The sequence below is a fragment of the Callorhinchus milii genome, unplaced genomic scaffold (assembly GCF_018977255.1).
Source record: "Callorhinchus milii isolate IMCB2004 unplaced genomic scaffold, IMCB_Cmil_1.0 Scaffold4, whole genome shotgun sequence".
Lineage (NCBI taxonomy): Eukaryota > Metazoa > Chordata > Chondrichthyes > Chimaeriformes > Callorhinchidae > Callorhinchus > Callorhinchus milii.
In genome coordinates this window covers 79215800-79286745 of record NW_024704745.1, presented here as the reverse complement: position 1 = coordinate 79286745, position 70946 = coordinate 79215800, and the positions used below count along the sequence as shown (strand labels likewise).

The window sequence follows — 70946 nt, the reverse complement described above, 5'->3', positions numbered from 1 at the left end:
GAAGGTGGTATCAATTCTCTGCCACTTACTTGGGTGACTGTGGTGATGTGTTCACGCTCTGTTTTATAAGAAAATAAGGACCAGTTAACTAGGACTAAAGAAAGTGGATCAAGAGGTAGAAAAGCAGGAAGCAGGGAGAACTGAGTAGTGGGTTTTTGGTAGGATTGTTTGATTTGTAACTTGTGAGCTGAAATAAAAGATTTTTGGGGTGAGGGAAAAATATAGAGAGAGATAGTGATCTTACATCAGGCTAGGCCTGAGAAGAAACCGATGATCAGATGGGAAAAAGTTTGGGTTTTTCTTTGGTTAAGGAAAACTGGGGTAAATTTTTTGCCTAAGGGGAAAAAGAATAGGAGTGGGAAGGTGAAGGAGAGGAGCTGTTAAAATCCAGATTGCGATGTGCGATTGCTCTTAAAGACCTGAAAAACTCAACACGGAGTCAGTGCGGTAAACATCCAAAAAACGCTTTATTTCATATATGAGTTGCAGAGCGGTAGCAACAACTCTCTCAAGATACTGCCCCCCACACTGCACACCAGATAAAAACAACATCTGACTTTTATACAGGTTCCATTTTCCCATAATTGGATGTCTGTTTCTTTCAGAAAAAGAGATATGGGTCCCGGGTTCCTTAACACAATAACATATACATTGATAGTTGCAAACCAAAACAAAGCTGAGCTTACACCAAATGCCAAAAACATGTTTTGTCTCATTGCCTTTGCTTATTCTGTAACTTTTGCGATTGCCCAAAGATGAACAACATTCCCACACTTTCCACAGAGCGAGAAGATGGAGAGTAGCTTGGAAGAAGGAGCAATAGAGAATCCGGTGTATAAAAGCACAAGGATGCATAGAACAAGGAGTAGGAACGAAAATGGCCGGGAAGCTGAAAGCAGAGAGAGGGGGAAAAGCAATAGTAGAAGTGAGAGGAGAAATGGTTGTGGAGACAAGAAGAGAAGGGAAGGCAGAGGGCGGCGGGGAGGAGAAGGGGAGAGAAATGTGGTAGTGTTCCCATCACCGCAGAAGAAGAGACCACAGGTTTAGGGTTGTAAAGGGCAAATTCAGGATGGACACCAGAAATGTTCCACTTTTTAATTAAAGAGTTGATGGGGTTACAGGAACGTTGGTTGAGGCCAGGACACTGGGAATCATTTAAGAAACCGCTCAATGGTGTGGTGGGAGGACAGGAGGGTGGGTTAATCTGAAAGCACGATATAAGATGGTCCAAATGGCCATCTGCGTGTGAACCTCTCTAGTGATCTTGATGTTGCTGTGATGTGATGTCACTCTGCTTGAAAGCGAAAACTTTTTCCTCTCATCGATCTCCTTCCTTCCACAGAGGAACTTTCTGTAAGACAAAATTAGAAATAAAAGAGTCACCCACCTCCAAATTGAAACAAATGGCATACGCTGGGTTCTGGAATAGAATATGTCACTTTCCCAGAGGGGCACTACCACCGGTGACTCATAGTTTACGCCGGCATTAAATAAAGAACGCCACAAATGTTACCTTGTTAACTGATATCATTATACCTAGATTTAACAACACCTTTCACATTGGGAGGACATACCAAAGCCCTTCACAGGATTTACAATAAAATTTAGTGACTGCATGATTTTTGACAGCAATGTCCAACAGTCAGCCATGAAGTCATTGACCAAATTTTATTCTGTGGGATTGTCGGCCAGGACACTGGGAGAAATTCAATCCAAAACTTTGGAGTGTTTATCCGTTTCTTTATTTTCCAATTTATTCAGTAAAATGATACCAAATAATAATAAATAATAGTCCTTGTATTTGGGAAGTGCCTTATCACGTCACCAAGATGCCTCAAGGCGCTTCACAGGATTCTTAATCCGGAAGCTGCAAAGAAACTCCAGTTTATTTGAACAGGCAGAAGGGACCTCACTGCCTCATCTGAAGGACGGCACTTCTGACAACACAGAGCAACCCCCACCCTCCACAGAGCAACTCCCACCCCCACCCTCGACTATATATGTGCTCACATTCTACACCTGGGAACTGAAGGGCAGATTAAAATATAAATGAAGAAGAAACCAGTTTCATACCAAGATTCAATGGGTTCAAAATCTTATAAAATGGGAAAATCTCAGCTTGGTGACTTGATCCGTTGACAAGTAGAATCCGTTGACAAGTTAATAGAAGTATTAACCCCATTGTTGCCAATGTGGCAGCCGATATGCCTTCCTCGATCATCCTTAACGTATTTGGTGCAAGTCCTGGTATCGTTGATCTGTCTTGAAACATGTATTTGTGACATTAATGTGGAGATCATATACCAGGGCAGAACTAAAATATATATTGTTTGTGATCAACTGGGTCCTCTCCACAATTAGGTGCAAAGGATGTGTCCCTCCAGGGAGAGAGTCCACATTCTGTTTGGATTCTCTTAAACATGGTGATGGGTATCCACATGTTTCTGACACCCGGCTGAACCCCCCAAAAAATTGCTCACCAGAATAGAAACCTGTCGCTGTGCGAAAGAGTATGTGAACCAGGCAGAGTTTCATCCGCACAAGGAATGCGTAGACGTGTTTGGAATGGAACGTGAACCCAAAATTCTGGAGAGATTTCTGTGCAGATTGGTGAGAGTAAGAGGCTGTGTCTATTGGTCTGTCGGTCTGACAGTCTGTCAGTCTTTCGGTCTATCAGTCTGTGGGTCTGTATTTCTGTTGCAGGAGCTTACCTTTAGTTTAGAAAGTATATAATATCTTCTGGGGCCTTTGTTACAATTTGCTAGGAACGATTCTTGTATGAATTATTATACACAATGCATGAAATGCTGGCAACTGCTGTATCCGGATCTTCTGCATCGATTCCAAGAAAATATATATTTAATTCATCAAATTAGATTGTGTCAATTTGTTCATTCTCATTTGGTTGGATCCAAACCTTTTCTTAGCCAGGTGTCTGACATGTGCAGAAACCCATCACCATGCTTATGGGACCTCGCCATGCTTATGAATATCCAAACCAAACTGAGTCAAAGTTTTGACATGTCAGCCAATAATTTTGGTAACGGGAAGTGCAGTTGTGTTATTACAAGTTGTATGATTCTTAATATAGTTTCTTCCAGCTGTCAGCTTTGTAAAGTACAGGGTGACCAAAAAGTCCTGATACCATTACAGTGTCTATTAAGGCAATAAAGATACGATATTTTTTAGATAATAGGGTGGTTATCATGACGTTTTAATCACCTTGAAGAAGGCAGCCGTCTCTGCCAGTGTACCTGAGGCTGGCATCCAAATCAATTGAGACTGTATGCTTTTGACAAGAGCTTTTTCGCATTTCTTGTATTTGTCCATGAGTATGTTCAACCATCACATGTGCACTCCCCTGTGCAGCTCACAATTCCCCATGTATTCTGTTTCGGTCACTCACAGACCCGGCAACACAATTCCAAAATCTCGGTGTTAACACTGACACGTGCAGAAATGTTGTTCAAGAGTATCTCAAGAGTTTCCGTGTCTGGAATGGAATGAACCCTCTCTCTGCCCAGAGGGAAGCATCACGATGACCTAATTTCAGAGAGTATTGTGGGCAGGTTGGTGTTAAACTGGTGCCAGTTAAAACGGCATAGTTTGCCATTGAGAGCACTGTCTTGGCAAGATTCCCTGCTGCTTATCGAGCTAAGAGCATCCCGTCTGGCCCATCATCAACAGGACTGTGGATCTGCCTTATGTTTATAAATCATTACCAATAAAATAAGACAAGCCACCAAGTCTCCAATGATCAAAAGCCCTATTGATAGTTAACCAGCTTGGTTATTGTCCTCAGTGAGACTTGGATGTGAAGGCACCGCTTATACTATGTTATACTGTGAAGAACTTTTAAGATATTTTCCCAAGGTGAAAGGTGCTACACTAAATATAAGGAGGATTATTTTATGATTTAATCATAAGTAGGAGGGTGTGGGTTGTGCCTGGAAAACAAAACTTGCACCATAGTTTTAACAATGTAAAGAGAGATTTATGTTGATAAGAAAGCTCTACCTTTGTTCATCCAACTTGTCCAGACTTCCCTTAGTTTTTCTCTCATTGTATAGCACTTGTGCTCAACTATCACTTAGAGCTGGAACTGCAAACAAGCCTGATTGGGGACTGGGATCTCCACAAACTCCACAATCTCCGCTGCCTCCTTTGCTTCATGGCATTGCATTGCTCCATGTCCCCCCCTCTACCTGCTCCACCATTGTCATCAGACTTCCAGCCTATCTGCCCCGCCTCCCCTCTCTTAAACTCCATCCTGAGTCCCTTTAACTCGTGCCCCTCTCACAAATGCCCTCTCTTCCTCGGATCTCTGGCTCTCCACCCATAGCAATCCTGACGCAGCTATCAAGCTTTGAATGACCATCTCTCCACAGCCTTTAATTCCCTGGCTCCACTGAAATCCGGGGTTGTTTCCAAACCTGCCCACACCCCTGGTAAACAGTCATCTCCGCTCACTGAAAACACAAACCCGGATGATTGACCGCAAGTAACAGAAATCCAGCCTCACGATTCACTGCCTGCCAGCTCCACACCTACTGCCTTTCCCTTTTACAGGTCAAAACTGACTTTTACTCCAAAGTCATCTTGGAGGCAAACAACAATCCAAAGGCACTTTGATTGGTAAGGTAGGGAGGCGGCAGGGATTGAATGGATTTCAACACGATTGTGAGGATCTTGAAGTCGATCCGTTCGGTGATAGGGAGCCAATGCCAATGGAACCTGGCCAGAACTGGTGAGATAGTGGTACGGTGCTTCATCAGGGTAAGTATGTGGGCAGCAGAGTTCTGAATGAGCTGGATTTTTTGAATGCTTGAGCTGGGGAGACCGACAAGGAGTGTGTTCGAGTAATTCAGGTGGGAGTTGACAGACGCACGCGGGAGGGTTTCGGCTGCATTTGGAGTAAGGTAAATTTGGAGGCAGGCAACATGGCAGAGTTGGAAGAAGGCGGTCCCATTTAGGGACCGGATGTGGGAGAGGAAGTACAGCTGGGGGTCGAACCAGATGCCTAGATTGCGCGCTGGTTTGGTGAGTCTGAGGGAGAGCCCAGGGAGGTTGAGGAGTTTAGATCCCTATGAGTGAAGATGTTGATGGAAGCTAAAGAGCATGGCTTGCCCAAGGAACCTTGTCCAACATTGCGAATAGAACCCAGATTTCCCATTTGAGAGGTGAGTGCTCTAACCTCTAACCTACAGGGCTCTGAGGAAAGGAGTCAAAAGCAAATGGATGCACAGGAGGATACAAGGAAGAGTTTCAATGCAGTTGTCATAATCAAACATGAATTCATGGCTGGAGAAATGTTGCAGAAAGGACGGATTCCTATTTCTGGAACATTGGGATCAGTTGGAATAGTGGCAGGTGCAACCTGTTCAAGTTGGATGAGTTAAACCTGAACTGGGACAAATGTCCTCACAGGGACATTAACTAGTGCTATGGGGAAGGGTTTAAGCTAACTTTGAGGGAGGAAGAAACTAAGGATGTAGCATCAAAGAGGAGAAACAAGTTACATGGAGGACTGGGAGAGACAACTAGCAATGTAATAAGGAGTAGCAGATAAATGAAGGAATAGACGGAGGGAAAATGCAGATCAGACTCAGTCAGTCTTGGAGTGAATGTATGTAAATGCACAGAGAGTAACAAACAAGATTGGTGATTTGCGGCTCAAGTTATCACATGGGGTTATGATGTAGTGGCAATAACGCAGACTTGGCTCAATCAAGGGCAGCAATGGGACCTGAATATTTCTGGCTACAATGCATTCAGGAGGGATAGGGAAGAAAAAAGGGAGGGGGGTGGGGGGGATGGCAATATTGATTAAAGACACGGTTTTGGCCCTGGGAAGGGACGATGTGGGTCCAAAACCAGAATCTATTTGGTTACGGTTAAGGAGCAGAAAAGGAGCTGTTACGCTGTTAGGTGTATATTATAGACCACCAAATAGTGGGAAGAAGATAGATGAGCAAATCTGCAGCAGATTTCAGAAAGATGCAAAGCCAACAGAATAATAGGGACTTCAATTATTCTAACATAAGTTGGTAAAATAACAGTGTAAAGTCAAAGAGGCGGAAGGATTCCTGAAATGTGTGCAGGATAATTGGATCAGTATGTTTCCATCTTAACAAGGAAGGAAGCAGTGCTGGATCTAGTTCTGGGGAATGAAATGAGAACAAGTTGAGCAGGTTTCAGTAGGAGAGCATCTGGACAACAGTAATCACAAATTCATTAGTTTAGAGTACATATGGAAAGGGACAAGGAACAATCAAAGGTGAAGATACTCAACTGGAAGAGGTCAAATTTCAGTGAGTTAAAAAGGGACCTGGCCAAGGTGGACTGGAAAGGAAGATTGGCGGGTAAAACAGCTAATGAGCAATGGGAAGTTGTCAAGCAGGAGATAGTTCAGGGACAGAACAAATACATTCCCACAAAGGGAAAAGTAGGGCATCCAAACCTCCCTGGAGGATTAAGGAAATGGGATTAAAACAAAACAGAAAAAGGAGGCTTATGATAAATATAAGGTCCACAATATAGAAGACAATCAAATAGAATATAGAAAGTACAAAGGAGAACTAAAAAAGGTTGTAAGAGGCACACAGAGATTGCATGACAAAAAATTAGTGGGTAACATAAAAGCTAATCCTCAGGTATTTTATAAGCATATAAAGAGCTAGCTGTACCATTGCAGCTACGCTCGTAACCAAAGGATCCCATATGAAATGTAGATTTCAGTGATACCACTGACAAACCATTTAACATACCATAAACACTATGTCTACACCTTTAGCAAAACTCCCAAACATGTGTGACGAGCATGTTTAGGTTATAGCTCATCAATTATAGGTGATACCCCCAAAATATGCCCATGACACTTCTCCTTGCAAGACTTTTCTGATGAGGTATAAATCATGTCTCTACGTCAATTAGTTATTGCATTATTGGCGGACAGACACACAGACAGATAGTTCATTGTTATTAGTATATAGATAGATTATTATATAAAACTATATACATAAGGGGAGGGAGAGGGGGGAGAGGCTAAAGTCCAGTTGGAGAGGACCCAACTCGAGCCCCACCCTTCGCCCTCCCCCGCTAGATGCTGGAAGGCTGGCGAGTCGCTGCTGCCCAGGAGCAGCAGGAAAAGCAGCTGAATGGCTGCCATCAATGCATCTCAAGGCAACTTCCACTTCACTGCTGCCATCTTGTTCCAGCCACTTGGCTTTGTCTGACTGTGTGCATGTTGTGTGCATGTTGTGTGCACAGCGCCACTGGGGGTCGTTGCGGCCACAGCTTACATATAACTACCATATATGTGTGATGAGCTTGTTTAGGCCATAGCTCATCAATGATAGGAAAAGGACCCCTGAAGCAAGATATGCCCATGACAATCACCCTTGCAAGACCTTTCCGATGAGGTATAGATCATGTCTCTACTTCAATTGGTTATTGAGTTCTTGGCGGACAGACAGACACACAGTCTTTATTATTATAAGATAAAAGGTTATTCAAGGTAGTGTTGGATCACTTAGGTACCAAAGAGGAAATCTTCTTATGGAGGCAGAGGGCATGGCTGACGTACTGAGTGAGTACTTTACATCCCTCTTCACAAAGGAGGAGGATGCAGCCAATGCCACAGTATTGGAGGAGAGGGGAGAGAAACTGGATAAGAATAAACCGAGGGAGGGTACTAAAAAGCTTGAGAGTGCTCAAGGTAGATAAATCAGCCAGTCTGAATGGGATGGGTTATTGAAGGAAGTACGGGTGGAAATAGCGGAGGCTCTGGCCACAATATTTCAATCTTCCTTGGACACCGGGGCGGTGCCAGAGGGCTGGAGGGCTGCAAATCTTACTCCTCTATACAAAAAGGGGCAGAAGGATAAACCCGGGAACTACAGGCCAGTCAGCCTAACGTCAGTAGTGGGGAAACTTCTAGAGACTATAATTATGGACAAAATAAATTTTTGCTTAGAAAATATGGGTTAATAAACGACAGTCAACACGGGTTTGTTAAAGGCAAATCATGTCTAACAAACCTGATAGAAATTTTTGATGCAGTAACGGAGAGGGTGAAGGGAGTGCAGTTGATGTAGTTTATATAGTTTTCAAAAGCCGTTTAATAAAGTGCCACATAAGAGACTTGTAAACAAAATAGAAGCCCCCGGTATTAAAGGGACAGTGACAGCAGATACAGAACTGTCTGCGAGACAGAAAGCAGAGAGTAATGGTGAGCGGATGTTTTCCTGACTGGAGGGAAGTGGGCAGTGGTGACCTCAGGGGTCAGTATTGGGACCACTGCTGTTTTTGATCCATCTAAATGACCTGGACTTGGGTGTAGGGAGGATAATTTTAAGTTTGCAGATGATATTAAGCTAGTAAAAGTAATAAACAGTGAGGAGAATAGTAACAGACTACAAATGGACATAGACAGACTGATAAAGTGGGCAGACATGTGGCAGATGAAGTTTAATGTGGAGAAATGCAAAGTCTTAAAGGGGTGAAGGAACAGAGAGATCTGGGGGTTCATAAATGTAAATCTTTGCAGGTGGCAGGACAGTAAATAAAGTTGTTAAAAAAGCATACGGGATATTAGGCTTTATAAATAGGGGAATCAAATACAAAAGTCAGGAAGTTATGATAAACCTTTTTAAAACGCTGGATAGGCCTCAGCGAGAGACTGTGTTGAGTTCTGGGCCCACACTTTAGAAAGAATGTCAAGGCATTGGAGAGGGTGCAAAGGAGATTTACCAGGAATGAGGGACTTCAGTTATCAGGAGAGGTAGAGAAGCGAGGATTGTCCTCCTTGGAGCAGAGAAGGTTAAGAGGAGACTTAATAGTAGCTTTCAAAATTATGAGGGGATTCAATAGGGTGAACAAGGAAACACTATTCCCGCTGGCGGGTGGGTCGGTAACCAGAGGGCACCGATTTAAAATAGTTATGAAAAGAAGCAGAGGGGAGGTGAAATGTTTTCACATGGTGAGTTGTTTGGATCTGAATGCATTACCTGAAAGGCTGGTGGAAACCGATTCAATAACAACTTTTAAGAGAGAAGCAGATAAATATTTGGGGACTCCAACTTTGCAGGTTTATGCGGAGAGCGTGGGGTGTGGGATTGAATTAGATAGTTCTTTTCAAAGAGCCGGCACAGACACAATGAGCCGAATGGCCTCTATAATTCTATGATTCTATGATACAAACATAAAAGCATAAGAAATACTAGACAAAAAAAGACCAAGGTCCATTTAATTCATCTTCCACCTTACTGGAAGTAGCACGCACATATGTCCCAAACTACCTATGTACTATACCACATAATGTTATTTCCTAAAAGGAAACTATCTAATCTGTGTTTAAAAGAACCACCACTTCCTGCTTCGCCCGTCTCCCTAGGGAGACAGGTTCACTATTCAGTCACTGAAATAGTGTTTGTGTCTACAACAACAACAATAACAACAAAATTACATTTCTATAGCGCCTTTTACGTTGAGCGGATGTCCCAAGGCGCTGGACTGACAGAGTTTCGGACCCGAGCTGGGGGCCGGGGTCGGGGAGGGTGGAGGGCAGAGGGGGAAGCAGGGAGATCGAAAACACAGTCAAAGAGGAGGCTCTTGAGATGGGTCCTGAAGGTGGCAAGGGATGGGATGAGGTGGAGGGACAGTGGGATGGAGGGAGCAAGCACGTTGGCAGGAGTTCAGGAGGTCGCAGAGGTAGAGGGGAGCAAGACAATGGAGGGCTTTGAAGGTGAGGACCATGATTGTGAACTACATCCTTTTAGCTGATGGGAAGCCAGTGGAGTCGGCCAAGAATGGAGTTGATAGGGTCGCACAGCCTCGTGCAGGAGAGGACGTGGGCTGCAGAGTTCTGGATGGATGATCTGCAGCCTAAGGAGGGAAGATTTGGGGAGGCCGACAAGCAATGAGTTTGCATAGTCGAATCTCGATGTAATGAGAGCATATATGAGGGTTTTGGCGGCCTGCGGTGTGAGACAGTGGCGGAATCAGGCGATGTTGTGCAGGTGGGGGAAGGCAGAGCAGGTCATGGTACAGATGTGGGGTAGAAAGGATAGTTGGGGGTCAAACAAGATGCCATGGTTCTGGACTGGCTTAGTAAGGTGGAGTGTGCAACCATGGATGGTGATGCTGGCAGCACCCCAGGTTAGGAGGAGCTGATGGGAGCCAATCAAGGAGAGCCTCAGTCTTGTTGACATTCAACTGAAGAAAATTAGCTCTCATCCAGGACTTGATGCCTATCAGACATTTTATCAGGACAGCAGTGGTCCTGGAGTCAAGAGTGGAGCCAGAGAAATACAATTGGGTTTCATCCGCATACATGTGGAAGTTGAGCCCATGTCACCAAGAGGGAGCATGTAGATATTGAAGAGGAGGGAACCAAGGACAGAGCCCTGAGGAACCCGCACAAGATGGTGCATGGGGTAGAGGAGAAACCGTTTGTGGAGATGAAGTGGAGGTGATGTGAGAAGTATGATCTGAACTAGTCACAGATGGAGCCATAAAGGTTGAGGCGAGAGGAGAGGCGGTGGATGAGGATAGAGTGGTTGACAGTGTCGAAGGCAGCAGAGAGGTCAAGGAGGATAAGAGGCAGAGGGAGCCCTGGTCACAGATGGACAGAATGTCATTTCTTGCTTTGAACAACGCTGTTTCTGTGTTGTGGGCGGCACAGAAACCCAATTGGAGAGGTTTGTGAAGGGAGTGGTGGGAGAGGAAGGAATGAAGTTGAGAAGCATCAACTCATTCCAGGACTATGGAGAGGAAAGGGAGGTTGGAGATGGGTTGGTAGTTTGGGAGTAGAGATGGGTCCAAGGAGAGTTTTTTAAGGATAGGAGTGATGATGGCAGTTTTTAATGGGGTGGGAACATACCAGAAGACAGGAAGAGGTTTAAGATGTCAGTGAGTAGAGGGGCAAGAGGTATAGCTGGGAGGTAAGGAGTGGCATACGGATTGGGTCGAGGGAGCATGTGGTCGGTTATAGTTGTGATAAGAGAGGATGGGGAGACAGGTTCGAAGATGTGGAAGGAGGAATGAGTAGAAGCCATGGTGGGAGGGGGAGATGGGGATTGGGTAGCAGATGGAATGGCAGAGGCAGTTGAGCAGATTTCCTCGACTTTGTGTTCGAGGAAGTCCAGCATCGCCTCGCAGTTGGCATTGGAGGTGAGGATTGATGAGGTGTAAGAGGGTGGGTGCAGGAGCCAGTTTGTGATGGAGAAGTGGAGCCTAGGGTTGTTCTTAGCTTCCAAGCTTGTCTTGGAGTAGAACGATGAAATAGTGGTGGTGAGGGCAGAGCGGTAGGATTTGATATGGCCCAGCCAGATCTGCTGATGGACCATTAAGTTTGATTTAAGCCAGGTGCATCCAGTGGGACACACCTGTGCTTTAAGGGAGCGTAGGTGGCTGGTGTACCAAGGTGACTTACATGAATAGGAGACGGTTCGGGAAGAGAGTGCAGCAAGGGAATCGAGAGTGGAAGAGAGGGAGCTGTGTAGAAGCGTTACCGAGGAGGATAGGTCCTTGCTTGAGGAAGTCCAGAGGAAAGGAGTTCAGATGACTCCAAGGCAGCCGAGAGGGAGGGAGATTTTTTTCCAGGGGCGGAGGTGGGGAGAGGGATTGAGGAGTTAAGGGAAATTATGTGATGGTCTGAGATCAATTTGTCAATGATGGTGAGGTCCGAGATGGTGAGGCCCCGACTGATCACTAGGTCGAGAAGATGACTGCAGACGTGGGTGGTGGAGTGGATGTGGAGATTGAGGGAGGAGATAAAGGAGGAAAAGTCAGCAGAGGTAGAGCAGGAGGAGTGAAGAGTGAAGGTTGAAATTGCCTGGAATGAGGAGGCATTCAAAACAGAGGAAGATAGAAGGGCGGAGATATCCATCAGCGGAAGGGCTTTCAGCCTCTCTGCCTCCACACTTTGGAACTCCATCGCACAATCCTTTCTCCTTGCTTCCTCCCTTGTCTCCTTCAAGGCATAACTGAATAACCTTCTTTTCAACCATGCCTTCAGCCACCTTTCTAGCTCTCTGCCCTCCCTCATCCCAACCTGCCCCCCCTATGGTCCTGATCCCCGACTGTTCAGCACCTTGGGATGTCCTCCTGATGTGAAAGGCAATTTACAAATGTAATTTTGTTGTTTTTGTTGTATATGTTGGATCTTGCTTTGGTCAGTATTAAATTTCTTTTGCTATTTTTCAGCCATGTGCATAACTTATTGAGCTCTTGGCATAAAGGCATCCCTAATAATCCTTTACATTTCATATTGAGAGAATGTCCCGAAGATTCATAGGAACACTGTAAAGTGTAGTAAATGTCTGCTTTAGAGACAAAAGTTGGAGCAAATTTGCACATAACAGTGTCCCACAAATAGCTATAAAGTGAATTCCAAATTTTTATTTGGGGGTTGTTGGCCAGTACACTGGAAAAACTCTTGGCTCTTCTCAAATAGTGCCACGGGAGCTTCAACAACCACCTGGACAGGCAGACACACAGGTCCTTCTTTTAATGACTCATCAACAATGCTGTACACCCTCAGCACTACAATGGCGTGTCAGGTTGTATGGTTCCATCTTCCAATATAGAGAGCTGATACCACCTTGAAAAGATTCCTCACCCCTGTCAGTGTCAATGCTTGTTTGCTGCCCCTGATACAGTGGGTGGTGGGGTGAAAAGTTAGGTGTACACAGGTTATCTCCATGGTTGAACTGATGGAGACAAGGCACCAAGTCTCCAATAATCAAAGGTACTCTTTATAGTTAATCATCTCGGTCTCTGTCCTCAGTAAGGCTTGGACATATAGACACAGAGGTAAGCTGGGTCTTCTTGGAACTGAAATTGCTGCAAGCTGACACGTTTGGAAATGTAATGTCAGAATCGAGCGAACCTTCTGTGGCAATCTATGTTTTCCAGTTTCTGAGCCAAGTGAGTTGCCAATACTCCAGGGCACTGTTGGTGACATACCAGCCAGCCTAGAGGGGAAGGATCTGGAGGAGTAAGGGATTAGGCCAAGTGAGTACCTGGTAATGAGAGCTTCACCACCTGGGAATGGGGATAGGATTGACAGGAATGTGGATGGGGAGGAGAGGTTTGTCCCCGGGATGTGTGACTGGCTTGTAGTGGAAATGGGTGATGGGGCAGGTAGTGTGATTCCAAAGACTTCCCATCACTCAGAGGATACAGTTCAACATCCAGATCGTCACCTTCAAAGCCCTCCACGGCCTTGCTCCCTCGTATCTCTGTGACTTCATAACCCCATACCATCCTGCCAACTCCCTCAGCTCGGCAGGCTGCGGCCTGAGTTACGTCCCCTGCCTCGCCCGCCCCACCATTGGAAGGTGGTTCTTCTGCAATGTGCCCCCACCCTCTGGAACTCCATCTCGCAGTCCCACCACCTCGCCTCCTCCCTCGCCTCCTTCAAGACCGATCTCAAGACCCTCCTCTTTGACCGTACTTTCGATCACCCTGCTTCCCCCCCTGCGCTCCACCCTCCCCAATTCTGACCCCCAGCTCGGGTCTGAAACACCCACTCCCAGCACTTTGGAATGTCCTCCCGACGTGAAACACGTTTTACAGATGTAATTGTGTTGTTGTTGTTCTTGTTGTTGTTGTTGCTGCTGGATAGGTGGTGTCTATATGTTTTCCTCATCCCAAAAATCTTTTATTTCAGCTCACAAGTTACAAATCGAACAATCCTACCAAAAACCCACTACTCAGTTCTCCCTGCTTCGTGTTTTTCTACCTCCTGATCCACTTTCTTTGGTCCTAGTTAATTGGTCCTTATTGTTTTTGGTCCTTGGTTCTTATTAAACAGAGGGAACCCATCACCACAGTCACCCAAATAAGTGACAGAGAATTGATATCATCTTCAAAAGATTCCTCACCCGCCCTCCCCTCCCGTCAGTGTCTTTGCTTGTTTGCTGCCCCAGACACAGTGGGTGGTGGGGTGAAAGGTTAGGGTTCGTTCCATGGTTGAACACAGAGTCTCCAATCGTCAAAGTCCCTCTTCATAGTTAACCAGCTCGGTCTCTGTCCTCGGTAAGGCTTGGACATATAGGCATGGAGTCTTCTTGGAGCTGAAATTGCTGCAAGGTGACACGTAATGTAATGTCAGACTCAAACAAACCTTCAGTGACAACCTATGTTTTCCAGTTCCTGAGCCAGGTGAGTTGCCAGTACTCCAGGGCACTGTTGGTAACATCCCAATCAGCCTAGAGGGGAAGGATCTGGAGGAGTAAGGGAATAGGCCAAATGAATACCTGGAGATGAAGGTCACACCACCTGGGTAGGGAGTTAGGATTGACAGACAGGGTGGGAATGTGGATGGGGAGGAGAGGTTTGCCCTCAGGGTGTGTGACTGGTGGGTCTTGTGGCGGAAATGGGTGATGGGGCAGTTAATGTGATTCCACTGGCTTCCCATCACTCAGAGGATACAGTTCAAGATCCTGGTCCTCACCTTCAAAGCACTCCATGGTCTTGCTACCCCTTACCTCTGCAACCTCTAAAACCCCTACCATCCTGCCTGCTCCCTCCGCCCAGTGGGTTCCAGCCTGCTTCACGTCCCCTGCCTCGCTCACCCCACCATTAGTGGGCGGACCTTCTGCCACTCTGCCCCCACCTTCTGAAACTCCATCCCGCAGTTCCTCTGCCTCGCCTCCTTCCTTGCCTCCTTCAAGACCCATCTCAAGACCCTCCTCTTCGACCATGCTTTCAATCACCCTGCTTCCCCTCTGCCTCCACCCTCCCCAATCCTGAACCCCAGCGCCTTGGGACGTCCTCCAGACGTGAAAGTTGCTTTACACATGTAATTGTATTGTTGTTGCTCTTGTTATTGTTGTTGTTGCTGCTGGACAGGTGAGCGTGACAGAGGATTCCCAGGCTGGAGCAGTGGGAGAGCTGTGGGACAAGAAGTGGGAGGCAGATAGAACTGTAGGAGAACTGAGTGGAATAATGGATGGTTCCGCACATATGCTTGGTGGGGGTAGGGGAGGGGTGGGAGGGTGAAGAGAACCCCAGGGGAGTGAATTCCCAGCCAACAGTACCATGTGTTTCGGGATGGGAGGTGAATGAGACTCAGAGCTGGAGGCAGGAAAGGGAATGTGTGACTCAATGGCCCCATTTTACTGGTTTACTGGTTAAAGGAGAAGTGTCGCCCACTCCGTTATGTTAGTAACACAGCCCTGCCTCCACGGTACAGACTCACAAAGCATCAGCGGAGGGACAGAGCGGTTGACAAGAGTGTTTGTGCAGGAGGATAGCAAGTCAGTGAGTAAGGGGCGATCTCACACTGTCTGTCTGTCTGTTTGTCTGTGTAAAAGCACTCGCTCTCTCTCTGCAGTCAGTGTGGGCAGCGTTTAACGTGATGTGTCTGTGGTCTGTTCTGTGGCTGTTTTGTTTCTGGTAACTTCACGCTGTAGTTTAGCAGATGGTTTATTATAACCTGGATATGGGATTTTATACAAAAGGATAAAGAGGCTCCAAAGTGATCTGTCCTGTTGGATTTGAGAGAATTGTAAGATTGAGTGATGATTATTATTATTATTTTGTAACTCCCATTCCCAGATCCCTCTGACTGCACTTTCAGTCATCTTCCCCCCCCACTCATCTCACACCCTCATCTCTGGTGACCAGCCATAATTGTCAAGTGCTTTGGGATGTCGGCCCAACGTGAAAGGTGCGGTGTATGTGTCAATTGTATTGTACAGATGACCAAAAAGTCATAATACCATTACAGTGTCTCTTAAGTCTTAAAGAAATTATGATAATAATTGGTCATTATTACTAAAATAAATGGTATGATAAGCCACTATATCAAAAGCAAGGATTATTGTTATTCCCTTGTATTAGTATAGCATTATACTGTCCAAGACGCTATTCCTCAGATGAGACGTTAAACTGAGGGAGTCACGTCGCAACTCAGTTCACTTTAGGGAGTTTGAGTGATTCAGTGATCATTTCTGACAGAGCATCAGTTTGGCCCAATTAGTAGGAGACAGCCGTGGGCAGAGAGAAGCTATGAATTTAAAAAACATGTTTGGACTTAATCATTCGCAAACTAGTCCAGCCTGGATAATAGTCAGTATCCAGTCAGACACATCAACCCACCCAAGAGTCCTGTAGCTCTTGTGGAGTCCTGTAGCTCAGTGGTTAGAGCACTCGCTTTGCAAGTGAGAAACCTGAGTTCAATTCCAGGCAGAGGGCCAAACCTTGGGCAAGTTTCCTTACTCCACACAGAGCCTAATAATAATCCCTCCAAAACAAAACAATAATAAATTGGTCATTTTCAATCTACGACTGTTTGTGGGACATTGCTGTGCGCAATTGGCTGCCGCGTTCGCCCACAAATATACAGTCAATTCACTTTACAGTATATTCTGTGAAGCGCTTTGGTATGTCCTCCCGACGTGAAACGCGCTATATCAAATGCAAGGATTATTATTATTATTATTATTATTAAGAGAGAGCCCCAGGAAGGTTGCTCAGATGTCAGTTTGGCTCAGTCTCTCCTCTGAGTCAGAAGTGTTCAAGCCCCAAGTTTGCACTTGGAACTCACATAATCTATGATGAGGCTCCAATACAGTGCTGAGGGTTCGTTGCATTGTTATTGATGCCCTCCTTCGCCTACAAAATACACAGTCACTACACTTTACTGCTATGAAACCTTTAAAGAAATCCTCCTGGTGTGAATCTCGCTGTATCGAATGCAAGGATTATTATTCCCAGTAATACCCCGTTACGTGTTCATTCCTCGCAGATTACGGCTTGGATCGGAGTTATTTTACTCTGTCGCTCACTGAGCTGCCGACATGCAGTGTGGCACGTGCCTTCTTCTGGCCGCTTCGGTCTGGCTCGGGACGGTGAGTGCAGTCACCAAATCCATCGCATTACCACCAGAAATGGGTAAGTGTGCCCCCCTCCCCTCTCCCAGCACACTGCTCACCTCAGAGCAGCCCTGAGACAAAGTGCGGTAAAACCAGCTTGTGTGGAATGTCGAGTGACCGGCATTAGTGTCAGTGCCTATCACTGAGATCAGCCGTGGGGTTTAACAGTGTTTATTGGGCTGGAGCCACAATCACTGCTTCGGCATTGTCGCTCCTGCATCGCGGGAAAGAGTGGTTGTCTGCCGCTCGATTCAGATTTAGCCTCTGTGATTCACGTTGTGCTTGGTCAGACATTTCTGGGTTCTCTCCGACCCTCTGATCCCTTGCCCCCATCTCCCTTCCTACCAACCCCCGCACACTTTTCCCCTTTTCCTCTCCCCTTCCCCTCCCCTCTCATCCTTTCCCCTTACTTCACTTTCACCCTCCTCCTTGCACATCCTCCTTCCCCTCCTCCCTCCCACTCCTCCCTCCGTTTCCCCTGCACTGCTGTCTCAAAATCCTACTCTTCAATCTTGCCTTTGGTCTCCCTCCCACCTCTCTGCCTTCCCTCACCCCTACCCCAAACCTCCCCCATGCTCGGGCCCCGACAACTGACTATTCAGCAATTTGGGATGTCCTCCCCACGTGAAAGGCGCTCCATAAATGTAATTTTGTTGTTGTTGTTGCTGTTGTTGCTGTTCTCCATTGTTGTTTGTGACGCTTTGTCACAACTTCCCTGTGTGTTTTTTTTACTGATGCAGGTGCCCGGATTCCAAACAAGTCCTGGATTCAAAACGTTTCCTGTATATTTTATGATGAAATCTACATGAACTGCACATGGGATATTAGTGAGAGCGCACCACAGAAACAGCAGTTTGTGTTATATTACAAGTAAGGGTGAACTGCTTCAGACTGAACTGCTGTCTGTTAATGTTTCTCTCTGCCTTTTTATTCCTATTTCTATCCATCGTTCCATCTGACTGATTGCTGTGGATTGCTGAAAGATTCGCTCCTTCTTTCTCACTCACTGTCTCTCACGCACTCCCATCTCCAAGTCAGAATGTTGTGGGTTGAAGCTCCCGCGTCGGGATTTTGAAGTCACGTAGAATGACTCTCTGCGTTGTGGGAGGTGCCGTCCTTCAGATGAGATGTTTAAACCGAGGTCCCGTCCGTGCCTGATCAGGTGGACATTAAATATCCTGTGGCACTACTCGAAAAGAAATGTTAGTTTCCCACTTGGGGTCCTGACCAATATCTCCCAAATACAATCTGTCATACACTTCATGGCTGTGTGTGGGACATTGCTGTGCGTAAACTCACAGTCGCTGCTCTTTACAGAATATCCTGTGAATCCCTTTGGGATGTTACTCAAATTTCTAAGCATTGTGGAACCTGGGCCACAGACACCTAATTTTCTTCAGAAATTAGAGTGCTCTCTTTTCTAGCAAGATCCACCCTTCACTTCTTGCCCAGACAAGTTTTACATGTCCATGTCGCTTATGAAGAAATTTACATGCATATCATAATAATAAGAGATATAGAGAAGTCTTGATTAAGTCATGATGATCTTTGCAGACAGGTAAGGACTGGGGTGCCGGGATCTGGAGCTACCATTCACTTCTTCCATGTTTTTTTTCAAGAAATCACAAAAAGCGTTTTGCAAAGTGCAAGTCCCAGCGTTCGGGTGACCGGGGACATGCCTCCTGCTATCTTCAAGGAGTGACGAGTTATTATAACATATTATATCTCCGCATCAACGCATCGAAAAACATTGTGTTTGAAACAGACATTGAACCGCTGTTGGATTTCTGTGAGTCATTGTTTACAGCGACTGCTCTTTCCTTGTGCACCTCATCATCCACTTGTATTTAGTAAAGGATTTTTCACATTGGAAGTACATTTCACAGTGCTTCGAAGCATTCACCGTTAAGTGTAGTGACTGTGTGTTTTAACAGTGAATGTCCAATTTTGTACCAGTGTCTCCCTGCTGTCCTGGCAAGTTATTATTGTTGATGTTGGTGCTATAATCCTCCAGATACGTTTGCTCATTCACTTCATGCTTGTGACATTGGTCAGTTGGCAGGACTTGGAGGGCAAATCATTCGGCTACTTGGAACCCTGCAAATTAAAGCCCCTGCGGGTAGTGTGGTCCGAGCTGAACAATCAGTGGGAAGCTTGACAGGCAGTGCTCTCAATGACAAGCTGGTGCGGTTTTGGCTCTTTAAACTCCAGCACTTATCCCAACACACACTCCAGTGTCCCCAATCCTTGGCTCTCGCAACCCTGTGCCTAATACTCTCCAGAATTAGATAAACAGGATGTTTCCCTCCAGGGAGAGAGAGTGCGCATTGCAATCCCGACATGGGAAAACTTCAGTGTGTGCGTGGGATGTATATGTGGAAATCTCAGTCTGGATTGGAGACTCTTAAACAGCAATTTGCATTTATATAGCGGCCTTCACTCCAGACGGCATCTCGGAGGGCTTAACAGTGGCAGAGCCCGATGCTGTGCCAGGGAGAGGGGGAAGGTGACCGTAGGCACATTCGAAGAGGAAACCATGGCATTGGGTTTCCGTGCATGTCGCGCACCAGCTGAACAAGTAAAAAGCAGCTGGACAGTGAGTTCAGGGATTCTCTCCTTCATTAAAATGCACATCAGCACAGGGGAGCACAGCCCTGTGTCTGTGATGAACTGGTTAAGGATGTTGCACTCGAGCTGTTTCTGCTTGCCCTGATGACACTGGAAAGGAATGTGAATGTTAAACCATCTCTCAATGATTACAGATAAGTTGAGGCCTCCAATCAACGTAACAGTGTTGAAGAACAATGCGATCACTTGGGAAAACATTCCTTTTAAAATTTTCGAAGAATGTTTCACTTATCAACTAAACTTCACAACCAGCAATGGATGGTTTACAGAGGTAAATGTGTGTATGCGTGTGAGCTTGGTGACTGTTAATGGGGTAAAACAATAATAATCCTTGCATTTGTTATAGCGCCTTATCACATCTTCGAGATGTCTCAAAATGCTTCACACAATATACTGTAAGTGCATTAACTGCATATTTTATATTTATTCAAAGAATAATAATTTGGTCATTTAATCCACGACTATAAGTGGGACACTGCTGTGTGTAATTGGCTGCTGTATTTTGCCCATTACAGTATATTCTGTGAAGTGCTTTGAGATGTAGTGAAGACACGATAAGGCGCTATATCAAATGAAGGATTGTTATTATTATTTTGTGGGTGAAACATGGCAGCCAATTATGCAGAGCAGTGTTCCACAAACAGTCATGGACTGAGTGACCAAATTATTTTAATTATATGTTTTAACTGATTATTACCCTCCGCAAAAGCAAAGGATGAAGCTGATGAACACCTACTACTGGTTTGACCTGCAACTAATTTCTTGTCCTCCTTGGAAGGGGAAAGTGAGGATACACTTGTCAAACATGGTGAGCTTGGCAACATATTGAGTCACCCTTCTGTAGCGCACTGCTGATGACAGCCCAGCCCAGCCTGGCTCATCGGTGGGTAGGACTTAGAGTGGTCCCAGCTGGACAAGGAGCAGTAACGTGTTCCCAGCTTGTGTTCTCAATGGCGAGCTGTGCAATTTTAACTAGCTACGCTTCAGCAGTTCACCAAATCACACTCTGTAAACCTGAAGTCTTGGCTCTCACCAGCCTGTGACTAATACTCTCTGCAGTAAATAGAGTAGGAAAGCAGAATGCATCCCTAGAGGGAGAGAGGATACACCTTCTATTCCAAACACAAGTTTGAAAGCTCTGGAATACATGTGTGGAACTCCCAGTCTGGTTTGGACACTGTTAAGCACGTGATGGGTTTCTGCATGGGTCAGACACTCAGTTAATCAAGAAAAATAATGGCTAATTTCTCCTCTTAGACATCAGACTGGAACAATTACAACTTAGAAAAGAAACTGAACACATTTACAGTAAAAGTAAGGTCTCGTGTTGGCGAATTTTACTGTGGAGATAGCCAAATATGGAGCGACTGGAGTGAAAGTGTCAACGTAGGAAAAGGTAATACAATTTTTCTCTTGTGCACTGGGAGACCTGGAGTGTCAGCACTATATGAGCTTAAAGTCCTACCAACTGAGCCAGGCTGGTATCTCTTTGCTAAGCACTAAATATACACACACTGGGATCTAACATGCAATATTTCTTTGCCCGTTTCTTAGTAAAGAAATGCATACCCAATTGCAATGTCCAACTTGCATAAGTTGTAACAAATATGACTTATGTAATGCTAAGTATAAATCAGGTTTATATGACCAACACATAACAAATATAGGAGTATGCAACTGGCTGTTGAAATTAAGGGATGGTTTCAAAATGGAAATTTACAGACTCTTCATTTTCCAGAACAACCATTTTCATGTACTTTTTAACCTGCTTTATTATCGGTAAATGTTTCATTTGAATGTTGTTGTTGAATGTTGCTGTTGCCTTCCCTAATTTACTTATTGGTGGGTGGGCCTTCCGCCACTCTACACCCACCCTCCGGAACTCTGTCCCACAGTATCTCTGTCCCGCCCCCCCCTCCCTTGCCATCTTCAAGACCCACCTCAAGACCCTCCTTTTCGACCATGCTTTTGATCTCCCTGCGTCTACCCCCACCCCTGCTCTCCACCCTCCCCCACCCTGATCCCCCGTAACTCAAGCACCTTGGGACGTCCTCCCGACGTGAAAGACGCTATACAAATGTAATTTTGTTGTTGTTGTTGTTTATTGAGGTATTTTTGCAGTGGAAGATAATACAAATATATGAAGAGTTGAAGAGCAATGTTCAGAGTCCATTTAATTGTCTCAGTTGTAAACGGAGATACATGTAGTCTCATAGAGGGTGACCAAAAAGTTATGATAACTACCCTATTATCTAAAAAAATTCTGTGAAGCACTTTGAGATGTTGCAAAGACGTGATTAGGTGTGATATCAAATGCAAGGATTATTAATATTATCTCTCATCATTTAATTAAGATTCATGCAACATTGTTATGGTATTGGGACTTTTTGGTCACCCTGTACTTCACACAACTGTCAGTTAGAAGGAAGCGGAATAACAATTATACAACTTGTAATGCCACAACTGCACTTGCCGTTACTGAAATTATTGGCTACCAATGCCAAAACTTTGTCTCAGTTTGGTTTGGATACTCTTAAGCAAGGCAACGTCCCATAAGCATGGTGATGGATATCTGCATGGGTCAGCCACCCGGCTGACATTAAGAACAAAGCTTTGTGTGCAAGTGATGATGAATGAATTGACACTATGTTTTACTGTAATCGAAGCAGAAGATCAAGAAACAGCAGCTGCCAACAATTCATACATTGTGTATAATAATTCATGCCTTGTACCTGGTATATTGGAACAAAGGCCCCAGAGATAATCATGTACTTTCCATACTACGGGTAAGCTCCTGCAACAGACAGACAGCAAAAAAACCTCTACACTCACCAATCTACACCTAAACCTCTCCAGACAGACACATTTACAAATTCCTTGTGTAGATGAAACTCTGTCTGGTTCAAATACTGTTTAGCACAGCGACGGGTTTCTACCCTGCTGACCAATTTCTGGAGGTACATCCACGTGTCAGAAAAATGTGGAAACCCATCACCGTACTAAAGAGTAACCAAACCAGACTGATACTTCCAGTATCCCACCTCCACATGGAAATTCTCATTTATTGGAACGCAATGTGGACTGCCTCCCTGGAGGGACATGGTCAGTCGGGATGGCCACCAGGTGTAACTGCAGCTGAGAACAGGAAACGGAAATACGCTCATAAATCATGAACCATAGTAGATACTCGAAAGCAAACATGCCCACCTAACTCCAAGCTTCAAGATGTTTCCGATGAGGTACAAATGATGTATCTATGTCCATTGGCTATTGAGATCCTTTTTGAAGCGGAGACAGACATTGTTGTTTTATCAGTATAAACACAAGAAGATAGACAGATTCTGCCCCTCATTTCCCAGGTGTAGACCGTGAACGAATATATAGTCAAGGTTAACATCCCAGTGCAGTCCTTGGTGGAGGGTGGGGGTTGCTGTGTGTTGGCAGAAGTACCATCCTTCAGATGAGAAATTAAGCCAAGGTCCAATCTGCCTGTTGAGATGGACGTTAATGATTCTGCGGTGCTACTCAAAAATTAAAAGCGAGTTTCTTTGCAGTGTCCAGACTAAACAATCCTGTGAAGAGCTTTGAGGAATCTTGATGCTGTAATAAGGTGCGATACCAAATGCAATTATTATTAATATTATTATCTGGTACAATTTTACCAAATAAATTGCATTAAAAATAAACAAACGTACAAACACACCCATGCTTTGGATTGAGATTCTCCCAGTGTCCTGGCCGACAATCCCACAAATCAAAATTTGGTCAGTGATTTCATGGCTGTGCGGGGGACATTGCTTTTTTTAAAAAAAAAGCAGTCACTACACTTTACAGTAAGTCCTGTTAAGGGCTATGGTATGTCCTCTCAATGTGAAAGGTGTTGTCAAATGTAAGTATTATGATATAATTTAACAGGGTAAAATTTCCGGCGTTCCTTATTTAATACCGGCAAAAACTATGATTCACCAGGTGGCAGTGCCCCATCGGAGAAAGTGATTTCTTCTATTCCAGAAGGCAGTATCTGCTATTTGTTTTGACTCGGAGGTGGTTGGCTATTTCATTTCCTGTTTTGTCTTGTAGGAAGTTCCTCTGTGGAAAGAAGGAGACGGATGAGAAGAAAAAGAATTCCCTTTCACTCAGAGTGACGTCATATCAAAGCAACATCAAGATCAGAAGAGAAGTTCAAATGCAGACTTCCCTTTGGCCCATCTAATATCATGCTACCAGATTAACCCATCCTCCTGTCCTCCCACCACAGCATCGAGCTGTTTCTTAAATGAGACCCAGTGTCCTGGCCTCAACCATCATTCCTGTAACCCCTTCCACTCTTTAATTAAAAAGTAGAACATTCCTGAATTTTCCCTTTACAACCCTAAAACTGTGCGCTCTTGTTCTGTTGTACCTAAAAGTAGAGTTCTGGGTTTACTCTTTCAATCCTATTTAAAATCCTATACACCGTTATAAGGTCCCATTTGAGGCATTTTCTTTGCGAGACTGTAGCTTGGCTAATCATTGCTCCTACCTCATTCCTCTAACACTGGGGATCATCCTTGTTGCTTACCCAAGGGCAGAAGTGCCATCCTTCAGATGAGACATTAAGCCGAGGTCCAATCTGCCTGTTGAGGTGGACGTTAATGATCCTGCGGTGCTACTCAAAAATTAAAAGCGAGTTTCTTTGCAGTGTCCAGACTAAACAATCCTGTGAAGAGCTTTACTTGACAGTGACCAGATCTGTGTGCAGGACTCAAGGTGTGGCCTGAGGGCAGCACTACAAGCTTGTCTCTGACTCAATCACAATAATAATCCTTGCTTTTGATACAGCGCCATATCACGTCTTCAAGACGTTCTCAAATCGCTTCACAGAATATGCTGTAAAGTGGATTGACTGTATGTATTTGTGTGCAAAATGTGGCAGCCAATTGAGTACAGCACAGTCCCATAAAATGAGTGATCAATTTATTTTTTTTCTTGAGGGATTATTATAAGCCGTGTGCAGTAAGGAAACTTGCCCAAGGATTCCGCCTGCTGGTAATCAAACCAACGTCTCTCGCTTGCGAGGCAAACGTTCTAACCACTGAGCTACAGTTCCACTAACCACTAAATAACAAGCATCCACAACTTCTCAGAATCTGAACTAAATGGAACTGTTGTCACTTGTTGCTGAGTCCAAAACAACAATCATAAATATGAGATGACGCTGCAGATCTCACACGAAGTTCAGGAGGAACTTCTTCACACAGAGGGTGTTGAAGGTGGACGTCACTGCAGAAAGCATCAATATGTGTATCAACAAACTTGACAAATCTAACAGTAACTTACATTGATATAGTACCCCTCTCGCAGGGTAAATTCTTGGAGCGCTGAGGGGAAGGGAATAGGAGGGTGGGGGCTTTTGTGGAGTAAAATCACTGGCAAATCACAGTGGACAGAATGACCTGCTTCTGTGCTGCAGTGTGTGGTGTGGTTACATTATTTAGCTAAATAGCCCAGTTATGTTTATTGCTGCATCCACGGTTTTGACTATCGTCCTTGGGGGGTGGGGTGGAGGAGGGGAAGGTAAGTGGGGTTTCCTTAGAGCTGAACTGGCTCCAAGGTGACATGTTTGGCATCGAAATGTTGGAATAGAACCAGCCATCTGTGCCGGTCTCCAGTCCGGTTCCTGATCCGCAGTATTCCAGGTCACTGCTGATAACAGCTCAGCCTAGTTTGGCTCATCAGCAGGACTTGGCAAGGCAGACCAGTCAATGGAGGCAGGGAGTCATTCCACTCAGCTCCTGTTAACCCTACCAACCAAAGCCCTTACAGGTAGGGTGGTCCTAGCCGGACAGGCAGGGAAAAAGCTTCCCAGATAGTACTATCAAAGGGAAGCTATGAGGTTTCAGCTGTTTAGACGCCCAACACAAAATACACACAAAATATTACTTGTGCCAAAAGTGGTCATCTGGAAGCACGAGTTTTATTTCCTAAGGTTTACTAGAAAATGCTTAGAATCAATCACTTGATGTGCCATCCAGCAGACTTTCCAGGGCTTCAGGTAGCTCTGTGAGTTGCTCTGATTTCACTGAGAAACACATGGAAGGAAACTGCGTTGGCTCAATTCATGGCCCCACAGTGGGCACATGCATTGAACATTTTCCTATTATGATGGGTGCTATCGGATTCACAGTCTCTGCCTGGATCATAGTTGATCAAAGCCTGGATCACGTAAATGGAGTGTCTTCTGCTGCTGGGCATCATTTTGCCATGTTCTTGCTATGCTGTTCTTTGAGTAGGCAACTCATTTTGTCGCACTGTTGCAGTCCTTTCTTGATGTGCAGCCGCGCTGTTCTTTGTTCTTCAGTTTCATTTAATGGGCCTTCTCTCTTTTGTCTAGTATTTTTACTTATCCTTGAAAGGTTTGATTTTCTCTCAGGCATCTTTATGACGATGAATGTAAATGTATAATTTATAATTACTGGGACGTCCTCCCGACGTAAAAGGAGCTTTAAAAATGTCATTTTCTTGTTGTTTCCGTGGCTTAGCTTCACCTGTGCTCTTTATTTTGTTCTCGCCGCTTGGCTACGTGCGTGTTAGGTGACGCAAGATGCCACAGTGCCACGGTCAGCCGGCATGGCCATCAGGTGTAACTGCAGCAGAAACCGTAAAACTAAAATACATTTTAGCGCATAAGTCATGAACGATAGGAGATACCCAAAAATAAATATGCCCAGGTCACTCCAAGCTTCAAGATGTTTCCGATGAGGTACGAATAATGTATCTAGGTCCATTGGCTATTGGGATGCTTTTGAATCGCAGACAGATATTGTTGTTTTATCAGTATAAACAGAAGAAGATAGATAGATTCTGACCCTCAGTTCCCAGGTGTAGAGTGTGAACACATATATAGTCGAGGCTAACATTCCACTGCAGTCCCTGGTGGAGGGTGGGGGTTGCTGTGTGTTGTCAGAAGTGCCGTCCTTCAGATGAAACATTAAACCCAGGTCCCATCTGCCTGTTAAGGTGGACGTTAACGATCCTGTGTTACTACTCAAAAATAAAAGGGAGTTTCTTCGCAGTGTCCAGACTAAAGAATCCTGTGAAACATTTTGAGGCGTCTCGATGATGTAATAAGGCGCTATACCAAATGTAATGATTATTATTATTTGGTACAATTTTACCAAATAAATTTAATTGAAAAGAAAGAAACTTTGTAAACACAACCAGCATAAATTGAATTGACTGTAAAGTGAATAAAGTGCATCGATGGTATATTTGTGAGTGAAACGTGGCAGCCAATTACACACAGCAGTATACAACAACAACAAGATTTCATTTATAGAGCGCCTTTCACGTCGGGAGAACGTCCCAAGGCGCTGTACAGTTGGGTCAGGACCTGAGCATTGGGGGGAAATGGTCAGGGTGAGGGGAGGGAAGGGAGGGAGCGAGGAGGGGGGAAATGGTCAGGGTGAGGGAGGGAAGGGAGGGAGCGAGGAGGGGGGAAATGGTCAGGGTGAGGGGAGGGAAGGGAGGGAGCGAGGAGGGGTAGAGAGTCGAGAGGGGAGCTGAAGGCACGGTCAAAGAGAAAGGTCTTGAGACCGTCCTTGAAGGAGGAAAGGGAGGAAGCGGCGAAGGCACTGGGGGATGGAGTTTCAGAGCCTCGGGGCTGAGAGGCTGAAGGTCCGGCCACCGATGGTAGGGCGGTTGGGGCGGGGGATGTGGAGCAGACCGGAGCCGGAGGAACGGAGGGTACGGGCAGGTAGGTAGGGGGATAGTAGGTTGAAGAGGTAGGAGGGAGCGAGGCCGTGAATGGCCTTGTAGGTGAGGATGAGGATCTTGAATTCGATCCTCTGGGGGATGGGGAGCCAGTGGAGGCGAGCGAGGGCGAGGGTGAGGGCGAGGGCGAGGGTGAGGGCGAGGGTGGGAGTGATGTGGTCCCGAAGCCTGGTGCGGGACAGTACACGAGCTGCAGAGTTCTGAATGACCTGCAGTGTGGAGGGAGGGCCGGGAAGGCCGGCGAGGAGAGAGTTCCCATAGTCCAGCCTTGAGGTGATAAAGGTGTGGACCAGAGTTTCAGCCGCGTGAGGGGTGAGGTAGTGCCGTAGTCTGGCAATGTTCCGGAGGTGATGGAAGGCGGTGCCAGTTGTGGTGCGGATGTGAGGAAGAAAGGACAGCTCAGGGTCGAACAGAACCCCGAGGTTCCTGATGGCTTTGAGAGGTGGAGAGTGCAGCCTTGGATGCTGATGCTGTCAGCGCCTGAGGTGCGGAGGCGCCGATGGAGCCAATCAGGAGGGCCTCAGTTTTGTGCACGTTGAGCTGAAGAAAGTTGTCTCTCGACCAGGAGAGTATCCAAACCAAACCACAAGCAGTCGTGGATTGAAGTGACAAATTTATTATTGTTTTTTTTCTTGAGGGATTATTATAAGGCATGTGCAATAAGGAAACTTGCCCAAGGTCCCCCTACTGGGAATTGAACCAAGGTCTCTCGCTTGAGCGGCAAACGCTCTAACTGCTGAGCTACAGTTCCAGTGGTTACTGGAACCACTTGTCGTTTAGTGGTTACTGGAACCACTAAACGACAAGTCTCCATGACTTCTGAGAATGTGAATTAAATGGAATTCTTGTCACTTGTTGCTGAGTCCAAAACAACAATTATAAATATGAGATGAAGCAGCTGATCTAACGGGAAGTTCAGCAGGAACTTCTTCATACAAAGGTCGTTGAAGGTGGAACTCACTGCAGAAAGCATTAACAACAACAACAACAACAAGATTACATTTGTAAGGCGCCTTTCACGTCGGGAGGACGTCCCAAGGCACTGAAATCAATTTGTATATCAGTAAACCTGACGAATGCAGCAACAGTAACAACTTACAGTACCCCTCTCGCAGGGTAAATTCTTGGAGTGCTGAGGGAAAGGGAATAGGAGGGCGGGGGCTTTTGTGGAGTATAAACACCAGCATAGTCTATTGGACAGAATGATCTGTTTCTATCCTGCAATGTATGGTGTAGTTACATTATTTAGCTAAATAGCCCAGCAATGTTTATTGCTGCACCCACTGTTTCGACTACCTCTCCGACCTACTATCCCCCTACCTACCTGCCTGTACCCTCCGTTCCTCTGGCTCCGGTCTGCTCCACATCCCCCGCCCCAACCGCCCTACCATTGGTGGCCGGGCCTTCAGCCTCTCAGCCCCGAGGCTCTGGAACTCCATCCCCCAGTGCCTTCGCCGCTTCCTCCCTTTCCTCCTTCAAGGCCGATCTCAAGACCTTTCTCTTTGATCGTGCCTTCAGCTCCCCTCTCGACTCTCTACCCCCTCTTCTCTCCCTCCCTTCCCTCCCCTCACCCTGACCATTTCCCCCCTGCTCGGGTCCCAACCCAACTGTCCAGCGCCTTGGGATGTCCTCCCGACGTGAAAATGGAATCTTGTTGTTGCTGTTGTATAATCGTTGGGGGGTGTTGGGTGGCAGAGGGGAAGGTAATCAGGGTTTCCTTGGAGCTGAACTGGCTCCAAGGTCACATGTTTGGCGTCGGAATAGAGCCAGCCATCTACGACGTTCTCTCGTCCAGTTCCTGAGCCAGGAGGGGCCGTAGTATTCCAGGGCACTGCTCATGACAGCTCAACCCAGCCTGATGACAGCCAAGCCCAGCAGGACTTGGCAAGGCAGACCAGTCACTGGAGGTAGGAGGTGATTCCACTCAGCTCCTGTTAACCCTGCAAACTGAAGCCCTAACAGGTAGGTCCCACCTGGACAGGCAGGGATAAAGCTTCCCAGACAGTACTATCAAAGGGAAACTATGCGGTTTCAGCTGCTAATGCACCCAACGCACAATACACACAAAAAATTATATTTGTACAGCACATTTCACATCGGGGGGATGTCCCAAGACGCTGGATAGTCAGGGATGGGGTTGGGATAAGGGAGGGTGGAGGGCAAGGAGGGTAAGAGGGTGGCCGTTGGCATGGTCAAAAAGGAGTGTCTTGAGACATGCCTTGAAGGAGGCAAGAGAGGCAAAGCACTATCTGCGGTCCCTAAGCCTTGGTTCTATGCCAATCAGCACCTAATCTTTTCCAGAATTAGGTAAGGAGGGTGTGTCCCTCCGGGGATTAATTGTGTAGTCCATTCCAACAATCTATCTCTGGGATTTCCATGTAGGTGGGATGAATGGAAATCTCAGTTTGGTTTGGAGACTCTTAAAGATGGTGGTGGGTTTCTGCATGTGTCAGACACTCTGCCAGCTCCCCCCACCCAAAAGAAATGATACAGTGAGCGACGATGCAACACCCCTAGGTCTCTTTCAGCTACCATCAACCTACCCCACTTTGGCAAGTTCTATCCCATCCACACATTTTTTGCTTCATGTAACACAATAGAAGTTTTAATCATATACTACCCCTGTGGGAGGACTGCTTTTGGGAGGACTCAATGGGAGGATGTAATTTTGTTGTTGTTGCCGCGGGTTAGCTCCGTCTGTGTTCTTTATTTTGTTTTCTTTATTTATTTTGTTCCCGCTGCTTGGCTACGTCCCCAGCTCTGTGATGCACAATGCCACAGCACCGCGGTCAGCCGGTTCGGCCACCAGGTGTAACAGCAGTGTGCACGTAACACATAGTTTCTCTGTGACACATAATGACACAGCATCACTTTCGCTCTGCGGCAACCTGGTGAAAAATGGAAAACTAAAAGTAACTCATGTACGATAGGAGAATCCTAAAAACAAATATGCCCATGTCACTCCCAATGAAAGACCTTTCTGATGAGGTATAATTTGTGTCTCTATGTCAATCAGTTATTAAGATCCTTCTTGAAGCGCAGACAGACATTGGAGTTTTATTACTCTAAATAGACAATAAAAGATAGGCAGAAGAAGATGCCTTTATAGCTTGAAAAAATGACGGCAAATGGAGTTTTATACAGATCAGTACAAGATCCTGCATATCCAAGAATAGAAAACACAAGTTCAATAGAACTTGCCAAAGAGGAGTCCAAGGCAGATGTAGGAGTGTTCATTGACTGTCTGGTAAGCTTTCCAGCAGGGAAACCACGCTAACTGTTATTTGAACTTTTCACTTGCAGAGTTAACAGGAATTGAGTAGGGAGATTCCTTGCTTCTGACCCCCAGTGATTGGCAGCTCCTCCCAAGTCCTGCCAATAAGCCAGGCCGTCTGGCCCATCATCAACAGGACTGTGGACCTGCCTTATGGTTGTAAATCATTACAAATAAAATAATATAGTTTTATCTTTGTCACTTGACTTTTCATTTCTTTTGCCTTAGGTATTTAAGTTGTTCACTAAGAAGCGACTTATTTCCCTGGCCGCTGTTTCTCCTTGAGGATCTCTGTTATGTTGCTGTTTGTACATTTCTGTGTGCTGACCATTGCGGTGCTAATTGTGTTCAGCGCTGACAGCTTGGGGAGGCTTGCTGATATCTATAAGTATTTCCGTGTGTATCCACCCATTCTGTGAAATGCTGGTCACATTGAAGTCACTAAAAGAAACTCTCATTGTGTCAGTTTGTCACAAGTCTCTGCTCGTGGGACTCCCCCAGCTCTTCCCAACACAACTTGACAGCTATCCAGCACTCTGCAGCCCGTGTCCTCTCCCGGACCGAGCTCCCCCATCCTAACACCCCTATTCTCGCTCAACTCCACTGGCTCCCCGTTCCCCAGCGGATTGAGTTGGACACAGTCTTGCTCCACCACCTCCATTACTTCCTCTGACCACACCGACTCAACCCAGTGAGGAACCGACCTGTTTCATCTTCACACCCTGGACAGGCAAGCTTTCAGCCATTTTGCCCCGCTCTCTGGACCCTCCATCCCAAAGTCCTTTTGACTTATCGCCACCCTCCCCTTGCTTAAGCCCATTTCAAAACTTACATCTTGACTGCACTTTTGGTAACCTTTCCCTTCCCCAATCTCCGCTCAGCTCCCACCCCCGACTCAGGTGTCCACCTAACTTTGTCAGCATTTTGAGCCATACTCCTGACACGAATGGCGCTGGAAAGCATATATTATATTGTTTGTGTCTATTATTAAATCTCATCTAACAAACCCGCAGTACTGCAATGCTACTCTATCCTACATTAAGTGGCACAGATCAATGCAAGTTGCTGTTGTATTAAAGTGACAATTTTTTTAAAATTAATTTGTATTTTTTTTATCTTTTAACCAGCGGCAATTAGTCCACCATCATTCTTTCGTAGCAGGGAGACTCAGCTGGGAGAGCTGACTGTAACTTGGGAAAATAATCTCAGGACTGAACTCCAAGGGAATTCTTGATCTCTTACCAGTTAAACTGGAGATCCCTAACCCTAACCCTAATTTATGATTTCACAAAACCTTTGATTAAAAAGCCGGGCGGACAGGCCTGCTCCAGCTTGTGCACACCAACGAATGCTTCACATTCCATATGTACTGTGTGTATACATCGAGCAATGGTGAAATACATTATTGATTCAATACATATATTTATAAATAAATTATACATTTTATGTAAAAATAGAGATACTAAAATGTGTTGCAGTGGAACCTGATTGGAGTCTGAGCTCTGTGCTGCTGCACGATAGTCTTTTACAATGTCAAATGCAAAACACTCCATCCCTCAGATTTGTTTCATAAGGTTAAGAGCAGGGCACGGGATTGAGGAAGAAGGTTTTGAGGCAGACCTTGTGTGGCCTGGGAAGGGATGAGTCGAAGTAAACCTGGGACGGATTTCCAGAGAGTTGGGCAGATACACTGGGTGGAGTGGGGGACGTGAAGCGAGCCAGTGCCCGCTGATAGGCTCATTTTCATTACTATTTACTTCAAATGCTGCCCACAAATGAAGTATTGCTGGAGGCAGGGCTTCTTCCTACTCTTCTGTTAATCCTGCAAGCCAAAGCCCTTGATGAGTAGAGTGATATTATCTGGATAAGCAGCAGCTAAGTCAGTGCTCTCAATGGCAAACTACACAATTTTAACCAGTTAACATCAGTTACCCCTGAGCCTCGGCTTTTGCCAATCTGCACCCAATATTTGGTAATATTTTGACAAGCTACTGTGAAATTTGGAAATTTGAGAGGGCTCATCCCACTCCAGACGTAGGGAAATCTCCAGGTATAGGAAGCATACGTGTGTGGAACTCTCAGCCTGGTTCAGGTACTCTTGAGCACCATGACGGGTTTCTGCACCTCTCAGTGCTCACACTGAGATTTGGGAATTGTGTTGCAGTTTATTCGAGTGACCACGGCAAAATATGTGGGGGATTTTGAGTTGTACAGGGGAGTGCACACACGATTGAGGAACATACTCAAGGACAGATACAAGAAATATATGAAAGCTCTCACCCAAAGGAAATGGAGTCACAAGATTTGGATGCCTGCCTCAGGTACGCTGGCAGAGAGGGCTACGTTTTAAATGTTAAACAACAGCAACAACTTGGCTTTACATTGTACCCTTCACACGAGCAGCGTTGTTGTATATGCTTTGCTGGCGATTAGTGTGATTCTAGTTTATCAAATGTTTGGTCAAGACCCAAGTAGAGAGGGAATCAGACAACAGTAAAATAATAATAATAATCTTTGCATTTGATATAGCGCTTTTCGCATCTTCTAGACATCTCAAAGCGCTTCACAGAATACACTGTAAAGTGAATTAACTGTATACTTGTGGGCGAAACGCAGCAGCCAATTACCCACAGTAATGTCCCACAAACAGTCACGGATTGAAGTGACCAATTTATTATTGTTTTTTTTCTTGAGGGATTATTATCAGGCGTGTGGAGTTAGGAAACTTGACCAAGGTTTCGCCCTGAACTGCCGGGAATCAAACCGGGTCTCTCGCTTGCAAGGTGAGTGCTCTAACCACTGAGGTACAGGACTCCACATAAACCTCATGTAAGTCATATCAGTTGGGGCCATATATTTAATATGGCTAATGCAAAGCATGAGTTCATAGAACTATAGAATATTACAGCACAGAAGGAGACTCTTCGGCCCATCATGCCTGTTCCCATACAAACAGACATAGAGGGGGAACGGACACTGTTGAAGAGAGGATCGATGCCGCAATTATGGATGAGATGGTGGTATCATGTCTTTGAGACGCCTCAAAGCACTTCACAGAATATACCGTTAAGTGAATTGAATGTATGCTTTGTGGACGAAACTCAGCAGCCAATTGCACATAAAACACACACTGGGTTCCTACTTACTGTTGGATAAATAGAGACGTGTGGAGTAAGGAAATGTTTCACCCTGTCCAGAAATCAGATCCTCTGCGTATTAAGAGACCAAATTATTTTTGTTTATTTTGAAAGAATTATTATTCCCAGAAACGTGATCTGCCAATCAACAACAACAACAACAAGATTCCATTTATTGAGCGCCTTTCACGTCAGGAGGACGTCCCAAGGCGCTGGACAGTTGGGTCAGGACCCGAGCAGTGGGAAAATGGTCAGGGTGAGGGGAGGGAAGTGAGGGAACGAGGAAGGGGTAGAGAGTCAAGAGGGGAGCTGAAGGCACGGTCGAAGAGAAAGGTCTGAAGGCCCGGCCACCGATGGTATGGCGGTTGGGGCGGGGGTCATGGAGCAGACCGGAGCCAGAGGAACGGAGGGTACGGGCAGGTAGGTAGGGGGATAGTAGGTCGGAGAGGTAGGAGGGAGCGAGGCCGTGAATGGCCTTGTAGGTGAGGATGAGGATCTTGAAATCAATCCTCTGGGGGATGGGGAGCCAGTGGAGGCGAGCGAGGGCGAGGGTGAGGGCGACGGTGGGAGTGATGTGGTCGCAGTGTCTGGTGTGGGACAGTACACGAGCTGCAGAGTTCTGAATGACCTGCAGTGTGGAGGGAGGGCCGGGAAGGCCGGCGAGGAGAGAGTTCCCATAGTCCAGCATTGAGGTGATAAAGGCGTGGACCAGTGTTTCAGCCGCGTGAGGGGTGAGGTAGTGCCGTAGTTTGGCGATGTTCCGGAGGTGATGGAAGGCGGTGCCCGTTGTGGCGCGGATATGAGGATATCAATGATCATTATAAAGCGACATGTAAAGAATAAACAAGAGTTATGAAGAAAGATACTACAGTAAACACACATAAGTCTGATCTGTATAAATTGGATCATCGCCTAAGGTGAAGTTTATGTGGAGTCCTGTACCTCAGTGGTTATGTTTGTGTGTGGGAGCTTCTCTCCCTCCCCTAAGCGCGTCTCAGAACCCTGCTCTTTGACCTCGCCTTTGGTCACCCTCCTATCCTCTCTACCCTCTAGCGTGTTTGAGTGTGGCAGCATGTTTGTGTGAGGGAGCGTGTTTGAGTGTGGCAGCGTGTTTGTGTGAGGGAGCGTGTTGGTGTGCGGGAGAGTGTTTGTGTGAGGGAGCGATCCCAACCCCCAGCTCAGGTCCAAATCCCTGACTGTCCAGCACCTTGGGACGTCCTCCCGACATGAAAGGTGCCGTGTAAATGTAATTTTGTATTATTGTTTTGCTTTATCTGCTGCAGGTCACAACTATCAACACAGGAAGCTTTGCTTATTTACTTTGGTTTGGATACTCTTAAGCATGTCAAGGTCTAATAAGCATGGTGATGAGTTTCTGCCAGTGTTAGACACCCGGCTGACCATAAGAAAAAGGCTTTGTATCCAACCAAGTGAATGAAATGACTCAGGCTAAATTTATGAATTAAATATTTATTTTCTTGGAATCGATCCAGAAGATCCAGACACAGCGGCTGCCAACATTTCATGCATTGCGTATAATAAATCATCAATGAACTGTTCCTGGCAAATTGGAACAAAGGCCCCAGAAGACATCATGTACTTTCTACACTACAGGTAAGCTCCTGGAACAGACAGACAGACAGATAGACAGACATGAAACGCCTCTTCTCCCACCAATCTGTACCCAAAACTCTCCCAAATTTTGAATGCACTTTCCACTCCAAACACATCTGCAACATTCCTTGTGTAGATGAAACTGGTTCAAATATTCTTTAGCACAGAGATGCGTTTCTACTGTGCTGACCATTTTTGGGGGGTCAACCGGGTAACAGACACATGCAGCAACCCATCACCTTGCTTTAGAGTATCCAAACCAGCCTGAGAATTAGATTCATCCCATCCACACATTGAAATTTCCATTTATTGGAACAGAATGGGGTTAATACTGATGAAAATGTGATTCTACTTGTCAACGGATCAAGTCACCACAATGAGATTTTCCCATTTTATAAGATTTTTCACCCACAGAATCTTGGTATGAAACTAGTTCCTTCTTCGCTTATATTGTACTCTGCCCCTCAGTTCCCAGGTGCAGAATGTGAACCGATATATAGTCGAGGCTAACATTCTATTGCAGTCCCTGGTGGAGAGTGGGGGTTGCTCTGTGTTGTCAGAAGTGCCGTCCTTCAGAGGAGGCATTAAACCGAGGTCCAATCTGCCTGCTCAGGTGGACGTTAATGATTCTGATGTCCTTCTACTCAAAAATAAAAGGGAGTTTCTCCTCAGTTTCCAGACTAACAATCCTGTGAAGCATTTTGAGGTGTGTCGATGACGTGATAACAACAACAACAATCCTTGCATTTGATATAGCGCTTTTCACGTCGGGAGGACATCCCAAAGCGCTTCACAGAACACACTGTAAAGTGAATTGACTGTATATTTGTGGGCGAACGCTATACATAACCTATATATAAGATGCTATACCAAATGCAAGATTATTATTATTATTATTTGGTACCATTTTACCAAATAAATTGGATTGAAAATAAAGAAACATGAACACATCCATGCTTTGGATTCAGATTCTCCCAGTGTCCTGGCCGACAATCCAATAAAATAAAATTTGGTCACACGTGATCGTGTGTGGGACATTGCTGTTAAAGAACATGCAGTGATTACAGTTTACACTGAATCCCGTGAAGGGCTTTGGTATGTCCTCCCAACGTGAGAGGTGTTGGCAAATGTAAGTGCTATGATATCATTTAACAGGGTAACATTTGCAGTGTTCCTTATTTTATTCCAGATGTAAACTATGACTCACCGTGCGGTAGTGTTCTGTCTGGGAAGGTGAATTATTCTATTCCAAAACCCAGCCTCTGCCATTCGTTTCAATTCAGAGGTGGGTGACTCTTTCATTTCATGTTTTATCTTGTAGGAAGTTCCTCAGCAAAAAAAAGAAGATGGATTAGAGGAAAAAGCCTTCCCTTTCAGTCAGTGTGAAATCACATCACGGTAACATCAAATTCACCTTTTGGCCCATTTTATATTGCATCCCCAGATTAACCCACTCTCCTGCCCTCCTACAACAACATCGAGCTGTTTCTTAAATGAGTCCCGGTGTCCTGGCTTCAACCACCGTTTCTGTAAACTCTTCCATTCTTTAATTAAAAAGTAGAACATTTCTGGTGTCCTTCCTGAATTTGCCCTTTACAACCCTAAACGTGTGCACTGTTGTTCTGCTGTGTTAGTGCATCTGAAAGTATAGTTCTAGGTTTACTTTTTCAATCCTATTTAAAATCCTATACACCACTATAGGTGCCTTCTGAGGCATCTTCTTTGTGAGATTAAGGAGCCATAGCTTGGCTAATTGTTACTCAAAGCTCATTCCTCTAAAACTGGGAGTTTACCAACAAAATATACAGTCAATTCACTTCACAATATATTCTGTAAAGCTCTTTGAGATGACTCGAAGATGTGATTAGGTGCTATATCAATTGCAAGGATTATTATTATTATTATTATTATTATTATTATTATTATTATTATTATCTTTCACCATGTCTCTGCCTCTATGGCCTGGGAAGCCCCCCCTTTACATGACAGTGACCAGAGCTGTGTGCAGGACACACGAGGTGTTGCCTGACGAGAGCAATACAAAGCTTAGCTCTGACTTCTGAGAATCTGACCTAAATGGAACTGTTTCCACTTGTTACAAAAATAAACATGAGATGAAACAGCAGATCTAACAGGGTGGTGCGAAAGTGGAACTCACTGCAGAAAGCATCAACACGCATCAGAATAAAAGGCTCATGCAACAACAGCAACAACTTGCATTAATTTGGGCCCTTCACAAATGGTAGGTAGTGTCTTGAAGTGCTACAATAATAACAAAAACTTTGACTTATACAGCCCTCGTCACATCAGGCAGCACCTCGGGGCGCTTTGCATTTGGTGCTGAGGCGAAGGGAATAGGAAATGGGACCTCATGTGGAGTGTAATCCCCGGCATAGAGGAGTTAGACAAAATAACCTGTTTCTGTGAACACCGTGTAATGTCATTATTTAGCAATATGGCCCAGCCCAGCAATGTTTATTGCTGCCTCACATTATCTTGGCCTAGTGACTGTCCTCCTTGGGCGGGTAGGGGTTATGTGGGGTCTTCTTGGAGCTAAGCCGTAATCGAGCTAGCCCTCTGGGGTGGTCTCGGTCATAAGATTCCTGGGCCGAGTCGGTACAGCTTGTGGAGATCCGAGAAGTAAGGTGGGGTTAGGCTCCAGCAAGCTCCAGTGTACATTTCAGTTTCACTTTACTGCAAGGAATTTCGCAGTAATTTCATCTGTAGCTTTTCGCCTGTATTTCTGCCTCTTATACTTTCCGTCATTGTTTCAATTTCCTGTAAACTTTATTGCCCTCTTCCTGCGTCTAAATTATTTGTCTTCCCGAAACAACATTGTGTTCCAGTGGAAGTCAGAACAAAGTTGCCTGGAGGGTTAAGCAAATATAATGTCAAAACCCAGGAAACGTGCTGTCAACTGCAATGACCTGGTTCAGAACCACAAACACACAGAGCTTCACAGCACAGAAAGAAGGACTCGCCTGACTGTGAACTCCATTTCTCCGCCCTCCGCCTTCAACAACAAGATTCAACAACAACAAGATTCCATTTATAAAGCGCCTTTCACGTCAGGAGGACGTCCCAAGGCGCTTCAAAGCCCTCCTGACGTGAAAGGCGCTCTATAAATGGAATCTTGTTGTTGTTGTTGTAAAGAGAAACCTCTCTCTTACAGAGAAAGTGGACTTTCTCAGGATTGAAACTCGCTCTTAGCCAGTGCCATTTTAGATCTGTCACTGTCCAAATAGAAGGTGGGGAATTTCTCCCAGTTCCTGGCCAACCATCCCAAAGATAAAATGTGTTGTTCACTTCAAGGCTGTCACTAAACTTTACATTAAAATTTTGTGAAGCACATTGAGACTCAATGCTGTTAGCAGAGGATGGTAAGGGCGAGTCTGAGTTATAATGGGATAACATCATCAACAACAAAATTACATTTGTATAGTGCCTTTCACGTCGCGAGGACGTCCCAAGGCGCTGGACAGTCAGTGTTTTGGATCCGAGCTGGGGGTCGGGATCGGGGAAAGTGTAGGGCAGGGGGGGAAGGAGGGTGATCGAAGGCACGGTCGAAGAAGAGGGTCTTGAGATAATCTTGTTGTTGTTGAGATGAGTCTTGAAGGAAGCAAGGGAGACAAAGGGCTATCTTCATCCAAACCAAATGTGTGATCGTGTGAACTGCGCCCAGGGTAGATCAAGTGTCTGGTTGAGTCTTACACTACCATCCCGTCTACAACCTACCCTTCCTTGCCAAGTCCTGAAATGCATTGTTACAGACCAACTTCGGACATACCTCACCTTCCACTCCCTCCTCAGGCCCCTGCAGTTTGGGTTTTCGGCCTGACTGCCCACAGCACAGAGACAGCGCTTGTCAAAGTCACAAGCGACATTCTCTCTATCTGTGACCAAGGCTCCCTTTGCCTCCTCATCCTCCTGGATCTCTCTGCTGCGTTCGATACAGTTGAACACGCCATCCTCCTCCATCAGCTCTCCTTCATCAGCTCTCCTCCCTCATCTATTTTAGTTGGACCGCACTCGCATGGTTCAAGTCCTACTTAACCATCCGCCTCCATTTCATCTCAGCATATGGTTTCTCCTCCCATCCCCGCCCGGTCACCTGTGGGATACTCCAGAGCTCCATCCTTGGCCCTCGTCTTTTCCTTATCTATATGCTCCCTCTGGGCGATGTCATCCACAGACACGGGGTAAACTTCCACAGTATGTGGATGACACACAAATCTACTTTGCCTTCTCGAGTCCCAACTCCAGGTCCCCCGATGTTATCAGCGTGTCTGGCAGACATCAGGGCCTGGTGAGTGTAAACTTCCTGCAGCTGATAATGGACAAGACGGAAGCCATACTCCTTAGATCCCATTAATGTCTTCACTCCTTCAGATCTAAACTCCTCAACCTCCCTGGGCTCTCCCTCAGACTCACCGAGCCAGTGCACAACCTAGGCGGCCGGTTTGACCCCCAGCTGGCCTTCCTCCCCCACATCCGGTCCCTGACGAGGGCAGCCTTATTCCACCTCCGCCACATTGTCTGCATCCAACCGTACCTTACCCCAAATGTAGCCGAAACCCTCGTGTATGCGTGTGTCACCTCCTGCTTGGATTACTCCAACGCACTTCTCGCCGGTCTACCCTCACCTGAAAACTTTCCTCTTCGACCGTGCTTACAGCTACCTCCCCCATCCCCCCGGGCTCAGAGTCAGGCTCACTGTTAAACTCTCTGAGACACTAACTACCCTGTTTGGAGGGCCCCGTTGTTGTTAATTAAAATGAGATGGTACCAGAACATAATTAGCTGCAGCCTGTATTTTGGAAATGTTTTCAGTCATCTTGAATGTGACCAATTTTATCTGGGAGATTGTCGGCCAGGACACTGGGAGAGGATGAACTCTCTTCTCTTTTAACTTGTGCCAGGGGTTGTTTAACCTCCGCTTGAATAACAAATTACTGGCAGTGGAAATTTCATTGTATCTGCAAGGAAGTCCACACTCCCTCTGTGTTTGAGATATTTGCCCTGTTTACTTAATTCCGGAGAGTTTTAGTCACAGGTTGGCAAGAGCTAAGGCATGGTGTGGTCTCTGGGAGGTGTGCTTTGGGGGGCAGATGGGGGTTGTGGGGTGTAACTGCTGGAGTTTAACAAAAGTTCAGAGTTTTCAATGTGACCAGAAAAGAGGTAATGACAGCTCAGTATTAATAATTCTGGTGCAAACCTTGGGGACATTTTATAACACTTTTTTTTGCGATTATTAACACAAGGAAGCGTTGCAAAACTCGAAGCTATTATTGAAGATCTTTCTCAGTTTGTAACAGCATGACACACCCCAAAAATATACTCGTATTTAAATAAAATTTAGTGTGTCCAACTATTTTTATCCTCACTGGCAATCGCCTCTCTGGTACAACCTTCTCTTAGTGAGGTGTGGGACCAGGACCCTGCTAACCCTCTGGTTACCTCGGCGCCCACACTATGTGGCCATTTTTCATGTGTGGAGCCTTGGAAATGAATGCGGCAGCTTGAGGCCTGACCTCTTGCCACCTGGCTGCCACACATGTGCACACAACCACAAGAGGGTGCTGTAGAGGGACCGGGAGCAGGAAACGTGACTGATGTTCTCCTCCCTAACCCTTGGAGGACCACGGCCAATTTACAACAACAACAACAACAAAATGACATCTATACAGCACCTTTCCCGTCGGAAGGACGTCCCAAGGCGCTGGACAGACAGAGAAACCTCCCCATGCAGCCTGGGCTAACATCAGCAAGCTCAACACAGGCCCAGGTTTCGAACCTGCGATCTCCTGGACTGTAATCTGCAGCTCTATCCACTACACCATCAGGTAAAATACATAAAGTAAATTATGCAATTATAATAATACATCCTGCACTATCTTCTTCATAAAATTGGAACTGAGGAGAGTTGATGATGAAGGACACGTTTCAACCAATTTGATTTCATCCTTTCCTCGACCGACTTCCCTCTACAGCATTGAATTGGTTGTGAAACGAGTTCAGTGTCTTAGAAAAAAATCAAGTTAGCTTTATATAAAACCTTGGTTAGACAACATTTAAAACAGTGTGTGCAGTTCTGGTTGCCATATTAGAGGAAGGATAATCAGAATAATAATAGTCCTTGCATTTTATATCTATGAAGCGCCTCAAAGGCACCTCAAAGGCACTTCACAGAGTATACTGTAAAGTTAATTAACTGTACATTTTGCAGCAGAATATTGCAGCATTGGAGCGAGGACAGTATAGATTAACACGGATGTTACCAGGGATGAATGGATAGAACTATGGAGAAAGGCTGGACAAATTGCAGCTTTTCTATGAAGAGTTAAGATGATTGAGAGGAGACCTGATCGAGCAGTTTAAGGTTATGATAGTATTCGCTAATGTGGATGTTGATAGATTGTTTCCACTTGTTGATGTCCAAAGCAAGAGGGTATAAATAAAAGCTAGCCAGTCACACATCTAATAGGGTGATTAGGAGGAACATCTTCATGCACAGGGTATGGTGAATATGGAACTCATAGCCAGAAGCTGCGGTTGATGCAAAAAGCATCAGTGTGTTTACTAGGAAACTTAATGTGTACACAAGGGAGAAGGAGATAGAGCAGAATAGGAAGGGCGGAGGTTCGTGTGAAGGATAAACACCATCAAAGACTAGTTTGCATAGAGAAGTTAGTTACTCTCCTGGCCAAGAATCCACCAAAATTGGTCACTTACTTTGAGGGACGTTGCTGTGTGTAATTAGTTGCCGCATTTCCCTCTAAGACTACACTTTAGAGTATATTGGAGTCCCGGAATGGTTAGCGTGCTCCCCTCTCAAGCGAGAGGATTTGGGTTCAATTCCATGACGGGGCAAAACCTTAGGCAAGATTCCTTACTCCACATGCCTCTGTTTAGTAATAAATAGGAACCCAGCTGTTAGTCGATTGACAGATTGCTTTCTGAGGGTAATAAAAATGTGGTCACTCAATCCGTGACTATTTGTGGGACACTGCTGTGCACAATTGGCTGCCATGTTTCGCCCACAAATTACAATATTCTTTACAGTATATTCTGTGAATTGCTTTGAGTCGTCTCGAAGATGTGATAAGGCACTATATCAAATGCAAGGATTATTATTATTATTATTATTATTATTATTATTATTATTATTATTATTATTATTATTATTATTATTATTATTATATCCTGTGAAGCCCTTTGAGATGTGATATGAAAGGACCTGTATCAAATGCAAGGATTATTAGTATTATTCCGAGCTAACTTACTCTGTATGGTAAACCTGCCGCAAAGAGCCTCTCTAAGATATTTACTCTTTAAGGCTAAGGAGCCCAAGCTTATCTGGTCACTAGCTCATCCCACTAATCTGAGATCAGCGTGTTGCTCCCCTTTGTAGAGTTTCCCAGATTTGAGCAGCTATCACTCCCTTCCTCTCCTTCTATGTTCAATGAATTACAATGCAACTTTAATAATAATAATAATCCTTGCATTTGATATAGCGCTTTTCACGTCTTCTCGACGTCTCAAAGCGCTTCACAGAATATGCTGTAAAGTGAATTGACTGTATATTTGTGGGCGAACGCGGCAGCCAATTGCGCACAGCAGTGTCCCCACAAACAGTCATAGATTGAAAATGACCAATTTATTATTGTTTTTGGTTTTGGAGGGATTATTATTAGGCTCTGTGTGGAGTAAGGAAACTTGCCCAAAGTTTCGCCCTCTGCCTGGAATTGAACTTGCAAAGTGAGTGCTCTAACCACTGAGCTACAGGACTCCAAGTTTAACCTTGAGCTCTAACTCTCTCTCTCTCTCTCCTCCACATATATATGTGTGTATTTTTCCTTTGTCTCCGCGCAAAGCAAGATTTCTTTTCGGTCAGTCAAGTGTCTGACAGACACGTTAACAGCGTTAGGCTCCACAAGCCCATCAGCCCATCCTTAAATGTTTGCATCCCAGAGCAATAATATATAATAATTGTTGGGTGCAATTTGCTGCCACATTTTGTTAACAATTGTTGATTTTCAGCGTATCTGCCCCCACTCTCTGGAACTCCATCCAGGAGCCCCTTGGACTTGTCTTCTTCCGCCCCTCCTTCAAGCTCCACTTCAAGACCTTCCTCTTTCACCATGCTTTCAGCCATCTTTTCACCTCCTCCCAATACACATCGCTCACCTCTTCCCCCACTTCACACTCCCCGGCCTCCATCCTCAACTCGGGGACCAACTCTGGTCTGTTCTCCTGATGTGAAAGGTGCTGCATAAATGTAAGTTTGTATTGTATTGTATTGTGAGCCATCATTATGTTTAAGAGGATCCAAAGACTGAGAGTTCCACATCTGTATTGTCAATTGCACACAGAAATTTCCCCGTATCTGGAATGGAATATGATCTCATACAAAGTAGGACCAGACATTTGAATTCCAGCTTGGTCAGAAGGGTCTTGGCAAACGTGAGGAGGTTAGTGAGGGTGTTAGTGAGGAGGTTAGTAATGAGGTTAGTGTGGAGATTCGTGAGGAAGTTAGTGAATGGGGTTAGTGAGGAGGTTAGTGAAGAAGTTAGTGAGGGGTTTAGTGAGTAGGTTAGTGAGGAGGGTTAGTGGAGGAGAGTTAGTGAGGAGGTTAGTGGGGAGATTAGTGAGAAGGTTGATGAGGAAGTTAATGAGGAGGTTAGTGAGGAGGTTAGTGAAATACCTGTTGGGGTTGAGGTTGATGGTGGGGGGGTTAGTTAGTGAGGATGTGGTGGTTGGTTAGTGAAGGTGCAGAGGTTGGTGAGGACGATGGTGCTGAATGTTAATTATAAATTGGGTAAATACTCACACTTCGTGGATCGCCGATCAGCTCTGCACAAGGTTTAAAATGTTTATCTAAGATCTCGTAGAACAAATGTGACATTCACAGGGCTGAAATAACACGTCTGTGGTTTCTTTTGTGTCGCTGTACTTCGAGGTGATGCTGTTTTTTACCCAGACTGGCAATAATAATAACAATAATAATCCTTCAGTTTGATATAGCGCCTTATCATACCGTCGAGACGTTCCCAATGAGCTTCACAGGATTTACACAGTTGGTATCAATTTTGATAAGAGTCGATGGGGAGAAATGATTTCCTCTGGTCTGTGAGTCAGTGACCAGAAAGCATCAATTTCAGTTAGTTTAAAAGAGGAGATCAGAAGGATTTTAATAATAATAATCCTTGCATTTGATACAGCATCTTATTGTGTCTTTGAGACATCTCAAAGCTCTTCACAGAATATACTGAAAAGTGAATTGTATATTTCGTGGGCGAAACGTGGCAGCCAATTGCGCACAGCAGCGTCCCACAAACAGTCGTGGATTGAGTGACCAAATTATTATTATCATAGTTTTTATTTAGTTTATTTTTGTGTTATTTGTAATTGTAATATGATTCCATGTCAAACCTCCTAAAGCTCAGTGACAGCTTAAACAGGAGGGCGGGATCTGGGCAGTGATGGAGCTATCTATAGTGATTCACTAGGGAGGGTGGGCTCTGGGGGAATGATTGGCAGCTCTGAGTTGTCAATCACCCAGATGTCAGACTCTGGAGCAAATATCTGGAACTATTCTCTGGGGCACTCGGAAATTTCTGAATTTCCCATCTAACTCGTCCACACACTGCACTTTACAGTACATCCTGTGAAGCACTTTGAGAGCTCTCGGTAACGTAATAAGGCGCTGTATCAAATACAAGGGTCATTAATAAGAGGGTACTGGTTCCTGCTTGTATTACACAAAGTGGGACATTGGAATAAGTGACAATAACAACAAGAACAATTACAATCATCACAAGTTATTGTAAGAATTATTATTGTTTATGACACAGGAAATATGAAACGGTAGCCAGTCATGGTCTGACTTTAGCGAAGCTGGAGATCATCCAGTGCTGGACTGGGTGGAAGGTCCCCAGTTCTAACCAGAGCGGCTGTGAAGTAGACAGAACAGGAAGCTTTGCTATTGCTGCTGCTTGACAGGGCAACCGCCGCAGAGAGATAGTGAGCTGCTCAGTTTCACACAAACAGAAAGTGTTTGGATTGGAGACGGAATTTCCTTCTACGTCCATTGAGGAGCAAAAAAAAATCTTTATCTCGAAAACCACGAAGAGGCAAGCACAAAAGTAAACTGTTCCCTGGCCAACTCTCTCTCTCTGTTAATCGCTCACACTTCTTTTCCACAAGCACCTAAGACACAGGAAGGCATTAGAAGAGCTTTCACACCTGAATTCTGTTTCTCTCTCGTGCTCTGAATGGGGTAAGTTATTTTATTTATGTATTTAATATAACTTTGTGTGTGTGTTTATTTTACTTGTTTCTCTCTCCTGCCCTGAATGGGGTACTAAAACCTCTTTTAATAAAAATGGTTAGAGCACTCGCCTCGCAAGTGAAAGGATCCGTATTGGATTCCCGGACAGGCCGAAACGTTGGGTGAGGTTCCTTACTCCATGCGCCTCTATTTACCGAGCAGTAAAGAGGAACACGGTTGTTTGTCATTTGGCGGATCGCTTTTATGGGGTTAATAATCCCTCCAGATAAAATCAGTCACCGGCTTCATGGCTGTTTGTGTGGGACATCGCTGCGTGCAAATTAGCTGTCTCGTTCGCCTACAAAAATACACAGTCACGACACTTCATAGTTAAATCCTGTGAAGTACTTTGCGACATCACGATGACCTGATAAGGCACTGTACCAAATACAAGGTTTGTTATCGAAAAGAGGGTTTTATTGTAACGTATCTGCTCGAGAAAGAGAAACAGAGAGCAGTGCTTTATTCTCCTTCTTAACTAGAGCAAGTGTTGCTGACTGATTCTAAACCCAATTACCCCCTGAGGGGTCTATACGTTTGTCTGTTGTCTCCCAAAGTGGCTTCTATTGTCTTTTATAAGATGTCCAGGTTTACCAGGTTAAACAGGGAGACCATCGCTCTTATTTTTTGGTTAATCGGGTGTCAGTTCCTGCTTAAGGCTGAGAGTTTTGTGTATGCCAGCCACACATGGAGATTTGCCCATGTCTGAAATGGAATGTGTTCTCTCTTGCTCTCGCTCTCTGGAGGGACGCACGCTGCTAACCTAAATTCAAAGAGCTAAGGTTTGGGGACCCATCAATGGCTTTCCCCAACTCAAACTTTACTTGAGCTCTGCAGTCTCAGTTGGATTCAGCTTTGTGGCCACTCGCTGGTTAGTCATAACATTCTGGGTTCAAATTCAGGTTGTCAGAGCTTTGAACTCAGTGTAGGCTGACACTCAAACACAGTGCTGGGGGGAGAGCTGCAATGTGGGAGATGTGGGAGGTGTCGTCCTTCAGATGAGACGTTAAACAGAGGTCCTGAATCACAACACAGCAGCCAATTTGTACACACGGATGTCCTACATACAGCCACAGAGTGAATGACTGATTTTATCCTGCGGATTGTTGACCAGGACACCGGGAGAAACTCTCTTCTCTTACCAAATTGTGACGTGGGATCTTTATCATCCAACTATCAGGTAGGGAAGAACCTCTAGCCACTGGAGGTGGGGGCGGTGGGGGCAGGGGGAAGGGCGGAGGGGGCACCTCAGTGAGAGGAGGTCAGATTAAGGACAGAGAGGCAAACAGCCGGGCAAGGAATTAAATTTGTTTTTTAGAAATGGCAAAGAAAATTGTTTCAAAGTAAAAAGTTCTAAAAAAGGATTGCTAGTGCACGCTAATGACTGCATTGATCTTCCTCAAACCGCTGTTCTGTTCCCCACCTACTCGTCAGTTTCTTTATGAATGACAATGTATAATAATAACACTCATTGCATTTCAATCGTCACCCATACGTCTAAACATCTAAAACATCAGCTGTTTGCCCACAAAACACACAGGCACCGCAGTTTACAATAAATCCTGTGAAGCAATGAGGAAGACGATGTACTGAATGCAAGAATTACTATTATTAAAATAACTGTTACGGGTAATTGCTATTAAATGTGGTAACTGTAGTTTGTAGGTAAGGTCCCGTAGGCAGCTATGATGTGAATGAGAGATGGGGGTGTGGAAGGAGGGAATGTGTGTGAGGAATTGTCAGGACACCAGGAGAAATTCCCGTCTCTTTTCCAGCAGGATCTTTAATGTCTGACCAACCCCCCCCACACCCCCCCCCACCCCTCTTTATTTCAGAAGTGAGGGGTCGTGAGAGGTGGTGGGCAGGGGAGACATTTGGAGCGGAGGAGTGGAACGGGGCAGAAGTTTGATGAACTTCTGCTTTTGTCGAAGAACCAAACTTAGCCAGTGGGTTTCGTTCAGGGCTGGCAAACAGCACATCTGCCACAAACTCTTTACATGGTAAAACGATCGACAAAATTGCTCGTTCACTTCACAGCTATGTGTGGGGACATTTACTGTGTGTAAATCGGCTGCCACGTTCATCAGCAAAAATACACAGTCACCACACTTTGCAGTAAAAAATTATGTGAAGCGTTTTGAGACATGACAAGAGGTTATATCAAATGGAAGAGTTATCAACTTTTTTTTTGCTCTCAGCCTCTCCAATGACCTTCGTAAACTTGAAAGCTTAGAAATTGTTTGAGGAATGAAAATTGTCACCATTTGGTTCTTGTCTGAAGCTCTGCTCTTTACTAGATTCCAAGTGATTTATCATATTAATGTCAGTTTCCAGTGCTTTTCCCATATTTCCTTTATTATTCCCCTTTTGAATTATTCTTTTTACAGAGTTTGAATCAAATAGCACAGATGGATTTCAGAGGAAGCTCAATATATACATGAGGGAGAAGGGACTAGTTCAGCTGAATGGTCTGTTTGTGTCATAGAATCTATGTACAATTAATAATCATAGTAATCCTTGCTTTTGATATAGTGCCTTATCACATCTTCAAGATGTCTCAAAGCGCTTCACAGAATACACCATAAAGTGAATTGATTGCATATTTTGTGAAACATGGCAGCCAATTGCACAAACAGTCGTGGATTGAAGTGACTAATTTATTATTTATTGAAGGAATAAGCAATCCGCCAATCAACTAACAGCCGGGTTCCTACTTACTGCGAGGTAAACAGAGATGTGTGGAGTAATGAAACTTGCCCAACATTTCTCCCTGCCAGGAATCGAACCCACGTCTCTCACTTGCGAGGCGAGTGGTCTAACCACTGAGCTACAGGACTCCAATGCACTGTAATGTGAATTGACTGTATATGTTGTGGGTGAAATGTGGCCACAACTGCACACAGCAATGTCCCACAAAGAGTCGTGGATTGAGTGACCAATTTATTATTATTATTTTGTTAGATGGATTATTACCTGCAGGAAAGCGATCCACCATCCTTCTTGCTTACTGCTAGGTAAACAGAAGCTTATGGAATTGAACCCAGGTCCTCTCGCTTGCGAGGCGAATGCTCTAGCCACTAAACTGCATGAATCCACTATGTAATCCGTTCACTCAGTCCACAACTGTTTGTGGGACACTTCTGTGTTCAATTGGCTGCTGTGTTTCGCCCACAAAATATACAGTGAATCCACTTTACATTATGTTCTGTTAAGTGCTTTGAGATGTGATAAACGGCTATATCAAAACAAAGGATTATTATTATTACAATCTATGTAAATCTATGTTAATCTAATTTTCTCCCCACTGACAATGGTTAGCCTTGCTCAGTCACCTCACACAGTTTTGCCTCTGAGTCAGAAAGTCGTGGGTTCAAGTTTCACATCTGGGCCTTTGATCTCCTGCAGTCGTGGCTGACACTGTGCTGGGGTGGGGGGGAACCGAGATGCCATTTTACATAGGAGACATCAAACTCCAACCTGGAGTTCCTCTGATTCATTCCCTCCCTCACCTTATTTAAGGTCCATCTCAAGACCTTCCTCTTCGATCGTGTCTTCATTCATTTTTCCCCTATCCACCACCCTTTGGCTCAAACCCCCAGCTTAGTAGCCAAACGAGGTCTATCAAGCATCTTGAGAAGTCCTCCCGATGCGAAAGGCGCTGCATAAATGTGAATTTGTGTTGTAGATAGTGTATTTATCTGGTCTGGGCACTGCCCCAGAAGAAGGAGAAGAAAAAAGGGGAGGGAAGGTGACCTCAGGCTGCTAAAGGACTGTTAATACTGAGGTTCAATACCTGGTTTACAGATTTGAGAGGCTGCTCAGTAGAAGATTGTCCTCTTTCCAATCGTGCAGAATTCTTGAGAATGTAAAGTTTTACTTGTGGGATGCCATCTCTGAAGATGAATTCTAACCTTCTAACCTCTTCCCTAGAGATGCCTAGAGTGTGTCACCCTGGCTCAGTTGATTGCACTCTCACTTCTGATTCATAAGATTTTGGGTTCAAGCCTCACGTTGGGACTTTGGACTCATATCCCACATATCCCCCTTTGGAACTTCCTCCCACAGTCCCTTCGTCTCGCTCTCTCCCTTGCCTCCTTCACGGCATGCCTCAAGACCCTCCTCTTTGACCGAGTCTTCGGCCACCCTCCTGCCCTCTCTGCCCTCCACCCTCCCTGATCCCAACCCCCCACCCACTGCTCGGGTTCTAATCCCTGACTGTTCAGCGCATTGAGGTGTCCTCCCAATGTGAAAGCACTTTACAAAGATAATTTTGTATTGTATATAGTCTAAACCGCCACTCCAATGCAGTGCTAGGGATGTGCTGCATTGTTGGAGGTACTGTCCTTCGGATGTTAAATCGAGATCCCCTCTGTGACAGTTCAAGTGGATGTTAAAGATCCCTTGGTACTATTTGAAAAGAGAAAAGACTTTCTCCTTGTTTCCTGACCAACAATCCTCTGAATAAAAATTGGGCATTCACTTCATAGTTGCTTGTGAGACATTGCTGTGTAGCTGTGCAAAAAATCGCTGCCACATTTGCCTACAAAGAAACCTGCACTTTATAGTGTTGCCTATACTCCCAACGTGAAAGCTCCTCTACCAAAATAGAAGGATTATTAGGGATGCCTTTATCCAACAGTGCCAGTCTGCAACTTAATAAATGACAACTACCATGGGTTCGAAAGGGTAGATCTTGCCTGACCAAACTATTTTGAGGAAGTGACATTGCAAATTGTGGGAAGTCATATGTCATATGGTACAGTAGTGCGTCAAGATTTCCAAGAGCCATTTGACGAAATGAGAGAACGTTTCACAAACTAACGTCTCTGAGTACCAAGAAAAGAACCGGGGGTGTCCTTATTGACAATAAATTGAAGCCACTACGAAAACTGGGCGGGTTCACACTGGAGAAGAGAAGGTTGAGAGGTGATTCTAAAGGAACTGGATAATGTAGAGACCATGATAAAATGTTTTATGATAAACTGCGGAAACAGTACAATCCAAAATTACATTTATATAGTGCCTTTCATGACCGGAGGAATAGAAAACATTATTTCAGTGAGCGAGTGGTAAATCTATGAAATAGGTTCCCTAAATTTTGAAACAGTGAGGAATTTATTTCAAGTAGTTATGATATAAGATGGACCCACTTGCAGTCAACGATAAAAAACACAAGTTCCTGATGGATTGGAACTAGCCAAGCAGGAATCTGAGGCAGATCTAGGAGGGTTTGTTGACTGTCTGTTAAGCTTTCCAGCCGGGCAACTGCCCTCACTACCGTCTGGGCTTTTCACTTGCAGAGTTACCAGGAACTGAGTGGGGAGATTCCCTGCTTCTGACCCCCAGTGATTGGCAGCTCCTCTCAAGTCCTGCCAATAATCCAGGCCGTCTGGCCCATCATCCACAGGACTGTGCACCTGCCTCATGTTTATAAATCATTACCAATAAAATAATATGGCTTTATATTTGTCATTTGACCAATCATTTCTTTTGCTTTAGGTATTTGGGCTGTTCACTCAGAACCCATTATTTCCCTGGCCGCTGTTTCTCCCTGAGGATCTCTGTTATGTTGCTGTTTATATATTTCCATGTGCTGACTATTGCGGTGCCAATTGTGCTCAGCGCTGACAACTTGGAGAAACTCACTGATCTCTGTAAGTATTTCCGTGTGTATCCACCCATTCTGAGCAACGCTGGTCAATTTAACTTCCCTCTACGATCTTCCTCCCCACTCCTCCAACACACTTCTGCAACTTCCTTCAACCACGCTGACCCAACTCTTCCCTACACTCAGCAAGCACCAGCCTGTTTGATCTTCTACTGTCCCACCATGAACGAGCGAGCTTTCAGCCACTCTGCCCTGTTGTCTGGAACTCCATCCTGAAGTCCCTTTGACTTATCTCCACCCTCCCTTGTTCAAGCCCATTTCACAACTTAACTTGTTGATTGAACTTTCAGTAATCTTTCCCGTCCGGAAAACCCTCTCAGCTCCCACCCCTAACTCGGGTGCCAATCTAGCTTTGTCAGCACTTTGAGGCATCCTCCTGACATGAATGGTGCTGTATAAACATGTATTGTATTGTATCATTAAATCGACCTCAAGACCCACCTCTTCAATCGTACCCTCCCTTTCCCGCTTCTCCCTTGCTCGGTATCCAACCCTGACACTGTACAACGCCCCGAGATTCTATCCCACGTGAAGGGCCACAGATCAATGCAAGCTGTTGCTATTTTTGACAATGTCTCTTTGAATTAATTTGGATTTCTTTTTATTGATTAACCAGCGGAAATTAATCCGCCCGCAGACGTTCATATGGAGGAGATTGAGTTGGGAGAGCTGTCCATATCTTGGAACAGTAACCTCAGTGAAGACATCCACAAGATGTTCTCGATCAATTACCAGTTTGAGTGGAAATACAATGATTCAGTGACTTGGCAACCGGTAACTTTTAATTTTTACTTAATTCGTCGAGTCGCTTAATAATTTAATAACAATATTAGTAATAATCTTTGCATTTGACATGGCATCTTATCACATCTGTGAGACATTTCATAGCCCTTCACAGACGATACTGTAAAATGGATTAACTGTGTATTGTGTGGGCGAAACGCAGCAGCCAATTGCGCACCGCAATGTCCCACCAACAGTATTGGAGTGAGTGACCAATTTTATTTGGGGGGTTGTTAGCCAGGACACTGGGAGGGAAAAACTCCCTTCTCTTTGTGAATAGGGCCGCAGGATCTTTAACATCCACATGAAAAGGAGACAGAACCTCGTTTAAACATCTCAACCGAAGGACTGTGGCTCTGACAATGCAACAGCCCCACAGCACTGCATTGGAGCGTCAGTTTAGACGATGTGATTCCAAATCCCGACACGGAACTTGAACTCACAACCTTCTGAGTCAGAAATGAGAGGGCTACCACTGAACCTGGCTGACACACATTTGATGTCATACAATAAGTTGCTTTTATACAGAGCCCTTGATGTTAGGCAATGCCTTGGGGTGGAAATGAGACTGTTCAAAGATGAGGTCAGACGCTGAGGAGAAGAGAGGAGGGGGGGGAAGTGGGAAGGGGCCATAGGCGATTTCCAAGAGATAGCTTTTGAGACAGGGAGGGGATGGAGGAGATGGATTGGAAGATGCTATATCCAGGCCTAGGTTTATTATTTACTAAACTGACACCAAATGTTAGAGTTTGGCAGTTATATAAGTCTGCAGTACCAAGTGATAATGATATCAAACATCAGGTAAAAGCCTCCAAGCGGGTGGGCCAGCGGATCTGGAATAACCATTTTATCACTAGCACTGAGATTTGGGAATTGTGTTGTAGGCCTCCAGAATGGAAGACCCAGAGTACACGGACGATTTTGAGTTGCACAGGGGAGTGGACATGCAAGTGAAGAATGTAATCATAGAGAAACCCATTAATTTTGATTCCATGGAAGCCGAAAGCAACTGGACTGAAATGCATTACCCGCCCGCCTCAGGTAAGCCGGTGAGGGAGGGGAGGCTGCTTGTGTTGGCAACTTGTTAAGTGTTAATATAGTGACAACATACCTTTATATGGTGCCCTTCATGTGAGTAGCAACTCGGAGAGCTTAACAGTGGAGTGGATTCACACACGAAGCTGGATAGGGAGGGCAGGTGATCGAAGGTATGGTCAAAGGCATGGGAAAGTCTTGAGATGCCTGAAAGGGTAGTGGAAGCCAATTCGATAGGAACATTACAGAGAGAAGTAGATAATTATTTGGGGAGGATAAGCTTGCAAGGCTATGGGGAAAGAGCAGGGGAGTGGAATTGATTTGAATAGCTCTTTTCAAAGATACAAAGATGGGCTGAATGGCCTCTTTCTGTTGCTGTATAATTCTATAATTTGATAATTCTACGTACAAAAATCAATAAATTTGCAGTTATAAAGCTATGTGTAGGTGTATAGGTACAGCTGATTTCACAACAGCAACACATTACATTTGTATAACACCTTTCCCATTGTGGGGACATTCCAAGGCGCTTAACAACAGGAAAGGGAGAGGAGGTGATCCACGGCACAGTCGAAGAAGAAAGTCTTCAGGTGCGATTTGAAGACGGGCAAAGAGGGAGGCAAGACGGAGGGATTGAGGCAATGCAAGGAATTTGCATGGGTGTCGGTGGGTGACAGTTGAGTTGAACGCAGGCTACTGAATTTAAGGCTTTTTTCACAAAGCTCCCACGATGGTCTGGTCTTGAGGAATTCCAGGGTTACTGGCGAGCAGGGATTCTTCCCACTCACCTCCTGTTAAACCTGAAAACCAAAGCCAAACTGTCAGGGTAGTCTTAGCTGGACAAGCAGCAATTAAACTCCAGCAGATACTCCCACCCCACCTAACCCATACACACACACTCACTCGAATCCTTGCCTCTTGCCAATCTGCACCCCAATATTCTCTGGAATTAGGCATGCAGGATGCATTCCTCGGGGGAGAGAATGCACATTCCATTCCAATACACAGGAATTTCCATGTGAAAGCGGCATTACATGGGACTCTCAGTTTGGTTTGGATACTCTTAAACATGGTGACTGGTGTCTGTGTGTGTCAGACACCTGGCTGACCATAAGAAAAATTCTTGGATCCAAGTGAGGATGAATGTATCAACTCAGTCTAATTTTATGAATTAAATATATATTTTATTGGAATCGTTGCAGGAGATCCAGAAACAGCGGCTGCCAACATTTCATGCATTGTGTATAATAATACATACATGAACTGTTCCTGGCAAATTGGAACTAAGGCCCCAGAAGACATTGTGTACTTTCTACACTACAGGTAAGCTCCTGGAACAGTCAGACAGAAAAATCCTCTATTCTCACCAATCTACACATAAAAGTCTCCAGGATTAGGTAAGCAGGGTGCATGCTCCAGGGAGAGAGTGCCCGTTTCAGACACAGCGTAATATCCATGTGTTGATGGATTGCATTCATATGGATGTGGAACTGTAATGTAAAGTGAATTGATTGTATATTTGTGGGCGAAACGCTGCAGCCTATTGCGCACAGCAGTGTCGCCCGAAGTGAAGGGCGCACAGCAGGGTCGTGGATTGGGTGACCAAATTATTTTCTAAAAAAAAATTTCTTGTGGGATTATTATCAGGCATGTCAGGTTTGAATACTCTTTAGCACAGCAATCACAGCGATGGGTTTCCATATGGCTGAACAATTTTTTGGGGTCAGCTGGGTCCCAGACAAAGGTGGAAACCCATCACCATGCTTAAGAGTATCCAAACCAAACTGGGAGTTCCATGAATCCCACCGACACATGGAAATTCCTATGTATTGGAACTAAATGTGCAGTCTCCCTAGAGGGATGCATTCTGCATACATAAATCTGGAGGTAAGCCATCTGTGTTGTGGTTCTGCCCTGGTGTGTGATCTCTGTATTAATGTCACAAATACATGTTTCAAGACAGGATGATGATACCAGGATTTGCACCGATTACCTTAAGGATGATAGAGGAAGGCATATCGGCTGCCACATTGTCAATGGGATTGATACTGAAGTAATTGTAATTCTACTTGTCAACGGATCAAGTCAACAAGCTGAGATTTACCCAATTTACAGAATTTTTCAACCAAGTTCATTTGGTATGAAACGGGTTTCCTTTATTTGTTTTCTGCCCCTCAGTTCCCAGGTGTAGACTGTGAACACATATATAGTCAAGGATAACATTCTATTGCAGTCCCGGGCAGAGGGTGGGGGTTGCTCTGTGTTGTCAGAAGTGCCATCCTTCAGATGAGGCATTAAACCGAGGTCCCATCTGTCTGTTCAAGGTGGAAGTTAATGATCCCGCTGCGCTACTCAAAAATAAAAGAGAGTTTCTCCTCAGTGTCTCGGCTAATAATCCTGTGAAGGGCTTTGAGATGATTTAACAATTACCCAGATAAGTGCAGCCTGGCTCAATCGGTAGCACCTTCACCTCTGAGGCAGAAGGTTGTGGGTTCAAGCCCCATGTCCGGACTCTGTATTCACCGTCTGGGCTGACATCAAACACAGTGGTAGTGGGTGTATTGTCATCAACAACCACCTGCATTTATGTAGTGCCCCTCACACAGGGTAGCGCCCCAGAGCGCTTGTCAGATGTGCCGTTCTTCGGATGAGACATTAAACCAACACCCATTCTGCCTGTTCAGGTGATGCTAAAGGTCCTGCAGCGCTATCTGAAAAGAAAAGGGAGTTTCTCCCTGGCCTTCAATCCACAAAATAAAATTGGTTATTCACCTCATGGCTGTTTGTGGGACTTTGCATGCGCTTATTGGCTGCAAATTTGCCAACAAACTGTACAGTCTATCCAACTGTAAGGAGTATTATATTATACTGTATTTGTTCTCTCTGTGTTCTGCTCTGATCTGCCCTGAGCATTCCCACTCACATAGCATTGCTCTTTGTATTCTTCATTCTCAGAGAAGTTCAACCCACCTGTAAATGTTCAAGTCGTGAATCACACTGTGAAGTGGGACATATCTGACAATACCTCAATTACCAACCCGAGATGCTTTGCTTATTTACTGAATGTCAAAGATTGGACCAACAACGCTGAAAAGGTAACATGGATAAAGTGTTTGGGCAGAGGGGCCTTTGGTCAGGTGTCACAAGGGTCTAGAATTAAGCTTATAGAGTCTTGGAAAGTCAGCAGAATGGATTAAAAGATGGCTACGAACACAAAACAAAGAGTAGGAGAGAAGGACAGCTTCTCAGACCGGCAAAATGTAGGAAATGGCGTTCCACAGGGGTTGGGGCTGAGTGGGGCAGCTGTGAAATCCTGTAACGCAATGGTTAGAGCATTCGCCTCACAAGCGAGAGGACTTGGGTTTGATTCCTGGTCAGAGCGAAACTTTGGGCAAGTTTCCTTACTCCACACACCTCTATTTACCTCGTCATAATTAGGCACACAGTTATTAGTCAATTGGTGAATCGCTTTTTTAAAATAAAATGTAATTTTAAAATTTAATTTAGTCTTATAGTCCTCTGACTATTGAGCTGCTTTTTAAATTACCGCCATAAATTAGCCACTGGGAAAAGAACAACTTCCTCATTTAAAGTGGAGTCCTGTAGCTCAATGGTCAGAGCACTTGCCTGGCAAGCGAGAGACCTGGATTCGAATCCTGGCAGGGTGAAACCTTGGGCAAGTTTCCTTATTCCACACGCCTGATAATAATCCCTGAAGAAAAAAAATTGGTCACTTCAATCCATAACTATTTGTGGACGCTGCTCTGCGCAATTGGCTGCTGGGTTTTGCCCACAAATATACAGTCAATTCACTTTACAGTCTATTCTGTGAAGCGCTTTGAGATGTCGAGAAGACGTGAAAAGCGCTATATCAAATGCAAGGATTATTATTATTAGAACATCATATTACAGCAAGGATACAGTAACACTGGAAAAAGTAGTGTAGATTTATTAGGATGTTACCAGGAATAAGTGGATACAGCAATCAGGAAAGTGCACAGATTAGAGCTGGTTTCTTTCTTTGTGCCCATCCTCATTATTTACTATCCCCACTCAGCCCCCAAACCAATCTGTGAATTTCGATACCAAACCTCCTATGTCTGAGTTCAAATCATTGATGTAGATAGTCCTGGTACGGATGGCAGTTGATTTAATTTTAATTTTTATCTTGCTCATTATCTCTTTATTCATTTTCTAGAATATTTCTGTCAACGAAAGAACAGATTACAAACTTCTGGTCTACATCCCGTCAAAGCGCTATTCAGTGAAAGTCAGCCTCAGCTTACAGTTTTGTGGTGTCTCTCAATTCTGGAGTGACTGGAGCAATGAAGTGTTTATTGGTAAGAGTTGTTGAAGCTTTAATTTCAGCGCCTTGGGACATCCCCTCGACATGAAGGCGCTGTATCAATGCAAATGTGTTGTTGCTGCTATAATAAACATAACACTAAAAATACATCCAACTGCTCAGTACAAGATCAGGTTCACATAACACATATAACATAACATGTAGGAGCAGGAGTTGGCCATTCGGCCCTTCGAGCCTCTGCCCCACCATTCAATCATGGCTGATCTTCTAACCTAACTCCAGCTAATAACCTGACGCTGCCTTATCTCCATATCCCTTAATTCCTTTTGCAATAAGAAATCTATCTATTTCAGTCTTGAATATGTTCAAGGACTGAGCATCAACAGCCATTTGGGGTAGTGAGTTCCATACATTCACTACCCTTTGAGTGAAGAAGTTCTTCCTCAACTCAGTGTGAAAGGGCTGCCTCTGATTTTAAGGTTGTGACCCCTGGTTTTAGTTTCTCCAACCGGGGAAACAATCTCCCACTATCTACTCTATTATGCCCTTTGATGATCTTATAGGTTTCTTGGCTTGGCTCATGGCTATGAGATGTAGGAGTTTAGAAATTCCACCTGGGCCCAAATTGACTGTATTTTCCACCTCAGAGCAATGCTGGATAAATACTTGGGAAGTTCCTGTGATAAGGGGTAAGGAGAATTGACAAGGGAACTGTATGAAATGAACAATCCTTTCAGACCCATTTACCTCCCTTTTCCTTTGTATACTTGTAGTTTACTCCTTCTTGGATAACTATCTCGTTCCCTAGATCCTTGGGATGATAAAGCAGAGAGGGAAGGTGTGAGGCGGAGGGATTTCGAGAGCGAGTTCCAGAGAGAGAGGTGGCTGAAGGCTCACTCGCACACGGTGGGTCAGAACTGGTGGGCAGTGTGGAAAGGAGCCAAAGGAGTAATCTGTAAGATTACATGGGGAACAGTGCCAAGCCATGGAGACATGGCTTTGAAAAGAGAAGGAAGTTTCTCTCTCCTGGTGTTCCGGCCTACAACTCCCCCCAATAAAACAGATCATTCATACCGTGACTTTTGTAGGAAATTGCTGTGTGTAACTGACTGCCCACACAATACACAGACAAAAAACATTTTCCAGTAAATCCTGTAATAAGGGGAGGATGTAGAGGCCAATGGGCTGAACATTGGAAAACATCTGGAGAGTGAAGGCTGGAGCACTCGGTCAGGGCCAAAGGCTTAAAGGAGAGTTGAGGGTGGAGAGAAACAGACACAAGGCGCTGAATGGTACCCCACAGGCTCAGGTGATTTGGAGCGAGTGGGAAGGTATACACAGTCAGCCCCTGAACTGAGCAAGCAACGTGTCAGATACACGGAGTATTTCCGCACTATAAACACACAGTCACTACACTTCACAGTTAAATCCTGTGAAGCACTTTGAGAGACCTCCTGCATGTCTCTCGTTCCCTCTGCTCCACCATCAGAGGCTGTGCTTCCAGCCATTACCCTCAAGATCATGGAACTTTCTGTCTCAATCGCTCTGCTGGACCATTCCTTCAGATTAAGGACCTTCCTCTTCGATTGTGTGTACAGTCATCTCCTCCTTGGCTCATGGTCAAGCTCCACCACTGTTCAGTGCTCCAGACACTACCCATATGAAGGGCGCTGTATAAATGCAAGTTGTTCGTGTCTCAATGATGTGATAAGACGGTATAGCTAACACAAGGATTAATATTATTTGAATATTATCTGTTGGTTAAGATGAGCATTGGCCGAGTTGTGAATATTTTTGATGTGTCAGCAATATTCTCTGTGTTTTCAGAAGCAGAACACTCAGGAAGCTTTTCCAGTTCTCCGATGCTCATATTACTTGTGGTGGTTCTGAACCTGAGTGTGCTTGTCATTATATGTTTGTTGAAAAGGTAATTTTCTGATATATACTTGTGTGATTTTCTTGCACTTTTAAATAGTCTTGATATTGTGGGGTGACACATAAAGCGGAGGCAAGTAAACAGGGTCTCCGTGTAGATATGCATGTCAGGCTGGCTCAGGGGTAGCGCTCTCGCCTGAGTCAGAAAGTTACGGGTTCAAGTCCCATACAGTCTAGGTTGACATTTAATGCAATGTGTGGCGTGTAAGTGCATTGGAGGGATGGGGCAATTGCTGGAGATTAACCAGATAAGTCTGCTTAGTTTGCCATTGAGAACACATTCTGGCAAGCTTCCCGCTGCTTATCCAGCTACGACCACCTTCCCCATCCCTATCTCCAGTGACCGATCTGCCCTCCCAAGTCCTGCTGATCAGCCCGGCTGGGCTGTGCTCCCCTCAGCAGTGCTCTGGAGTACTGCTGATCCACCTGACTCAGGAACCAGACTACCGAGAGAGACCAGCACACAAACAGAGGGTGGAGAAGAACAGGGCTGCAGTATAATGATGGCAAGGTTGTGCCCTTTACATCCATCTCAACCTCAGGGGCTCCAAACGGATGAAGAGCTTTCTTTATCTGATCATCTGTTGCAACCTGGTGACATAGAAGAGGAAAGAAGTTCTGTTGATCCAATTTGTTGATCATTTGGTTTTTTTTTAGATGAAGTTGATTTTAATTGACCTTTCTGACCATTTAATTGGCCCCAGGGTGATAAAGAAAATGCTCGTACCAGTTCCCGATCCCCAGAGAAAGTTCCCAGAGTTGTTTGGAAAATACAACGGTGACTTTCAGGTGGGTTTGTCACGAAATTAATATGTGTATGTGTGTGTGTGTGTGGTGTGTGTGTGTGTGTGTGTGTGTGTGCATGGAGGGTGTTGGCGGCGAGAACTTGGAGTCTCCCTGCCATTGAGAACACTCCAAGGTGACGTGCTTCCCAATGAAAATCCGCAGGACTCCCGGACACTGCTGATGAATGGTTCCCCATCCCCCAGAGAATCGAGTTCACAATCCTCGTCTTCGCCTTTAAACCCTCCACAGTCTTGCTATGCTCCCTCCCTCTGCGACCTAAAACTTTACCAACCTCTTCCTCCGCTTGGCAGGCACTGGCCTGCTCCAGGACCTCCCATCCCCAACACCCCACCCGCTAAATTTGCAGATCACACAAAGTTGGCTGAGGAACTGTGTAATCAGAGGAGGCAGCAAAGGTCTGACACAGAGAGCTGGAGAAGCTGTGCACATGGGCTGGAAGTGTTTGGGGTGAGACGGGCAGTGTGGCTTAGATGAAGAAAGGTGGTCTGGTTCAGGGGGCAGATGTGAGCAAGTCTACATTCTAGATAATGAGGTCAACTTCCAATCTGTGGGTTTGAACCCAGTGTCTGAGGTACAGGCGGGAGTGGCCTTTACCTATTAGTTTGTTGTTCACACACAGCAATGTCAGACCACAGAACAGGAAACAGAAAACAAGAATCAGGGAACTGAGAATGCTAAACATGGATAGTGAATCAGCATTGGTACTGTTACTGTTGCTTTCATTACATGCAGGCTTGGCAATACTCACTCCCTGCTCACCGGGCGTCCCAGCTTCTCCCTCCTCAAGCCTCAGATTATTCAGAGATAGAACTGCAGCTCGTGTCCTCTCCTGCGCTGAGCTCTGTGAACCCATCTCCCCCCCATCCAAAACTCTTGTTCGCAAATAACTGTTACTACGTGATTGAATTGCGCATTTATATTTTACATTTCAAGCCCCATTTCTGGACTTTGAGCTGATGCTCGAAGCCAGAGCTTGGGTTGGGCTGTATGGTCAGAATCCTCCTATTCTCACCCTCCCTGCCCTTATCCAACCCTGCAGCTCGGATCCAAATCCCTGACTGTCCAACGCCTTGGGGACATCCTCCCGACGTGAAAGGCACTTTACCAATGTAATTTGTTGTTGTTCAGTTGGAGGTTAAAGATCCCGCGACGCTTCTCGAAAAGAGAAGAGTGTTTCTCTTGGTGTCCTGGCCAACATTCCCCAAATAAAATTGATTACTCACTTCATAGCTGTTTGTGTGATATTGGCTGCCGTCGTCGTCAACACTCAGCGAAGGCACTTTACAATAAAATGCTGTGAAGCTCTCTCCAACATCTTGACGACCTTCACCTGGACATTTCCGTGGATTGGAATGAAACGCGCACTCTCTTCCTCCCCAGAGAGACGATTGCTGCTTATCTAATTCCGGAGCGTATTAGGTGCAGGTTGGCGAGAGCCAAGGCTTTGGGATTCAGAGGGTGTGTATTGGGGTAACTGCCGGAGTTTAATCCTCTCACTAGTCACATGTGCACTGAGCATGTATTTCACTGAAATGCCCCAAAGAGTCATCTTGTCTGACGGCCATAAGAGAGGTTCGATGAAGAAGGTCCGTGGCTCCATTTGATCTCACCCTCTGCTTCTTGTGGAACCTCCCTTCCGTGGTCTCCTCTATGTGAAGAAATGCTTCTTTCCCATTCTGCTCTGAATCACTGACCTTAAACCTTAAACCACAAAGCAACTTAAGTCACGTCAGCCTGATAAAACATACATGTCATCTTTTTTCTCTTCCCCTCTCCTCCTTCCTCCAACAGCAGTGGCTCGGTTACAAGGAACAGATCTGGATAGCGGCTGAGTGCACGACAGCTCCTATTGAAGAAAACTAAAGTGACTCAATGTGCAACTCGGTAGCCTGAGGTCGCTGTCCAGTGTGAAGGGCACTGTATAAATGCAAGTTGTTGTTGAGATTGTTTCGTGCGGCCCAAAGTACGGCCTCCAATGCAATCCCCACCCTCGGCCCCAACCCACCCAGTGATTGGGAAATAGAGGTTCAATATTTCCCAAACAAAGGTGTGTTCAGCCAGGAATCCAGGTCATAGGTTTAACAGCTGAACCCAACTGGGCAAGTGTGGTAAATACAGATTAGGGGGAGGGAGAGAGGGACAGAGACACAGAGACACACATATACAAACACTCACCATTACAGAGGTAGAAAGAGAGAGAGACACACACAGAGGCAGAGCTACACATAATAATAAATACACATACATAATCACAAAGAGGCAAAGCAACACACGCACACACACACACACACACACACACAAAGGCAAAGTATTGCAGAAATCTGGTATTAAACACAGTCAGAAGTGAGAAAAAAGCCTCAAAAGTCATTGACTTAAGATTGTTTAATTTTTTTTTCAATGCACAGTTGTGGGAAAGTCAGCAAAAGACTAGAATCCACCCGTGGAACTTGTTAAGAAATCTTTATTAGAAATAACGCAGATTAGCACCTCCCTTTATCACAAGAGGCACCTCTACCTTTTAATGACTCCTCAATCAATGTGAAGCTACTTCTGCAGACTGCTGTGAGCCGCTCTACTTCTTACACTTTGTCACTTTTTATGTTCATCTCAATGTTTGTTTAAAGAACTATCCGTGTTGTTGACAGTGAATATATACATAGAGTACACAGTGAAATTGTATTCCTCACATGTCAAAAGTTGTATTTTTTTGTACCGTTTGCTCCTGAGAAAGATTGCATCTCTTTTTCTAAGCTGTGATATAAAGTTTTGAAAATGTATGACTGTACTGTTAAATTGTTTGTGCCTGTTCAGGTGGACATTAAAGATCCACAACGCTATTTAAAAAGAGAAGGGAGTTTCTCTCCTGGTGTCCTGGCTAACAATCCCCCAGGTATAATAGATCATTCATAGCTGTTTCCTCGGACATTGCTGTGCACAAATTGATGCGTGTTTGCCTACAAAATAATCAACATTGGAGATGTCCTCCTGGCATAAAATCACGCTAAAACAAATATAAGGTTATCATTATTATCATCAGGAGCTTTAACCTGTGATCTTCTGGCTCAAAGCCAAGAACTTTGCTGACGAAGCTAGAGTTCAAATATCTGGTCCACCTTTGTATGAGATCATATTCCATTCCAAATTCGGGGAAATTTCTGTGTGCAATTGACAATACAGATGTGGAACTCGCAGTCTTTGGATCCTCTTAAACATAATGATGGCTCACAATACAATACAAACTTACATTTATGCAGCACCTTTCACATCAGGAGAACAGACCAGAGTTGGTCCCCGAGTTGAGGATGGAGGCCGGGGAGTGTGAGGTGGGCGAGGAGGACAGCGATGTGTATTGGGAGGAGGGGAAATGATGGCTGAAAACATGGTCAAAGAGGAAGGTCTTGAAGTGGACCTTGAAGGAGGGGCGGGAAAAGACAAGTCCAAGGGGCTCCTGGATGGAGTTCCAGAGAGCGGGGGCAGATTTGCTGAAAATCCCACTGCTGATGACGGAGCAGGTGGGGCGGGGACATGAAGCAGCCGAGTGCGACTGGACGGAGGGAGCGGACAGGTTGGTCGGGTGTGATGAAGGCACAAAGTTAGATTGGTACAAGTCCATGGAGTGAGATAAAGGTTAAGACGAGGATCTTGAAATTGTTCCGCTGGGGGATAGGGAGCCAGTGGAGCTGGGCGAGGGTTTGATGAGCTCGCGGAGCCTCGAGCAGTTAATGTGTGTGTGTGTGTGTCAGACACCTGGCTGACCTCCAAAATATCTTGCTTGGCACAGAAATAAAGAAGGAACACACAAATATGTGGAGAGAGAGTGAGAGAGAGAGAGAGAGAGAGAGAAATAACGTTCAATGTTACAAAATCATTCTGCAATAAAAAAAATTCTACTTCCAGCTGATTGTTCAGATTGCTGCAAGAGAATTGATTGTAACAGGAAGTTAAAAACCTCAGCCACAGAGAGGAAAGGATGTCATATCCTCATTAATTCCAGCACAGCGTTAGGCAATCTCCCCCATGCATGGAAAATGCCAGGAAACGTTAGGTCATCGATGCACTTACGGTCAACTCCCCTTTCTCTTGACTTGGCATCAAGCTCTACCACTATGGTATGAAAAGCTCTATAAAAATGCAACAACCAGACAGTGGGGGTAGAATGGTTAAATGGTCACCTATCAAGTTGGGTGGGGGGTTGGGGAAATAGGGGTGGGCGGGGGAGTGGGTAGGATATGAAACAGGACTGGGTTTCTCTGGAGACGAGGGAGCACTAGCAGGTGACAAGGTGGGGGGGGGGGGCGCGGGAGGGGGAGACAACAACAACTTGCGTTTATGTGGCAACCTTCCCAGTGTCTCAGTGCTGCAACGTCTGAGGTTCTGACCACAGACGAGAGGTCCAAACAGAAATCCCATCCTGCAGCTCAGTGGTTAGAGCACTCGCTTCGCAAGTAAGAGGACACGTGTTCGATTCCCAGGCAAGGCAAAACCTTGTTTCCTTACACCACACACCTCACAGTAAATAGGAACCTGGTTGTTAGTCGATTTGCTTTTCCAGGGGTAATAATCTGTTCGAAAGAAAAAAAAGAAAAAAAAATTTGGTCACTCAAGCCACGACTGCTTGTGGGACGCAAATTGGCTGTCGCGTTTCGCCCACAAAATATACAGTCAATTCACTTTACAGTATATCCTGTGAAGCGCTTTGAGACGTCTCAATGATGTGATACGGCACTGTATCAAATGCAAGGATTATTATTATTATTATCTCCGATCTCAGTTGGGTGTTAAAGATCGCATCAAGCTATTGGAAAAGAGACGAAAACAATGTGTGTGCCAGCGTGGCTCAGTTGGGAGCACTCTCGCTTTCAAGTCAGAAGATTGTGGGTTATAGCCCCACATTAGAGATGTTGAATTTATACATCCTCAGCTGACGCACCAATTCAGTGCTGCATTATCGAATGTACATCCCTTTGGCTGACAATTAAATGAAGTCCCATCTGACTGTTCAGGTGAATGTTAAAGATCCCGTTGTTGGGCTCAGAGGAACGGCTGGAACGGAATGAACCGTCTGCACAGGATCATCACAGAGGTTACAGCGCGGACTTGATTTGCCAAACGGTCTCCTCTGTGCTGAAAATCCCTCAATGTGAGTGGCGTACATATGCGGAACTCACAGCCTGATTTGGATACTGATAAACATGTTGACGGGTTTCTATTCGTGTCACACACCTTGTTGACACCTAGAGCAGGGTCTCCAACCACTCGCTCTCTACTGGTTGGCTCTCTCACACACGATCAATAAAGACAAGAGGAAGGAGCCATATTTACCGCAGTTTACCCAATAAAGTTAATATAGTTGTTTCCAGATGAAGTATTTTGTGCATCTTAAAATAAAAATATAAACGTTATTGTGTAAAGTGCAGTTACTCTCAATAACTCCTGACCCAGAGGCAGCAAAAGCGAAAGTAACTTACACTGAGAATTTCACCGCAGGTCTGTGGTCCTGTACTCTGTGTTTATGCATCACAGTGTTTTTTCCTGTGAAGTCTGATGCTCTCCTGTGTTTGAATGAAGGTAGAAAACACATAAAGAACCTTTGCTGAACAGTGATTTCCATTCAGAGAAATTGTACCTTTTTATATTTTATATTTTTTTACATTTTCTCCCAATTTGCTTCATAAACAGAGGATTAGAGTAAGAAAGTGAGGAGGTGATTCTGAATTCATGCAAAAGCTTGGTTTTGAGTACTGTGTTCAATTCTGGTTTCCACACCATGAAAAGTACATAACAGCGATAGAAACTTATGAAACAAGCTCCCGAGGGAGACAGACGGTGGAAGCAGAAAATGTTCTTTGTTTCAGGAACAATATCTCAGGATATAATTTGGGATGTGACATGTCAAACGACTGCCAGGATGGTGGAAGGCAAAATAGATGGACCTTGGTCTTCTTTCACTCAGCAAATTCTTATATTCTTAAGAGTACAGTGTAGGTTCAGTAGGATGATGCCGGGGCTGGTAGGGCACTGCTATCAGGATACATGGATAGGTGAGGCCTTTTTTTCTGCCCTCTTAAAGAGACTTGAAATCCCACTCTAAGGTCTAGATCACCACTAACGTCACCTCCTCCTCTCCTTTCTCCCTTCCTCAGTGTCCAACCCTGCCACTGTTCAGTGCTGATCAAGACGTTAAGACAGAATTAACAACAAGAACAACAAGATTTCATTTATAGAGCGCCTTTCACATCGGGAGAGAAAGGTCTTGAGACCGGCCTTGAAGGAGGAAAGGGAGGAAGCGGCGAAGGCACTGGGGGATAGAGTTCCAGAGCCTCGGGGCTGAGAGGCTGAAGGCCCGGCCACCGATGGTAGGGCGGTTGGGGCGGGGGATGTGGAGCAGACCGGAGCCAGAGGAACGGAGGGTACGGGCAGGTAGGTAGGGGGATAGTAGGTCAGAGAGGTAGGAGGGAGCGAGGCCGTGAATGGCCTTGTAGGTGAGGATGAGGATCTTGAATTCAATCCTCTGGGGGATGGGGAGCCAGTGGAGGTGAGCGAGGGCGAGGGTGAGGGTGAGGATGAGGGTGAGGTGGGAGTGATGTGGTCGCGGTGTCTGGTGTGGGACAGTACACGAGCTGCAGAGTTCTGAATGACCTGCAGTGTGGAGGGAGGGCCGGGAAGGCCGACGAGGAGAGAGTTCCCATAGTCCAGCCTTGAGGTGACAAAGGCGTGAACCAGGGTTTCAGCAGCGTGAGGGGTGAGGTAGTGCCGTAGTCTGGCGATGTTCCGGAGGTGATGGAAGGCGGTGCCAGTTGTGGTGCGGATGTGAGGGAGAAAGGACAGCTCAGGGTCGAACAAAACGCCGAGGTTCCTGATGGCTTTGAGAGGTGGAGAGTGCAGCCTTGGATGCTGATGGTGTCAGCGCCTGAGGTGCGGAGGCGCTGACGTGAGCCAATCAGGAGGGCCTCGGTTTTTCGCACGTTGAGCTGAAGAAAGTTGTCTCTCGTCCAGGACTCGATGTCGGACAGACAGCTGTCAGGACATCGGTGGTCGTGGAGTTGAGAGTAGAGGAGGAAAGGTAGAGTTGGGTGTCATCCACATACATGTGGGAGTTAACCCCATGTCTGCGGATGATGTCACCACAGGGGGAGCATATAGAGGGTGAAGAGGAGGGGACCGAGGACAGAGCCCTGAGGGACACCGCATGAGACAGTGCGGGGGGTGGAGGAAAAGCCGTTTGTGGAAACAAAATGAAGAGTGGGAGAGGTAGTTACTGCAGTTTACTCTCACTAACTCCTGACCCAGAGACAGCAAAAGCGAAAGTGACTTACACTGAGAATTTCACCGCAGGTCTGTGGTCGCGTACACTTTGTTTATGCATCACAGTGTCTTTTTTTGGTGAGGTCTGATGCTCCCTTGTGTTTGAATGTTGAACCGCAGACACATGCTAAGCCTTCAATTTATACGTCCCTATGCTTAATAGAGTCCCATAGCTCAGTGGTTAGAGAACTTACCTTGTAAGTAAGGGGATCCGTGTTCGGTTCCTGGGCAGGGCAAAACGGTGGGCAAGTTTAATAAGACCATAAGACGTAAGAGCAGGAGTAGGCCATTCGGCCCCTCAAGCCTGTCCCGCCATTCAATAAGATCATGGCTGATCTTCTAACCTAATTCCATTTTTTCTACCCAGCTTCACACTTCCCCACATTATACTCCATCTGCCACCCTCTTGCCCACTCACTTAACCTGTCTATATCCCTTTGCATCCTCCTTGTGTCCTCCTCATAGATTACTTTCACACCTAGCTTTGTATCGTCCGCGATACAGGTTTCCTTACTCCACATGCCTCTATTTACTTAGCAGTAAGTAGGATCCCGGTTGTTAGTCGATTGGTGGATCACTTTTCCAGGGGTAATAATCCCTTCAAAAAATACATAAATAATAATAATTTGGTCACTCAATCTGCCACTGTTTGTGGGACGCTGCTGTGCGCAATTGGCTGCTGCATTTCGCCCACAAAACATACAGTCAATTCACTTTACATTCAGTTTATTCTGTGAAGCGCCTTGAGTCGTCTCAAAGACGTGATAAGGGGCTGTATCAAATATTATTATTATCTATGTTCAAATCCCATTTTAAAATCTTCCTCTACGACCGCATGTACAGTCACCTCCCCTTCCCCTTCGCCCTTTCGCAGTGTCCGCCACCAACACCGTGCAGTACCCCGGGAAGCTATTCTGCGTAAAGGGCGTCAGGTAAATGTTGTAGTCTTAGCTTTCAAGAGAAATTTTGTCTTTAAAATGTAACATTGCCTCTGCACTGTGGAAAACTCGGTCAGATTTCCGCATTTCTTAAAATAAGGCTTGTGGCTGAGTGGAACAAGCCACAGTATATCCCCGGGGACTCAGTGGGTTATAGAGCCTGACTGCACTCAGCAGTTTCCTCTCTGGTTACCAGCTTGTTCTAACCGTGCGTTCTTTCCATTCTATACATCCACGGAAGCTCAGAGATCTACAGCGAGGAAACTCACTAAGGAGAGGATGGAAGAAAAGAGAGGAAAAAAGATTTAGAGAAGCAGAGAATAAAAGAGATTATTCTTTCTTTCGGTCAATCAATTCATTTGTTCATTGATTCCGAGAGAGCTTCAACTTGGGAGAGAACTCACATTGTTGGCTTCGCTCTAGTGTCGTGCTGGTGGCATGTTGGACTGTTGGAGGTTTTGCCCTCCAGATCAGAGGTTAAATTGAGGTCCCATCTACCTGTCCAGGTGGTCGTTAAAGATCCCATGGAACTATTCAAAAAGAGAATGGAGTTTCTCTCTCTCGGTGTCCTGGCCAATAGTCTCCCAAATACAATTGGTCATACCACGGCTGTTAGCGAGGCATTGCTGTGCACAAAAGGCTGCTGAGTTCACCAGCAAAATGCACAATAACAATAACTTGTACTTCTATAGCGCTCTTCACACAGGGTAGAGTCTCAGTGTTGAAACGTGCACACAAAGTACACATAACATTTAACAGCTTTGAGAAGACTCAACACAACATAAGGCAGTAAATTAAATGCAAACATTGTTATTGTTCTGGTTCCAATAGAATGTATTAATTAGTTAGTTGGTGATTGAGTGACGGAGCGAGTGAGTGAGTTAGTTAGATGGTTGTCTGTATCGATACACCACAAAATAATAATCCTTACTTTGGCATAGCGCCTTTCATGTTGGGAGGACTTCTTAGAATGCTTCACAGGATTTACTGCGCTTTGAGACGCATTCCGGCATGGAGGACGCTATATAAATCCAAGTTGTTGTTGTTGTTGTTACTGCAAAGTGACTGTGTGGGTGAAAGTCAATTAGGTACATAAGAACAGAAGTAGACCATTTGAGTCTGACTGATTTTATTGGGGGATTGTCAGCCAGGACACTGGGAGAGAGAAACTCCCTTCCCTTTCTCACAATTCTATTAGGTCATGGCTGAACTGCACCTCAACTCCAAATATCCACCTTTGCCCCATTTCCCTTGACAACCCTGACCTAACAAAAAACTATCCGCATCAGTCTTGAAAATTTGAAATTTGAAAGCATCCACAGCCTTTTGGGGGAGAGAGTTCCAGATTTCAAATAAGAGCTTACACTTGGGCTCACCCGATCTGAGCATCTTTCTGGAGTTCCCCTCGACCAGTGTCTGTATCTCTCTTTCCTGTGAGGCTGTTCTGAGAGAGCTTCTGCTTCTGACAGGTAGGTCTATTCTGGGTTCTCTGGTCTGTATTAATAGTAAGTCACGTGTCAATGTGCAACCCTTTGAGAGTGTTTTCTGTAGTAGAAGAAGAAGAGGGCATAAGGTTGAAGGGGCGTGAAGAGCAATTTACCCACAGAGAGCACAAAGTTTATTTAGCACAAAGGCAAAGAAATTGTATGAAAAAAGATTAGAGGGAAACATGAAAGGGTACCCTAAGGTATTTTATAAGCATATAAAGAATAAAAGGTTAGTCAAAGGTAGAGTGGGTCCAATTAGGGACCAAAGAGGAAACCTTCTTGTGGAGGCAGAGGGCACGGCTGACGTTCTGAGTGAGGACTTTGCATCTGTCTTCACAAAAGAAGAGGATACAGCCAATGCCACAGTATCGGAGGAGAGGGGAGAGAAATTGGATAAGAATAAACTGAGAGGAGGTACTAAAAAGGTTGCCGGTGCTCAAGGGTAGATAAGTCACCCGATGGGATGCATCCTGAGGGTTACTGAGGGAAGTACGGGTGGAAATAACGGAGGCTCTGGCCACAAGCTTTTAATCCTCCTTGGATACCGGGGCTGTGCCAGAGGACTGGAGGGCTGCAAATGTTACTCCCTGTACAAAAAGGGGCAGAAGGATAAACTCGGAAACTACAGCCCAGTCAGCCCAACGTCAGTAGTGGGGAAACTTTTGGAGACTATAATCTCAGAGCTATGAAGTGAAAGACTGATTCTATTAGGTGATTCTCTAAATAGACACTGGAAGAAATTCTCTTTCTTTTCAAATAGTGCCACGGGATCTTTGACGTCCACCTGAACAGGCACAGAGGGTCTTTGGTTTAAACTCTCATCCGACGGATGGTACCTCCAGCAAAGCAGAACCTTGCCCCCAACATTGCACTGTAGACTCAGCTTAGACCACTGTATATTCTACGTCTCAGCATGGGACTTGAACCTACAACCTGACTGAAGGCACAGTCGACAAGGAAGGTCTTGAGACATAGCCTTGAAGGAAGCAAGGGAGGGGGCGAGGCAGAGGGGCTCTGGGATCGAGTTTCATAGGGTGGGAGCAGGAAGGCTGAAGGCTCGA

The 70946-nt window shown here is 45.2% G+C and overlaps 3 protein-coding genes across 6 annotated transcripts; all 3 read left to right on the top strand.

Moving 5' to 3' along the window:
- Positions 1-15112: 15112 nt before the first annotated feature.
- On the top strand, positions 15113-19044 carry LOC103177101. The gene is made up of 5 exons (XM_042334435.1): positions 15113-15270; positions 16760-16862; positions 17627-17756; positions 18506-18664; positions 18942-19044. The coding sequence occupies exons 1-5, from the start codon at positions 15169-15171 to the stop codon at positions 19042-19044; spliced, it is 597 nt and encodes a 198-aa protein (XP_042190369.1). The 5' UTR covers positions 15113-15168.
- A 334-nt stretch (positions 19045-19378) lies between these two features.
- Positions 19379-23892, top strand: LOC103177099 (interleukin-5 receptor subunit alpha-like). 3 transcript variants are annotated; one of them, XR_006085016.1, is made up of 4 exons: positions 19379-19482; positions 19649-19785; positions 20772-20910; positions 23595-23892. XR_006085016.1 is itself a non-coding variant. In XM_042334323.1 (3 exons), the coding sequence occupies exons 1-3, from the start codon at positions 20230-20232 to the stop codon at positions 23657-23659; spliced, it is 297 nt and encodes a 98-aa protein (XP_042190257.1). In that variant the 5' UTR covers positions 20221-20229; the 3' UTR covers positions 23660-23892. The 3 variants fall into 3 exon arrangements, 1 of the variants encoding a protein (XP_042190257.1); XR_006085015.1 differs by lacking the exon at positions 19379-19482 and having other exon boundaries at positions 19505-19785; XM_042334323.1 differs by lacking the exons at positions 19379-19482; positions 19649-19785 and adding an exon at positions 20221-20322.
- A 21323-nt stretch (positions 23893-45215) lies between these two features.
- On the top strand, positions 45216-63000 carry LOC103177102 (interleukin-5 receptor subunit alpha-like). 2 transcript variants are annotated; one of them, XM_042334642.1, is made up of 11 exons: positions 45216-45570; positions 51121-51275; positions 51906-52063; positions 52957-53113; positions 54310-54430; positions 55067-55245; positions 56063-56202; positions 57306-57447; positions 59241-59340; positions 60053-60137; positions 61950-63000. In XM_042334642.1, exons 1-11 carry the CDS (start codon positions 45566-45568, stop codon positions 62016-62018), a joined length of 1311 nt encoding a protein of 436 aa, XP_042190576.1. In that variant the 5' UTR covers positions 45216-45565; the 3' UTR covers positions 62019-63000. The 2 variants fall into 2 exon arrangements, with proteins under 2 accessions (XP_042190576.1, XP_042190575.1); XM_042334641.1 differs by having other exon boundaries at positions 45217-45570; positions 61947-63000.
- Positions 63001-70946: the final 7946 nt, after the last annotated feature.

Excerpts from the sequence above, each read along its gene's own strand:
- LOC103177101 (XM_042334435.1), top strand. The coding sequence starts at position 15,169 with ATGTTAGTAACACAGCCCTGCCTCCACGGTACAGACTCACAAAGCATC. Across the intron at positions 15,271-16,759 it reads TGCAGGAGGATAGCAAGTCA|ATTACGGCTTGGATCGGAGT; the intron begins GTGAGTAAGGGG and ends CATTCCTCGCAG. Across the intron at positions 17,757-18,505 it reads CAGTTTGTGTTATATTACAA|AAATCACAAAAAGCGTTTTG; the intron begins GTAAGGGTGAAC and ends TTTTTTTTCAAG.
- LOC103177099 (XM_042334323.1), top strand. The coding sequence starts at position 20,230 with ATGAAGCTGATGAACACCTACTACTGGTTTGACCTGCAACTAATTTCT. Across the intron at positions 20,323-20,771 it reads GGATACACTTGTCAAACATG|ACATCAGACTGGAACAATTA; the intron begins GTGAGCTTGGCA and ends TTCTCCTCTTAG. Across the intron at positions 20,911-23,594 it reads AAGTGTCAACGTAGGAAAAG|GAAGTTCCTCTGTGGAAAGA; the intron begins GTAATACAATTT and ends TTTGTCTTGTAG.
- LOC103177102 (XM_042334641.1), top strand. Across the intron at positions 54,431-55,066 it reads GTGTACTTTCTACACTACAG|ACAGGATGATGATACCAGGA; the intron begins GTAAGCTCCTGG and ends ACATGTTTCAAG. Across the intron at positions 59,341-60,052 it reads ATTATATGTTTGTTGAAAAG|GGTGATAAAGAAAATGCTCG; the intron begins GTAATTTTCTGA and ends AATTGGCCCCAG.